This window comes from Scyliorhinus canicula, chromosome 6 (assembly GCF_902713615.1).
Source record: "Scyliorhinus canicula chromosome 6, sScyCan1.1, whole genome shotgun sequence".
Lineage (NCBI taxonomy): Eukaryota > Metazoa > Chordata > Chondrichthyes > Carcharhiniformes > Scyliorhinidae > Scyliorhinus > Scyliorhinus canicula.
The window spans coordinates 133,437,192-133,509,280 of NC_052151.1; positions in this window are offsets into that span (position 1 = coordinate 133,437,192).

The following is a 72,089-nucleotide window of genomic DNA, read 5'->3' on the forward strand; positions in this document are numbered from 1 at the left end:
CAGAGGAGGGAGGCACAACTTTCGAGACATAACATCTCACCCATTGCTGCAAAGCAAAATGACTGAAGAAGAGAACAATATCCCTAGAATCCCAGCGCTAAGGGGAAATTGACTAACTCTTACAGCGCAATTTAACCTCAGGCAGCCGTCCTATACCTTAGAGATGACCTAGAGGCAGCTTGGGGCCTGTCGTGAAGGTGAGTGAGTGCCTTTAAATTTGCTTACCTTTCACCGGGAGCAGGGTTTGAGGGAATATCAGGTAAGCTCTTCGTTTCTTTTTCTTCTTCTTGTTTTTTTTTTAAATCTAGAGGTGATGTCAGGGAAGGCAGTACAATGCTCCTCCTGCAGAATGTTTGAGGTGAGGGACGCCGTCAGTGTCCCTGCTGATTTCATCTGTGGGAAGTGCACCCAACTCCAGCTCCTCAAAAACCGTGTTAGGGACCTGGAGCTTGAGCTGGATAAACTTCGGATCATTCGGGAGGCAGAGGGGGTCATAGATAGGAGCTTCAGGGAAGTAGTTACACCAAAGACTGGAGATAGATGGGTAACTGTAAGAGGGACTGGGAAGAAGCAGTCAGTGCAGGGACCCCCTGCAGTCGTTCCCCTGAGTAACAAGTATACCGTTTTGGATACTTGTGGGGGGGACGACTTACCAGGGGTAAGCCATGGGGTACGGGCCTCTGGCACTGAGTCTGTCCCTGTTGCTCAGAAGGGAAGGGGGGAAAGGAGTAGAACATTAGTAATTGGGGACTCAATAGTCAGGGGCACAGATAGGAGATTTTGTGGGAGCGAGAGAGACTCACGTTTGGTATGTTGCCTCCCAGGTGCAAGGGTACGTGATGTCTCAGATCGTGTTTTCCGGGTCCTTAAGGGGGAGGGGGAGCAGCCCCAAGTCGTAGTCCACATTGGCACTAACGACATAGGTAGGAAAGGGGACAAGGATGTCAGGCAAGCCTTTAGGGAGCTAGGATGGAAGCTCAGAGCGAGAACAAACAGAGTTGTTATCTCTGGGTTGTTGCCCGTGCCACGTGATAGTGAGATGAGGAATAGGGAGAGAGAGCAATTAAACACGTGGCTACAGGGATGGTGCAGGCGGGAGGGATTCAGACTTTTGGATAACTGGGGCTCTTTCTGGGGAAGGTGGGACCTCTATAGACAGGATGGTCTACATCTGAACCTGAGGGGCACCAATATCCTGGGGGGGAGATTTGTTAGTGCTCTTTGGGGGGGTTTAAACTAATTCAGCAGGGGTATGGGAACCTGGATTGTAGTTTTGGGGTACGGGAGATTGAGAGTATAGAGGTCAGGAGCACAGATTTGACTTCGCAGGAGGGTGCCAGTGTTCAGGTAGGTGGTTTGAAGTGTGTCTACTTCAATGCCAGGAGTATACGAAATAAGGTAGGGGAACTGGCAGCATGGGTTGGTACCTGGGACTTCGATGTTGTGGCCATTTCAGAGACATGGATAGAGCAGGGACAGGAATGGTTGTTGCAGGTTCCGGGGTTTAGGTGTTTAGGTGTTAGGCAGCAGGGTAGCATGGTGGTTAGCATAAATGCTTCACAGCTCCAGGGTCCCAGGTTCGATTCCCGGCTGGGTCACTGTCTGTGTGGAGTCTGCACGTCCTCCCCCTGTGTGCGTGGGTTTCCTCCGGGTGCTCCGGTTTCCTCCCACAGTCCAAAGATGTGCGGGTTAGGTGGATTGGCCATGATAAATTGCCCGTAGTGTCCTAATTAAAGTAAGGTTAAGGGGGGGTTGTTGGGTTACGGGTATAGGGTGGATACGTGGGTTTGAGTAGGGTGATCATGGCTCGGCACAACATTGAGGGCCGAAGGGCCTGTTCTGTGCTGTACTGTTCTATGTTCTAGTAAGGTCAGAGAAGGGGGCAAAAGAGGGGGAGGTGTGGCGCTGCTTGTCAAGGACAGTATTACAGTGGCGGAAAGGATGCTAGATGGGGACTCTTCTTCCGAGGTAATATGGGCTGAGGTTAGAAACAGGAAAGGAGAGGTCACCCTGTTGGGAGTTTTCTATAGGCCACCTAATAGTTCTAGGGATGTAGAGGAAAGGATAGCGAAGATGATTCTGGAAAAGAGCGAAAGTAACAGGGTAGTTGTTATGGGAGACTTTAACTTTCCAAATATTGACTGGAAAAGATATAGTTCGAGTACATTAGATGGGTCGTTCTTTGTACAATGTGTGCAGGAGGGTTTCCTGACACAATATGTTGACAGGCCAACAAGAGGCGAGGCCACATTGGATTTGGTTTTGGGTAATGAACCAGGCCAGGTGTTAGATCTGGAGGTAGGTGAGCACTGGAGGTAGGAAACAGTGACCACAATTCGGTTAGTGATGGAAAGGGATAAGTATACCCCGCAGGGCAAGAGTTATAGCTGGGGGAAGAGCAATTATGATGCCATTAGACATGACTTAGGATGTGTAGGTTGGAGAAGTAGGCTGCAAGGGTTGGGCACACTGGATATGTGGAGCTTGTTCAAGGAACAGCTATTGCATGTTCTTGATAAGTACGTACCAGTCAGGCAGGGAGGAAGGGGTCGAGCGAGGGAACCGTGGTTTACCAAAGAAGTGGAATCTCTTGTTAAGAGGAAGAAGGAGGCCTATGTGAAGATGAGGCGTGAAGTTTCAGTTGGGGCGCTTGATAGTTACAAGGAAGCGAGGAAGGATCTAAAGAGAGAGCTAAGACGAGCAAGGAGGGGACATGAGTAGTCTTTGGCAGGTAGGATCAAGGAAAACCCAAAAGCTTTCTATAGGTATGTAGGAATAAAAGAATGACTAGGGTAAGAGTAGGGCCAGTCAAGGACAGTGGTGGGAAGTTGTGTGTGGAGGCTGAGGAGATAAGCGAGATACTAAATGAATACTTTTCGTCAGTATTCACTCAGGAAAAAGATAATATTGTGGAGGAGAATGCTGAGACCCAGGCTATTAGAATAGATGGCATTGAGGTGCGTAGGGAAGAAGTGTTGGCAATTCTGGACAAGGTGAAAATAGATAAGTCCCCGGGGCCTGATGGGATTTATCCTAGGATTCTCTGGGAAGCCAGGGAAGAGATTGCTGAGCCTTTGGCTTTGATTTTTAGGTCATCATTGGCTACAGGAATAGTGCCAGAGGACTGGAGGATAGCAAATGTGGTCCCTTTGTTCAAGAAGGGGAGTAGAGATAACCCCGGCAACTATAGGCCGGTGAGCCTAACGTCTGTGGTGGGTAAAGTCTTGGAGAGGATTATAAAAGATACAATTTATAATCATCTAGATAGGAATAATATGATTAGGGATAGTCAGCATGGTTTTGTGAAGGGTAGGTCATGCCTCACAAACCTTATCGAGTTCTTTGAGAAGGTGACTGAACAGGTAGACGAGGGTAGAGCAGTTGATGTGGTGTATATGGATTTCAGTAAAGCGTTTGATAAGGTTCCCCACGGTCGGCTATTGCAGAAAATACGGAGGCTGGGGATTGAGGGTGATTTAGAGATGTGGATCAGAAATTGGCTAGTTGAAAGAAGACAGAGAGTGGTAGTTGATGGGAAATGTTCAGAATGGAGTTCAGTTACGAGTGGCGTACCACAAAGATCTGTTCTGGGGCCGTTGCTGTTTGTCATTTTTATAAATGACCTAGAGGAGGGTGCAGAAGGATGGGTGAGTAAATTTGCAGACGACACTAAAGTCGGTGGAGTTGTAGACAGTGCGGAAGGATGTTGCAGGTTACAGAGGGACATAGATAAGCTGCAGAGCTGGGCTGAGAGGTGGCAAATGGAGTTTAATGTGGAGAAGTGAGGTGATTCACTTTGGAAAGAATAACAGGAATGCGGAATATTTGGCTAATGGTAAAATTCTTGGTAGTGTGGATGAGCAGAGGGATCTCGGTGTCCATGTACATAGATCCCTGAAAGTTGCCACCCAGGTTGATAGGGTTGTGAAGAAGGCCTATGGTGTGTTGGCCTTTATTGGTAGAGGGATTGAGTTCCGGAGCCATGAGGTCATGTTGCAGTTGTACAAAACTCTAGTACTGCCGCATTTGGAGTATTGCGCACAGTTCTGGTCGCCTCATTATAGGAAGGACGTGGAAGCTTTGGAACGGGTGCAGAGGAGGTTTACCAGGATGTTGCCTGGTATGGAGGGAAAACCTTATGAGGAAAGGCTGATGGACTTGAGGTTGTTTTCGCTAGAGAGAAGAAGGTTAAGAGGTGACTTAATAGAGGCATACAAAATGATCAGAGGGTTAGATAGGGTGGACAGCGAGAGCCTTCTCCCGCGGATGGAGGTGGCTAGCACGAGGGGACATAGCCTTAAATTGAGGGGTAATAGATATAGGACAGAGGTCAGAGGTGGGTTTTTTTACGCAAAGAGTGGTGAGGCCGTGGAATGCCCTACCTGCAACAGTAGTGAACTCGCCAACATTGAGGGCATTTAAAAGTTTATTGGATAAGCATATGGATGATAAGGGCATAGTGTAGGTTAGATGGCCTTTAGATTTTTTCCATGTCGGTGCAACATCGAGGGCCGAAGGGCCTGTACTGCGCTGTATCGTTCTATGTTCTAAAGATAAAGAGGTCCGTGAATAGCTCTAGAACGGGTGCAACTACGTTTTCTATAGGTTTTTTGGTGATATTTAATGAAATATTTACGTGGGGCTTTGGGGCATACAATCAAGATTTGCCCCGGGCATCACCAGACCTCTGCACGCCACTGCCCACCTCCCACACTGACGATGCAGTAAGGACACACCACGGCTGGCACAGGCCTCCCGCCCCCAACATCAGCGCTCAGGCCTCTCATGTCAGACAGTATTCTCTAGTATTGAGGATGCTAAGGGCTGGAAATGTGTTGAGAGCCTGTCTACCTCTAATGTAGTTGGGGAAGAACACCAGGACCCCTGACCTCAGAGGGGACAGTAGCAGCTGAGATTTGTCATCCGGGGTCTAGAGGCCCCAAGATAAGCCTGCTCATTGACGGGACATGTTCAGCTCTCTGTCAGACATTTAGCTGAGAATGAGAGGAGTATCGTTCTGTCCTCACTGCACAACATCATTATTCTCCTGCAGTGTCCAGCCAATCACATTAGCACCCTGCCCACAAATGTGGCCACTATCGTGATGACCTCCTGAAGGCACCTCGGTCGTGTGTGGATGTCAGACCAGGTGGGAGAGGTCTTCACAGTTGATGAGACCATCAATTCATGTGACACGTGGTTAGAAGCGAACAGTGGTTTTAATCGTCTTACAACAGAGCCTGCCTGTGACAAGATGAACTCTTGATGAACTGGCAGGCAGGCTCACAACAGCAACCTTTATACTTCTGGTTAGGGGGAGGAGCCATGGGCGGAGCCATGGGCGGAGCCAAGGGTGGAGCCCAGTACAAGCTCCTCATCTCCCCCTATGGGTAAAGCCGCGCAACTACACATGATCTGATACAAGGTACAGGCCCTCAACACATACTGTACAATACAGTGTGGATTATTAGTGTTTATAATTCACCACATTCACCCCCTGTCCGGCGGGGGTGATGGCTTTACAAATTGAGTCTGTCCGGTGGTCGAGTTGTCCGTTGTGATCGGCGGAGCACCGGGGTCGCAGCCTCTTCTGGTGGCTGGACGATCACGGTTGGTTGGGGTACGATGGCGGTCTCCGGGGGTGATTCTGTCCGAGCTTCGTACCCGTCTGGTTTGACTGGGGACTGGGGGCGCTGGAAGCTTGTGGACGCGGAACATGTGTAGCGACCCGGTAAGTGCGGGGGTGTGGGGCGCGACGAGTTGGGTGGGGTGTAGTGTGAGGGGTATCTCGGCAGTGGTAGTGGTGGGATTCGATCCTGCCGGAGGGATACAGTGTCCTGACGGCCGTCAGGGTACTCTATGAAGGCGTATTGAGGGTTTGAGTGGAGAAGGAGCACTTTCTCTACGTGTGGCTCAGTTTTGTGTGCCCTGACGTGCTTCTGAAGGAGTACCGGGCCCAGTGTCTTCAACCATACTGGGAGTGCGGCCCCATGGTAGTGCCCCTGGAAAAAGCAAAGAGCCGCTCGTGAGGGGTCTGGTTGGTGGCGGTACATAGGAGGGACCTAATAGTGTGGAACGCGTCGGGGAGGACTTCCTGCCAATGGGAAACCGGGAGAATCCTGGACCGGAGGGCAGCAGGACGGTCTTCCAGACCGTCGCATTCTCCCTCTCCACCGCCCCGTTCCCCCTGGGGTTATAGCTGTTAGTCCTGCTCGAGGCTATGCCCTTGTCGAGCAGGTACCGACGCAGCTCGTCGCTCATGAAGGACGAACCCCGGTCGCTGTGTACGTAGCTGGGGAAGCCGAACAGTGTGAAGATACTATGCAGGGCCCTAATGACTGTGTGTGAGAGTCATATCGGGGCACGGGATAGCAAAAGGGAAGCGGGAGAACCCGTCGATGACATTTACGAAGTACACATTCCGATTAGTCGAGGGGAGTGGCCCTTTGAAATTGATGCTCAGGCGTTCAAAGGGACGAGAAGCCTTGACCAGGTGGGCCATGTCTGGTCTATAGAAGTGCGGTTTGCACTCCGCACAGATCGGGCAATCCCTGGTGATGGCTTTTACCTCTTCAGTGGGGAAAGGTAGATTTCGGGCTTTGACGTAGTGGGCGAGCTGGGTGACCCCCGGGTGGCAGAGGTCATTGTGGATGGCTTTCAGGCGGTCGCTCAGCATGCTGGCGCAAGTGCCGTGGGACAGGGCATCTGGGGGCTCGTTGAGCTTGCCCGGTCGATACATAATATCGTATCTGTAGGTGGAGAGTTCGATCCTCCCCCTCAGTATTTTATCATTTTGAATTTTGCCCCTTTGCGAGTTGTCAAACATGAAGGCAACCGATCTTTGGTCGGTGATGAGGATGAACCTTCTACCTGCGAGGTAGTGCCTCCAGCGACGTATAGCTTCCACGATGGCTTGTGCTTCCTTTTCGACCGAGGAGTGTCAAAGTTCTGAAGCGGAGAGGGTTCGGGAGAAAAATGTGACTGGGGCAGCACTGTAGCATGGTGGTTAGCATAAATGCTTCACAGCTCCAGGGTCCCAGGTTCGATTCCCGGCTGGGTCACTGTCTGTGTGGAGTCTGCACGTCCTCCCCGTGTGTGCGTGGGTTTCCTCCGGGTGCTCCGGTTTCCTCCCACAGTCCAAAGATGTGCGGGTTAGGTGGATTGGCCATGCTAAATTGCCCGTAGTGTCCTAAAAAGTAAGGTTAAGGGGGGGTTTGTTGGGTTACGGGTATAGGGTGGATACGTGGGTTTGAGTGGGGTGATCATTGCTCGGCACAACATCGAGGGCCGAAGGGCCTGTTCTGTGCTGTACTGTTCTATGTTCTATGTCTCCCTGCCTGATTTAATGTGGCTGCAAGAGCTACCTCTGAGGCATCCCTCTCAACCTGAAAAGGGATGGATTCATCCACCGCCCGCATGGCCGCTTTGGCGATGTCCTCCTTGATGCAGTTGATGGCCTGGCGAGCCTCAGCCGACAGGGGGAAAAGTGTGGCCTTAAATAGTGGGCGGGCTTTGTCCGCATACTGAGGGACCCACTGGGCATAGTATGAAAAGAATCCCAGGCACCGTTTGAGGGCCCTGGGACAATGAGGGAGAGGGAGTTCTAAGAGGGGGCGCATACGGTCCGGGTCGGGGCCCAGGACTCCGTTTTCCACGACATAGCCGAGGATGGCTAGCGGTCGTGCGGAAAACGCATTTCTCCATGTTGTAAGTGAGGTTGAGTTTCTGGGCCGTATGGAGAAATCGATGGAGGTTGGCATCGTGGTCCTGCTGGTCATAGCCGTAGATGGTGACGTTATCCAAGTACGGAAACGTGGCCCGCAGCCCGTAGTGGTCCACCATTCGGTCCATTGCTCGTTGGAACACCGAGACCCCGTTCGTGACGCCAAAGGGAATCCAGAGGAAATGGAAGAGGCGGCATTCGGCCGGATTGGGAGCTGGTGGTATGCAGGCTTCAGATCCACCGTGGAGAAAATACGATACTGGGTGATCTGATTCACCATGTCTGCAATCCTGGTGGGGGATACGCATCGAGGAGCGTAAACCGATTGATGGTCTAGCTATAGTCCACGACCATGCGGAATTTTTCCCCGTTCTTGACGACCACCACCTGAGCTCTCCAGGGGCTGTTACTGGCCTCTATGATCCCCTCACGTAGGAGCCTCCGGACCTCGGTTCTGATAAACACCCTGTCCTGCAGGCTGTACCGCCTGCTGCGAGTGGCTACGGGCTCGCAGTCCGGAGTGAGATTGGCAAAGAGTGGAGGGGGGGAGATTCGCAGCGTAGCTAGGCTGCAGATAGTGAGTGGGGGCAAGGGTCCGCCAAAGCTGAGGGTGAAACTTTTGAGGTTACACTGGAAGTCGAGTCCCAGTAAGAGTAGGGCGCAGAGTTCGGGCAGGACGTATAGTTGAAAATTAGAGTAGCTAGCGCCTTGGATCGTTAGGGTCGCGATGGTGCGCCCTTCGAGGTGAACAGAGTGGGAGCCCGAAGCGAGGGAGATAGTTTGCCGTGCAGGAAAAACAGGGAGCGAACAGCGTGTTACCAGATCTGGGGGTACGAAGCTCTCGGTGCTCCCGGAGTCGGAAAGGCACGGTGTACTGTAGCCGTTGATTTCAATGGTCATCATGGAGTTGCGGAGGTGCTTCGGACACGACTGGTTGAACGTGACCGCGCTGAGTTGCGGGTAGTCGGCGGCTCGATCAGCTATGCTGGAGTGGCCCCGTGATGAATGCCCGCTGAGGTCGCAGTCTTCGATCTGAGTTGCCGAGTTTGGAGAGGATGGAGCCCAAGATGGCAGCCCCGTGGATCGCAGGTGGTGGGCGGCGAGGAAGATGGCGTCCAAGATGGCGGCCCCCATGAGTCGCACATGGCCGGCCGTGTTGTGGGGGTTTGCCAAGGTGGCGGCCCCCATGGGTCGCACGTGGTGGGTGGGGGCGGAGTCGGAGTACAGGCCGTGGCGTTACGGGGCCTGCGAATTCAGGGAGCGAGTGCTCTGGGCTGCGGGAGGGTTTGAGGCTGGAGCTTTCTTCGCCAGACATACTCTGGCATAGTGTCCTTTGCGACCGCAGCTGCTGCAGGTCGCATTGCGGGCCGGGCAGTGCTGCCGCGGGTGCTGGGGCTGGCTACAAAAGTGGCAGGCTGGAGTAGCATAGTGGCTGGGTGGCCACGCGGCGCAGGCCTGGGGTAGTCACTGGTCGGGGGCCCATGACGGGGTCGCGGAATCCGCGGGGAACAAGGTGAGGCTGCGGAACGAGACCTCCATAGTAGGGGCGAGTTCTACAGTGTCTTCTAAGTTTTGGGCCCCCTTCTCAAGCAACCGCTGGCGCACGTAATTGGATCTGAGGACTGCAACAAATACATCGCGGACAGCAAGTTCCCTATGTTCTGTAGCATTTACAGCTTGGTAATTACAGTCCCGGGATAAGGTTTTTATGTCTCTTAGCAATTCTTCTAGCGATTCTGTGGGGCGCTGGCGGCGAGTAGTAAAAATGTGGCGCGCGTAGACCTCATTGACGGGCCTCACGTACATTCTGTCGAGTAGGGCCAGGGCCTCTGTATATGAGCCGGTACAATTAAGTTGAGTAGATATATGATGGCTCACTCTTGCGTGCAGTAGACTAGGTACAGGCTCAACACATGTTGTACAATACAGTGTGGATTATTAGTGTTTATAATTCACCACAACAGTCTAGTACCTAACATCGCCAGATCGAGAGTCAATGTGGGCATCCCGAGCCCTGCACCCCATGCAGGCCCTGGACATCGCCCGATGTCCTTCCTCCTCCTCTGCAGGTTATCCTTTGCCTCGACATTCCCCTCATCCGAGAAGATGTGGCGCTCCTCCATCTCCTCCTGATCCAGCTGCTCTCCGCGCTGCAGTGCCAGGTTATGCACTGTGCAGCAGACCGAGTGATACAAAACACCCACTGGGCTGTATTGGAGGGCGCCCCCCCAACCAGTCCAGGCACTTGAACTGCATGGTAAGCAGTCCATCATCTGCTCAATCAATACACGTGATGACGGATGGGCTTCATTGTAGCGAGTTTCAGCACTGGCATAACCAGCCACTTCCTGATGGGTGCCTTTGTCCCTGAGGAGACATTCTTCCAGTCACTCTCTCCCTCAAAAATGTCTGGGATATGCAAGCACCCAAGATGAAACTACTATGGACGTTCCTTGGGTAGTGGGCACACACCAGCATGATCCGCATTGTGTGGTCACAGGTGATCTGAACATTGAGATAATGGAATCGCTTGTGGTTCAAAAATGTTGCCCCGTGCCACCCTGGGGAGCACAGAGCCACGTGGGTGCAATCAACGACACCCTACATTTGGAGAATGCCTGCAACGTGGGTGAAGCCCATGTCCCTGGTGTCCTGGCCTACTTGGTCTTGTTCCAAGTTGATGTACATGTGGGCCCTCATAAATAATTCAACTGTGCAGTGTGCACTGCTAACTGAGATATGCCACACAAAACACCTCTGCAGCCTTGAAATCAATCGTTGGTATAGAAATTCAGAGTTGAGTAACTTTCAGGGACACAGGCAATGACATCCCAATCCATGATATGCCAACTCTTGCATCACCTGGTACAGGTGGTCCACCTCCTGATGGATCCCCCCTGAACAGCCATAGTGTACATTGGCACTGGACCTTTTTTTTAAATTTAGAGTACTCACTTATTTTTTTTCCAACTAAAGGACAATTTAGCGTGGCCAATCCACCTACCGTGCGCATCTTTGGGTTGTTAGGGTGAGACCCACGCAGACACGGGGAGAATGTGCAAACTCCACATGAACAGGGACCCAGGATTGGGATCGAACTCGGGTCCTCGGCGCCATGCGACAGCTGTGCTAACCACTGCACCATTGTGCCACCCGATTGACACTGGACTTCTGACATCTTGGAATAGGAAGTTCTATGTGGGAATATTCATGGCAGGTAATGTCTCCTCCGAGGCTCCACCATCCGTAGCCCTGGTCCCGGATGATGAAAGGGCTCTGTCACCTGTCCTCTGCAAGGTGTTGCTCCTGGACCCATGCAGCGGCGCATCTATGACACTGCCGCTGGTCAATTGCAATTAAAATAATTGCCAGCTCGAATGGCTCCATGATTCTCCAGGGTCAAAAGCTGAAAGGAAGAGAACATTAAAATGAGCGATGATTTCTGACAATGACCTGACCTTCAGCCCTCTCATGATTTGACGCTTCCACTCATTCACAACCCCATACGTGAGCATCTTTCCACGAAGCCTCAGTTCCTCCCCCACACAATAATCACTTTCCCATAATTGTCCCTCTCAACTCCACCTGAATGAAGCACCTCTTTCCTTGAGAGCCTCAGTAGGCCATGTAACTCCACCAAGGGTGAAGAGTTAGGGCGTTTGAGTGCATTCAATAGACTTGTATTCCAACCTGACATAGGGAACAAGACACTGTCCCTGGAAACCTTTGAAGGGGGTGGCTGATGAGCAACAGCACCATAACAATGTGCAAAACACCTTGCATTGGGGGCTACATCTGTGGCACTTCACTATTATGTAGATGTATAATCAGGGGCTGGTTTAGCTCACAAGGCTAAATCGCTGGCTTATAAAGCAGACCAAGCAGGCCAGCAGCATGGTTCGATTCCCGTACCAGCCTCCCCGGACAGGCGCCGGAATGTGGCGACGAGGGGCTTTTCACAGTAACTTCATTGAAGCCTACTCGTGACAATAAGCGATTTTCATTTTCATTTTCATGTGTGTATGAGTCTTGTAGTTCAATGCTTCGGGCTAGTCTTCCAACTATTTTACAAAGGGTTAACAATTTGGCACCTATCAGTGGCACACTCATACATTGCAATGCTGACTAAATTGGCACAATGGACTCATCAAGGAAGGGTCATGGAGCTGATTAGACAATTAGCTTTCACTTATAATGGCCGAGGTATACCTGATGCATGTGAAAACTGTAGTTAGCATGTCAACTTCATCCTTAGATGGCAGCCTCATTCCCCAGCTCTCATGGGGTATGGATAGAACTCGCCTTCCAACAACCAGATATCCAGACACTAATCCCCGACAGCCTGGCTTCCATAACCAGTGGCCTTGAACTTCCAGGCAGCTCTTGTCGTTTGGCTCCACAGTGCTGACTGACTGTGGTGGTTCATTCTCACTGCAGTCGTCCTTCCGCAGTGTGAGGGTCTTCAGTCATCATGAGGCTGGAAAACACCACTTATCAGAGTCCCCCACTCTATCCATGCAGCCTGGCCTCTCATGAGACCTCACCCAAGAACCTCACAGTTGTCCCCAGTGCTGACCCTATTGATTTACCTGCTCCCACTCACTTTCTGGCTGCCACTCTGGAAGGGAAATTCCACACTGGTTATACCACCATAAGACACAGAATGTGTTGCCTGCACAAAAGCCGCCAGGCCCCATTATACCTAGCGGGTCACAGACATGAAGGGCTGCTAAAGCCTGCGAGTGACCCCACCCCATGACATGCCGATACTGAACCTCCCTCCCCCACATCTCCAAGTTGAACTTATCTGGGTCTTCTGCGTCCTCTCCACTGCCCCCTCTGCAACAGGATGGTAATAGCGACCTGAGCATTCACCTCCAATATCCCCATCAGAGGTGAGGTTGTCAGGTTCTCCTTTTGATACAGCTGTTGTAAATTTTGCTGCCGTGGCCTCATGCTGTGAGCAGTGAATATTTAGTAAGGTGGGGGGGGAAGTCCCAAGGGGAGGGCTCGCTATTGATATTGTAATATATTAATCTGACATTCACGCCTTCTGTGGTGTTTTTCCCATTGTGCCACTGGCGAGGAGCTTGGAAAATTGGAAAACGCTATCTCACCGGCGAGAATTGGAAAACATCGCCATTCTCACTGACAGCTAATACGGATTTAAAAATGAACCCCCCCCCCCCCCCCCCCTCCCCTCCCCACCGTCCCCGTCCCCGTCCCCGTCCCTCGGCTTGTATTTTTAGCCAAGGCATTTAATCTTTCAAAGTCTCAGCCATTAACTTGAATGATTCCCATTTTCCCGGGATTGAGGAGATAGGAAAGTTGTATCTCCAGGGAGGATGCAATGAAATGCAAATTGAATTTTAAATGCCTTCACATGTCTGGATATGTCTACCTGTAATCCATTTAAGGCTTAAGCACGTTGCACTTGACTAACAGCAGCCACCTTTAAAGTTTCTTCTGCCCATTTAAAAAGAAAGATTTGTGTTTTTTTAACCATCCGGGTTCGATCCCGGGTCACTGGCCGTGTAGAGTTTGCACATTCTCCTCGTGCTTGCGTGGGTCTCACTCCCACAACCCAAAGATGTGCAGGCTAGGTAAGTTGTCCATGCTAAATTGCCCCTTTGTTGAAAAAAGAATTGGGTGCTCTAAATTTTTTTTTAAACTCAGAAAAACGTCATGAGAGAGCTATTGAAGTGACATGTGTTATGGACCATGGTTTAGAGAACCCCAAAGTATATCATGGCGTTCACTTGACCCACAACTTTGAATAGGTTGTGGTTATGGAGAGCACACGGCCCACTATGCAGGTGTGATGCAACAGAAATCTTCAGTACTTTTAAATTAAAACACTGTTTATTCATGAAACCAATTAACACTTTATAAACCCCAGTAAACATCTTAACAACTATCAACACCAATAAATCCCCCAAAGAATACAGTACTCTCTAAGTAACTCTTAATCTTTCCTTGCAACCTCCATAAGACAAAAAAAAACTTTTTTACAGAAAGACATCAGATTTAACTTCACTACCGAGAACAGTTACCACTTTGAAATCACCAAATGAACATTCATAAGCTTGCAGAGATTCATACACATTTTGCTGTGACTGCAGCTTCTCAAAATTTAAAACAAAACTAAACACACCCTGTAGCTGCAAGCCCAAAGTGAAAGTAAAAGCTGACAGACAGCCCAGCTCCACCCACACTCTGACATCACTGATAAACACCGATTTCCTAAAGGTACATCCACTACAGCTATTTTTATAAACCCCCATTTCTTAAAGGTATTCTCACATGACACCTCCCCCCAAGAAAAAAAAACGAATCAACTTCAAGATGGTTTCATTTTTCACCTTTTCACTTTCACCTTTTCATTTTCCTTTAAGAAATATGGACAGTGAATATACATTTATTTTTTAACAAAACAAAACACGCAAACATTTATAATAACATAGTCCATTTTAGTTCTTCTTCCTCCATCAAATCTTTCTGTTGTAACTCTGCCAATTTTCCTGAACTAAAAATATCCGCCTCATCCTACACCTGTTCTTGTTCTTTTCCAACCACCTGATCAAAAATAGTTTCCGATAATTGAACTTCAACTTTATGTTCACTCTTTGGTTTCTCCTCTTGTCTAAACCTGTGACTTTGCGACCTTGTTACTACATAATCCAGTCCTTCAACACTTCCGTTGTCTGATTTTCCAGTGGCTTATCAATCACAGTCAGCATCACTCCCACCTGCGATCCAGCTATATCATTACCCAGGATAAACTGTATTCCTGGACAAGTTAGTTTCTCTATTACTCCTACTACCACTTCACCTCTCTTCACTGGACTTTCCAACCTTACCTTATACAATGGAACACAACTCTTCTCACCCTGGGCAGCACGGTGGCACAGTGGTTAGCATTGCTGCCTACGGCGCTGAGGACCCGGGTTCGAATCCCGGCCCTGGGTCACTGTCCGTGTGGAGTTTGCACATTCTCCCCGTGTCTGCGTGGGTTTCGCCCCCACAACTCAAAGATGTGCAGGTTAGGTGAATTGGCCATGCTAAATTGCCCCTTAATTGGAAAAAATAATTGGGTACTCTAAATTTAAAAAAAACTCTTCTCACCCTGAATTCCACACATTACCACCTTTTCTGGCAAAATTATTCCCAAACTACATAACTCCTCATCTCTTACCATTAAAGATTGACTAGCTCCCGTATCTCTTTATCTTCTCCTTCTGGTACACATGAGTAAACTTTACCCACACAAATAAATTCTTTAAAGACATCTGGCACCTTCTTATCAATCATCTCTTGATCAGGCTGTACAACCTTTTGCACCTTCTTCGCTTCATTTGGGCTTTCCTTTACTACTTTAACAAACCCCACTGTCTAATCCTGTTTTACCACATCAGCCTTCCCAGTGCTTTTCTTCAACCACCAACACTGTAACTTTACATGGCCTAGTTTATTACAGTGAAAATATTTGAAACTTTTCATTTCTTTTCCACCCTCCTGGATTTCTTTTTTAATCTGAGGTACACTCTCCTTATTATCTCCCATCAGATCACCTTTACCTCTACCACTTGAATATTTCTCTTTTCCCCAGTTTCTATCCCTCACAGGCTGAAACTGATGTTGGATACCAAGCTTTGATTTATGAACTAATTCATAATCATCCGCCATTTCTGCTGCTAACTTTTCAGTTTTAACCCTCTGTTCTTCCACATGAGTTCTCACGACATCAGGGATTGAATTTTTAAACTTTTCCAAAAGTATAATTTCTCTGAGAGCTTCATACGTTTGGTCTATTTTCAAAGCCCTTATCCACCTATCAAAATTACTCTGTTTGATCCTTTCAAACTCCATGTATGTTTGACCAAATTATTTATTTAAATTTCTAAACCTTTGTCTGTCGGCTTCAGGCACTAGTTCATATGCACCTAAGATGGATATTTTCACCTCCCCATATGACTCAGATACCTCCTCTGATAGTGATGCAAACACTTCACTAGTTCTACCTACCAACTTTGTTTGAATCAGTAATACCTACATCTCATGTGGCCATTTCATTTGTTTAGCTTCCTTCTCAAATGAAATGAAAAAGGTTTCCACCTCCTTCTCATCAAACCTTGGCAATGCTTGGACATATTTAAATAGATCCCCACCAAGCCTTCGACTTTGACGCTCTTTCTCTTTATCCTCATCGCTATCCTCAAACTGCATGTTTCCCTTTACATCCGCCGATTTTAATTGACTGTTGTGTTTCATGGCCATTTTCCAAAGTTCAAACTCTCTCTCTTTTTCTTTTTCCCTGAACTGTATCTTCCTTTCTCTTTGTTCTTGTTCTGCGAGGGCTATTCTTTCTGTTTTCGTTTCTTCTCTCGTTTTCTTTTTCCTCTCTATCTCTTTTGTATTAAAGCTGCTTTAATTCTTTCTCATGTTACATTTGTTTAATTTGTAACTGAGTTTTTACATATTACATAGAACATACAGTGCAGAAAGAGGCCATTCGGCCCATCGAGTCTGCACCGACCCACTTAAGCCCTCACTTCCACCCTATCCCAATAACCCCTCCTAAATGTTTTTGAATACTAAGGGCAATTTAGCATGGCCTAACCACCTAACATGCACGTCTTTGGACTGTGGAAGGAAACCGGAGCACCCGGAGGAAACCCACACAGACATGGGGAGAATGTGCAGACTCTGCACAGACAGTGGCCCAGCGGGGAATCAAACTTGGGACCCTGGTGCTGTGAAGCCACAATGTTATCCACTGTGCTACCCTGCTGCCCCAAATGCCATTTCCAATGAGTCGGACTGTATCTCAGGCAATTTTAAATGCTTAGCCACCGCATAATTACCTCATCTTTTTGCATTTTGTCAGTTAATGTTAACTGCAATGTTTTTGCCAAATCCCTGCTAGCCCCCTGCAGGGCTGGGAATTAGTGATCCTTTCACGCCGTTTTGAGGACGGCGTGGGGCATAGTCCCAATAATGGAGAATCTAGCCCATGCGGTTAGGTCAGGGGTGGGCAAACTTTTCCGTGCAAGGGCCACAATTTTAAAGGGCCGCATAGTATATTAAGTAAAATAATTACTTCACCCGGTTATGATTCTGGGCGCCTCATATAGAACATAGAACAGTACAGCACAGAACAGGCCCTTCGGCCCTCGATGTTGTGCCGAGCAATGATCACCCTACTCAAGTCAACGTATCCACCCTATACCCGTAACCCAACAGCCCCCCCCCCCCCCATTAACCTTAAAAAAAAAATTAAAAACATTTTTTTTTTTTTAATGACTTGGTGGGCCGCATAAAGACCTTTGGCGGGCCGCATGCGGCCCGTGGGCCGTAGTTTGCCCACCCCTGGGTTAGGTGAATTGGACATTCTGAATTCTCCCTCTGTGTACCCGAACAGGCACCGGAATGTGACAACCCGGGGTTTATCACAGTAACTTCATTGCAGTGTTAATGTAAGTCTACTTGTGACAATAAATATTATTATACTTTCATTTTAATGATGAGTCTTATTCCTAATCTTCAGCACTGATAATCCAAATTTAAAAACTTCCACAACAAATTCAATTCTGTTGCCCTGGAATCTGAGGTCACCAAGTTTAGGATCACAAATAATCATTAGTCTCATGATTTATTGTATATGCTTAAATGATAAAGCAACTCGCATAAATGTCTGTATGTAAAAGCCAGATTGGACATTTCATATAGACTTTAACATGCCAATTTCTATTATTTACATGAACACTCTCAATTTGATTCTTATCATCCTGATGTGAGCCACAGGCTGGAATTTTACCAGACCTCAGGTCACTTTATGCCGCTGCCCGCCTGTTAACGGCGTCGGGGTAGCTACCCGCCACATTGGGAGACTGCCAGTTACTCCGAGGCAGCATCGAAGCAGCTTTCTGGGAGTGGGGAATTGCAGTGGTGGGGTAAATGGAGACTTTCTTTTCCAGATGCTCGATGGGATACATAGGATCAGCTGGTGACAATGGCCACCCCCACATTTCTGCTGTAATTGGAGAATTCATCTTCAAATTGCTGGGGCCTGCTGCCTGGCCCCAACACATTACAAACATTTCTTAACTGCCCTTTGCGGGCATCTCAATATGGACGAATAGGGTGCCTGAACATGTTGAACTTTGCTGCTCAGGCACTTGGCGCCAGCCTCCCCCACCACAGGTAAAATTCTGGAGGCAGTGGTGGAGGCCCTTAGGCGGCCATTAATTGGCCATTTACCGGCCTTAATTGGCCCATGGTGAGAAAGCCACCTATGCCTTTCCCACCACAGGCAAAATGTTTGTGGGTGTGGGTGGGAGCGGGCAGGGAATCGCAAATCATAATGCCCAAATTTCTGCACACCCGGCCGACCATTCCATCCCCAGGAATAGTGTAAAATCTGGCCAATATGTCTATCTCAACTTGACGTTAAAATATGAGTTTGCTACTCGCTGCAGTCCCTGCACCTGTCACTCACACCCTGCATTAAAGTCAAATTTCAATCTGGGAAATGGATTATTTATCAAATGCAGAAGCATTCATGCAAATAAATTCACCCTTATACATCTGCTGAAATAGTTTTAAGGACTTCATTATTTTTATTACTTGAAGAAGTCAAGGGAAATTTATGACATGATAGCAATAAATAACCATGCCCTTGCTTCCATTAAGCAAGGCAAGATGTAACCATAGTTGTGACAGATTTGAAATACGGAAATGTTATAATAGTTGGGACATGGAGTGAATGCACTTTGGCAATGTTGAAGAATGTATAGGTGAATTATTAACTGGATGAGATGGAACTGTTCATTCTGAGTTTGAGGGAAGTTTCAGAGAATTCACTGTTTTATGCATAGAAACTGTCAACTTTTCATGATTAATATGGCACAAATGATTTGTCATTACCTCAGAATTTATTCTGGTACTTATTCAATAGCAAAGTTGTTTAAATTGTCACTGCACAGCTTCACAGTGTGAATGACATCCTTTACTCCTTTAGCTTCTTTAATGATTGCATTAGCCCAGATTTTCCATTCTCCAGATCATCAGAGATCGGATATACCCCACCAAAATGTACTTCAGACTCCACAGAAGTCCTGACACATTGTGTGGAATTCTCCCTTCTGGGGAGAAAGTCCCCACCCGGCGGGAAAACCAGCGCCAATCACTCCGGCATTAACCCGAAAGTGAGGAATTCTCCAGATTCTACCAGCTGGCATATTTCCGCGCATGCGCATATTGTCCAGCGTATTTCCGCGCATGCGCGGTGGTTCTCTTCTCCGTGCTGACTCCTGGACAACATGGCAAAGCCGTACAGGGGCCCGGCGTGGAGAAAAGAAGGCCCCCACGGAAACAGCCCACCCAGAGGATCGGTAGGCCCCGATCACGGGCCAGGCCACTGTGGGGGCCTCCCCGGGGTCGGATTCCCCCGCACTTCCCCCAGGACTGCCCCCGCACACTTACCTGCCAGGTACCGCCGCGCGTGAGGTGAGTAATTCACGGGTGGCGGGACTGGCCACTCGGCCCATCAGGGCCCGGAGAATCGCTGGGGAGGGGTCGCTGTCAACGGCCCTCGACCGGTGTAGCGGGAATCCCGCCGGACTCCGAAAACCGGCGCCGGAGAATAGGGCAGCCGCGTCGGGGCGGCAGGGCGGGATTCACGCCTCCCCCCGGGGATTGTCCGACCCGGCAGGGTGTCGGAGAATCCCGGCCATTGACTCTGTGGGAGTTACCCAACGGAAGTTTGAACAACTGACGGGCAATTCCCCTGCTCCCGTGACCCTCTGAAAGAGTCTGCACCTCTTAGTTAGAGTCGGACACTACCCCTGACTTCCCTTGACTTCCCCCAACTAACCCACTGACTCTCCCCACAAACACTCCCCGACCTGACCAGCTCACATCAGCTGACACACACTCGACCTCGAGATTCCCTGCCGATCAGAGCTGACTAGCTGGCCAACCTAACAATTCCTCTGAACACTCCCCAACTCATCTACACACTCACCGACCTCGCCCACCTGCCACTCTGCCCAGCTCCACAGTTCCCCCCTGCCCAGTTACCACCCTCCCCCCTTGCCACACTACCAACCCACCACCCTACCCAGCTGCCACCCTACCCTTGTATCTACTTATCCTTTCAATTCACGCACACACATACACATTTATTCATTCACTCATTCATTCACTCAATCTATAGCTGGTGAAATGAACCAAAGATTTGCAGTGTGTTACCGAATGCTTACCTGTTCATGCCGTAAAAAGAGGGCATGGTTTGTCATCCCCCCGATAACCATAACCCTAATCTCCCACCTTGATTATTGAGCACTATGAGGAAACAGTTCGACTGAAGAGTGCTCTATATATCCGAAGAAGCTGATATCAGAAGACCAGCCCAGAAATGCAGAACTCATTTGGGTCACAGAAAAGTCGGAGCGGCCAATTGATGATGATTGCTGCTCCTGGGAAGGTACGGTCTATTGTTTCAAATGAATAGGTTTATTCTTCATGTTATATCTGCTCGATCAAAAAATAATTTACAGATCAAGAATTCCGTTTTTGAAAAATTTATTTTTTAATAAATTTAGAGTACCCAATTTATTTTCCAATTAAGGGCAATTTACCGTGGCTAATCCACCTAACCCGCACATCTTTGGGTTGTGGGAGGTTTGGTAAACCACTGTTGCACCTCTATTAAAGGATGTCTGGTAGGACCTGTACTACAGGTACGTTGGTAGTCCCTGCCTGCTGGCTCCGCCCAGTAGGCGGAGTATAAATGTGTGTGTCCTCAATGCTGCAACCATTTTGCCAGCTGCTATGGGAGGCCACACATCTTAGAGCAATAAAGCCTCAGTTGTACCCAACTGAAGTCTTTGTGCAATTGATCGTGCATCAATTTATTGCTCTAAGATTTTCAAAAGATGGACCTCTGTATCAAACCGGATCGCCTGCAGCTGGATCTGCATTCAAGCGACGCCAAAAAGGACTTTCAACACTGGCTAGCTTGTTTTGAGGCGTACATCAACTCGGCACCCAGCCCTGTCTCAGAGGCTCAGAAGATACAGATCCTGTACTCAAGGTTGAGCTCCAGCGTCTTTCCGCTAATCCAGGATGGCCGAACTGCGCCGAAGCCATGACGCTTCTCAAAGAGAATTATGCTCAGAAGACGAACACACTCTTCGCCAGGCACATACTCGCCACTCGCTCTCAACTCCCTGGTGAGTCCATAGTAGACTTCTGGCGGGCCCTAATCCCACTTGTCCGGGACTGTGACGGTCAGGCCTTAATGGCCACTGAACATTCAAATCTCCTCATGTGGGACGCGTTTGTTACGGGGATTGGGTCGGAAGGGGCCACGCTCGACCTAGCAGAGACAAAGAAACTAGCGCTCTCTATGATGGTCGCCTCACGCAACGTTCAGGCCCACACCCCCTGCCGCGCGGCCCACCCCTCCTACGCATCGTGGACCCCACAGACGGCTGCCCCAGTGGGGGCCTTACCCAGCCAATACGCCTGCGCCATGTGCCAGCCAGCGAACCAGGACCCCGATGTTACTTTTGTGGCCACCAGAAACACCCCCGGCAATGCTGCCCGGCCCGCGCTGCCCTTTGTAAGGCTTGCGCAAGAAGGGGCACTTCACCACGGTGTGCCAGGCCCGCGCCGTCGCCGCTATCGTCCCCACCCCCCCTTGTTTACGGACAATGCGCGCAGTCATTTTCACCTTCCCGGACCACGCGTGGTCAGTGGGCGCCGCCATCTTCTCCCCCTCAGACCAAGCACGGCCAGTGGGCGGCGCCATCTTCCCCTCCGAGTAACACGTGCAGCCCATTGGCGCCGCCATCTTGTTCAACCCCTGGCACGTGCGGCCCATGGGTGCCACCATTTTGTCCTCCTCAAGATCTTCAGGCGCCGCCATCTTGTCTCCCCCACGACACATGGGCACCGCCAGCGTTCCAGGACCTGTGCCTCCCGGGCTCTCCATCACCCAACACCAGCGACGACCGACCACGACTCGCCTCAGTGACCATCGACCAGTCTCGCCCGCACAACCTGGCCACCGCGTCGACCAGCGTTAAAATCAACGGACATGTGACCTCTTGCCTGCTGGACTCCGGGAGCACTGACAGCTTTATCCACCCGGATACGGTAAGGTGCTGCTCCCTCGTGGTACACCCCACCAGCCAAAGAATCTCCCTGGCCTCCGGATCCCATTCCGTGGTGATCCAGGGGTACTGTACGGTCACACTTACGGTCCAGGGCGTAGAATTCAGCGGCTTCCGCCTCTACATCCTCCCTAACATCTGTGCTGCCCTACTACTCGGCCTGGACTTCCAGTGCAACCTCCAGAGCCTAACCCTGAAATTCGGCAGGCCCCTACCACCCCTCACTGTGTGCAGCCTCGTGACCCTAAAGGTCGATCCGCCTTCCCTCTTCGCAAATCTAACCTTGGATTGTAAACCCGTCGCCACCAGGAGCAGACAGTACATCACCCAGGACAGGACTTTCATCAGGTCCGAGGTCCAACGGCTGCTTCGGGAAGGCATCATCGAGGCCAGCAACAGCCCCTGGAGAGCCCAAGTGGTAGTAGTTAAAACTGGGGAGAAACACAGAATGGTCATGGACTATAGCCAGACCATCAATCGGTACACGCTGCTCGACGCGTACCCCCTCCCACGCATATCTGATATGGTCAATCAGATTGCACAGTACCGGGTCTTCTCAATGTTACTCCTCAAATTCGCCTACCACCAGCTCCCCATTCGTAAATCGGACCGTCCATACACCGCCTTTGAGGCAGACAGTCGCTTCTATCACTTCCTCAGGGTTCCCTTCGGCGTCGCCAACGGGGTCTCGGTCTTCCAAAGGGAGATGGACCGAATGGTGGACCGGTACGGTTTGCGGGCCACCTTCCCGTACCTCGACAATGCTACCATCTGCGGCCATGATCAGCAGGACCACGATGCCAACCTTGCCAAATTTCTCCACACTGCCACTCTCCTAAACCTCACCTCCACAAGGAGAGTGCGTGTTTAGCACGACCCGCTTAGCCATCCTCGGCTATGAGGTCCAGAACGGAGTTCTGGGGCCCGATCCCGACCACATGCGCCCCCTCATGGAGCTCCCCCCCCCCCCCATGCCCCCCCCCCCCCCCCCCCCCCCCCCCCAACCACCCCAAGGCCCTCGAACGCTGCCTGGGGTTCTTTTCATACTACGCTCAGTGGGTCCCAAACTATGCAGACAAGGCCCGCCCACTCATACAGTCAACCCATTTTCCCCTGACGGCCGAGGCTCAACAGCCCTTCGCCCGTATCAGAGCCGATATCGCCAAGGCCGAGATGCACGCAGTAGACGAGACACTGCCCTTTCAAGTAGAGAGCGGCGCATCAAACGTCGCCCTAGCCGCCACCCTCAATCAGGCAGGAAGACCCGTGGCATTCTTTTCCTGCTCCCTTCATGCCTCAGAAATTCGGCACTCATCCGTCGAAAAAGAGTCCCAAGCTGTCGTTGAAGCTGTGCGGCATTGGAGGCATTACCTGGCCGGCAGGAGATTCACTCTCCTCACTGACCAACGGTCGGTAGCCTTCATGTTTAATAACACACAGCGGGGCAAGATCAAGAATGATAAGATCTTGAGGTGGAGGATCGAGCTCTCCACCTACAATTACGAGATTTTGTATTGTCCTGGTAAGCTGAACGAGCCCCCAGACGCCCTATCCCGAGGTACATGTGCCAGCGCACAAGTAGACCGACTCCGGACCCTGCACGACAGTTTTGTCACCCGGGAGTCACATGGTTGTACCATTTCATAAAGGCCCGCAATCTGCCCAACTCCGTCAAGGAAGTACGGACAGTCACCAGGGACTGCCAGGTCTGTGCGGAGTGCAAGCCGCACTTCTACCGGCTGGACCATGCACGCCTGGTGAAAGCCTCCCGCCCCTTTGAGCGCCTCAGCGTGAATTTCAAAGGGCCCCTCCCTCCACCGACCGTAACACGTATTTTCTCAGTGTGGTTGATGAGTACTCCAGATTCCCCTTCGCCATCCCATGCCCCAATATGACGTCTGCCACCGTCATCAAGGCCCTCAACACAATCTTCTCTCTGTTCGGCTTCCCCGCCTACATCCACAGACAGGGGATCCTCATTCATGAGTTATGAGCTGCATCAGTTCCTGCTCAGCAGGGGTATCGCCTCCAGCAGAAAGACAAGCTACAACCCCCGGGGAAACGGGCAGATAGAGAGGGAGAACAGGTCGGTATGGAGGGCCGTCCAACTGGCCCTACTGTCCAGGAACCTCCCAGCCTCCCGCTGGCAGGAGGTCCTCCCTGATGCACTACACTCCATTCGGTCACTACTGTGCACTGCCACTAACAATACACCCCATGAACTTCTTTCTGCCTTCCCCAGGAAGTCCACGTCCAGGGAGTCGCTCCCGACTTGGTTCGCAGCTCTAGGAACCATCCCGCTCTGTAGGCATGTCCGACTCCACCAGGCGGACCCATTGGTGGAGAGGGTGCAATTGCTCCATGAAAACCCCCAGTATGCCAACGTGGCATACCCCAACGGCCGCCAGGATACTGTCTCCCTCAGGGGCCTGGCACCAGCAGGCTCCACACACACACAGCCCCCCGGCCCGGCGCCACCCTCCCCTCCCCCGGCGTTCCAAGCAGCAACTCCCCAGGACCATCCATCCTCCCCCTGCCCACGCCCGAGGATGAAGAGGATTTCGGCACGCTCCTGGAGTCACTGGACATCAGACCATCATCATCATCACCGCCACCACTACGTCGCTCCCAGCGACACATCAAGGCCCCAGACCGGTTAAACCTCTAACTGCTTCACTGGACTTCAAGAAACACTTTTTTTTTCTCTCTATCGAATATTATAAATGTAAAAACCATTTGTTGTATATCGTGCTCCACCACCCCCGCCGGACTCAATTTTAACAGGAGGTGAATGTGGTAAACCACTGTTGCATCTCTATTAGAAGATGTATGATAGGACCTGTACTACAGGTATGTTGGTAGTCCCTGCCTGCTGGCTCCGCCCAGTAGGCGAAGTATAAATATGTCTGACGTCCATGCAGCAGCCATTTTGCCAGCTGCTGTGGGAGGCCACACATCTCAGAGCAATAAAGCCTCAGTTGTACCCAACTCAAGTCTTTGTGCAATTGATCGTGCATCAGAGGTAAAACACTCGCAGACAAGGGGAGAATGTGCAAACTCCACACGGACAGTGACCCAGGGCCAGGATCAAACCCGGGCCCTCAGCGTTATAGGCAGCAGTGCTAACCACTGTGCCACTGTTCCCCCAGGAATGCCGTCTTAACTAATCCATCATAAGCCCGTTGTCCAATCGGTTCTTGAATGTTACCAGGGTGCCTTTCAGCAAATTAGCAAGTTCTAGACCAAACAAGCAGCTTGGAAAATATGAAGAATTGTTTTCTTCTGTTGTGGCAAGTGCAAGTAAAACCCATTGGTTCTCTCTCAGGATAACAGTATTTGTGCTCTCACAACTGCTACTCTGAAAACACACTTTCTGTTTCCTCTCAGCCAGCCAGTCCAGGCTGCTGCCACACATTTTGAGCTGGTGGAGCCCAAGGCTGTGCCCTCAAGGCCTAGAGCTGCTCAAGGGTATCCTGCAAAGGCCATCTGCAGCTTCCCCCAGTGGAAGTTAGCAGTCTTCAGTTAGCTATGCTGCAGCCACTGTGAATGCACAATGCAGGAGCTATAGGGCAGCCACAAAACAATGCTATATTGTAGCATCTCAGTTGGATATTATGGTGAATGAAAGCTTCATTGTGCTAAAAGTGAGTTGATCATTAAAAAACAAAGTCTGAGCAGGTGATCTAGGTCAGTCTGTCAGGACTAAAGTAACAAAGGGCTCCAGAATGCTTCCTTCTTCCTTTCCTCATCATCTTCCTCCCTTCTACCTCCCAGGATGGCCTTAGGATTCCTGAAGGTAATGGCTATTCTTTCTTGATGGCCATGTTTATGGAGGATGCAGAAGACCACCATGAATTTCAACCTATGTTCTAGCATGTACTGTAGAGTTTCCTCCAAGGGGTCCAGAAATGGGGTGTAGTTTCTGTATGCCAATGGTTTTCTCTTCTATGTTCAATGTGGCTCCATAGATCTCATTATATGCATTTTCCTTATTTGGTTGGTTGGTAGAAGGAGGTCATCAGCCATGTGTACAGGGAGCAGTCTTTGTTTCTGAGAAGCCACTCTCTCATCCTTTGTGGAAGATTGAAGTAGGGGGAAATGGCAAACTACATTAGAATGAAGGCTCAGTGGTTATTGTGAAACAGTGACCATTCAACAATGTACTGTACATGTTTGCACACCGACTGCACATTAATTGGTGGTAGTCCTTCCAATAGCTCTCCTTGTTGACATGGTGGGGATACCTCTTGCATTGTTTACCTCTTGCATCACAATGAACAATAGCTGCATTTCCTCTAACTTACCAGCGTTTTGCGCGCCCTTCTCAGTTGAACATCACTGGATTCCTTGCCGACTGAGCGTGATGAAAAATATCTTCCCTCAAATTGAGTACTTCTTTGTGGAAGTGAACCCTCCCCTCACTAGGGCCTTCGCAAAGATACAACTTTCTCACCCGCCACCCCACTTCCATGTTGTCCTTTATTCATAACCAGCCTCCTTCCCTTTTCTATGAGTTGAGGGGTTTGCCATCTGAAGAGAGATTGTACACTTTAGGCCTATACTCTCTAGAGTTTAGAAGAATGAGGGGAGATCAAATTGTGGTGTACAAGATGCTAAAAGGTATGGATAAAGAAGATGTGGAGAAGATTCTTCCTCTTGTGGGGCATTCTAAACTGAGAGGTCATACTCTTAGAATAAGAGGTCGCAAATTTAAAACAGATTTGAGGAGAAACTACTTGTGAATTTGTGGAATTCGCTACCCCAGAGTGGGGTGGATGCTGGGACAGTGAGTAAATTTAAGGAGGAATTAGACAGAATTTTAATGGGTTAAAGGTTTATGGAGAACGGGCAGGACAGTGTAGTTGAGGCCATGATTGGTTGAGCCATGATCACATTGAGAGTGTTTAGGCACGGGAAGCTAAATTGCCTACTCCTGCTCCTAGGTCATTTGCTCCAGGGAGGAGATGCTCTGGCTGATTTCACCATCCAGCTCTTGGTCTGTAGCATTGTCGGTAACAGGTGAGGAACATATCAGCCATGATCGAATGGCAGAGCACACTCGATGGGCTGAAGGGCCAAATTATGTTCCTATATCTTATCTTATGTCATTCTCCCTCTCCACATTGCCTATATTCACTCTCCGTCTTCACCTCCAACTTGTCCTCTCTCTTCCTCTCCCCCCAACTTAATCTGCTTCCTGTTTCTCCCTTCTCCTTGGGCTGGATTCTCCCAAAACGGGGCTATGTCCCCGCGCCTGTGTAAAAACGCTGGCGTTTCACTCCCAAGTTTCCAATAATAAAGAACAGTCAATTCACTTACCTGCAGGGACCCAGAGTGATTCACGCAGCTTTAGCTGTGGACACGGCCCCTGCACTTCCGGTCTGGAGTCCGCACATGCGCACGGCTTCGGCCCCCAGCGGCCACGCCGAGCACAATGGCAGACCCGGACCACGGAGGCAGTTGCAAGTTGTAGGCCCGTCCGATGTGCCACGCCGGAAGATGCACCCCATAAGCTGAGAATTCTGAATTCTTCCTCCGTGTACCCGAACAGGCGCCGGAATGTGGCGATTAGGGGCTTTTCACAGTAACTTCATTGCATTGTTAATGTAAGCCTACTTGTGACAATAAAGATTATTATTTATTTATTTATTTATAAGGCCCCTCCCCAGTGCCTGATCCCCCTCGCACCTCCACCAGAGCGGCCGTGGACTGAGTCCGCAGCGGGAGTCCCAACCAGCCATAGCACGTTAGTTCCACGCCGTCGGGAACTCGGCCGGTCAGGAGCGGAGGATCGCTGGGCAGGCCTCTGCCAATGGCCCCCCAGCCACGCACACACGCCGATTTTCGGGGCCCGGAGAGTTGCCGGACTGGTGCCGGGCCCGATTTCGCTGCCAAATTTGATTCTCCGCCTTGCGCCAAACGCAATTTTTGCGTTCTTCGCCAATGCTCCAGGCAATGTCCCATTCCTTTCCCTATCTTCCTCCCCCTTTCCCTGTTCCTCTGCCTCTCTCCCCTCTTCTCTTTCTTCCTCTTCTCCAACCCTCATCCCACCAACCTTTCTCACACCCCTTTCTAGCTACTCCCCTCCCTTCCTCCTCCCCAATCCTGGTCCAGTTAACGTTACTGCCTCCAACACTGCTTGACCTGAATACTACATTTGGTTTTGCTTTCCCATAAGGTATGTCATAGGGTAACAATGGGGAGACCTCTATCAACTGACATGTCCTCTTGTGCCCACATACACCATGACCAAAATTGCCCAGTCCTGGGACTGTTTATAAGGTTTACACCAACAAGAGGCCAAAATTTATTTGTGACACAACAAACAGCAGTTACGTCATTGCAACAATCTAAATTACCTTGTATTTTATCAACCATTTTCAAATCTCTCCTCTCTGCCTTGGAGTTTACAACTCATTATCTTTCCTATTCTGAATACATAAAATGGAAAAAACGGGTTGAGATTTATTGATCAGTATGGTATTAAAAAAAACATTTTCAGTTTATGTTGTGAAGCTTCTTTCTTTTGGACAGCAAGTAATTATGGTTGCTATTTATGACTATATAGAAAAAGATGATGGTAAATAAATGGTGTGCTTACTTTTTAATGTGCAAAAAGGAGCAAACTGCTGGAGGATGGGCGTCGTAAAAATTGGCCTACTAATTCAATTACAGGGTTCACAGAGATATAATAACATGAAAAGTCATGTTCAATGTTACATTCTTTCAGTAGATCAGTAATTGGCTGAACAAAATCACTATCCAGCCCATCCATCTATGTATAAATTCTCAGATGTTGCCAGTCTCAATATCATGAATTCTGTTTAATTATTTACTTCTTAGCAGCATTCCAAATTGTATGATTAACATGGCGCTTCACCATGTATTAATCTTAAACATACCCATAATTTATCTTCTGCAGCTGAAACTATTCATTATATTTGCACGCATGTCTTTAGGTATATACTACAGTGCAGTGCTGCGTTTACATCAGGGATTACATGGAAAGGGAAACAACTGTACTTAACAAGTCAATCAACGTACAACGTAACAGCATGAGTGCTTTGAGCTTGTAGCAACCTGTAAGTTCATTTTTCATTTACAAACCAGCAGTGTGCTTGATTTCAAAACCCAGTGCTGAGTATTCAGGCACATCAAAGCCACAGGGCGGAATTCTCCGCACCCGCGAAAAATCGCGAAGTTGGCGTCAAAAACGGGCGCGTTTGACGACAGTCGGGAAGGGTCCATTTCCCGACGTAGTCACGTCCGGGAAATGTGCTAGGAACGCGGCCGCGTCAATCATGTGCGTGATGACGACGGAACGCGGCGACGATACGATCACGCCCACGTGACGCCGCCCGACGCCGTAAAAAGGCGCGGGCGAGCACAGAATCTGTAGGCCATGATGTCGGAGCCCAGGAGAGCTGCACCTCGTTTTGTTGAAGCAGATGTGGATAACGCTACTCGATGCTGTCGAGCAGAGGAGGGGCATCATCTGCCCGCGGGGAGGGCATAGCCAACCTGCCAGCGCGGTGCGCCAGGCCTGGCGTGAGGTGGGTGCTGCCGTCAGTGCTGTGGGGCAGACCCATCGCTCAGCAGAGCAGTGCCGAAAAAAGCTTCACAACCTCACCAGGGCTGCCAGGGTAAGTGCCAAGAAGGTGCCCCCTGGTCACAACCATCCCTCCCCCTTAACTTAATCACCCACCTCCCCCCCTGGCACGGGGGGTGGAGGGGGATTGGGGCAGAGTGAGTTGAGGGTGGTTCACAAAGTTGTCACAGACCCAGCGCTCTGGCCCCCGTGGAGAGATGCAATCATCTTATGACAACTTGACCCCCAAACTGTGCCAGTATCTGAACGGACTGCTGATACCTACCGTATTGTAATGATCTACCTATGTACCCTCCCCCAACAGGCCAAGTCCGCTCACAAAACCCGTGAGCGGCACCAGACTGGAGGGGGTTCGCCCAACCTGCACCCCCTCACCACCTTTGAGCAGAGGGCACTGGACCTTGTTGGGGGGTCTGGCACCCGGGATGTCGCGCTATGCGAGGTTGGCGGAGCTGCAACAAGTGAGACAACCCTCCTTGACAAACACCCACCCCTCCCCCATCCTCTGTCCCTTCACACACCCTGCCCACTTGGACACCTCCCCCATCCTCTGTCCCATCACACACCCTGCCCACTGGGATACCTCCCCCATCCTCTGTCCCTTCACACACCCTGCCCACTTGGACACTTCCCCCATCCTCTGTCCCATCACACACCCTGCCCACTGGGATACCTCCCCCATCCTCTGTCCCTTCACACACCCTGCCCACTTGGACACCTCCCCCATCCTCTGTCCCATCGCACACCCTGCCCATTTGGACACCTCCCCCATCCTCTGTCCCATCACACACCCTGCCCACTGGGATACGTCCCCCATCCTCTGTCCCTTCACACGCTGCCCACTGGGACCGTCCAGCGGCCTGCCGAGCAAATCTAAATAACCCGTCTCATTCTCTTCCCTAGGACGTGATGCTGAACGACCAGGGCCGTCTGGCTGCAGACGGACACGGGCATCTGCCCCCACCTCACCCAGGGCCGCACAACAGAGGGTACCCGATCAGCGGGGAGTCCCATCCTCCCCAACCCAATCTGCGGAGCAGGACGCCCAGAGGGTGGCGATACCACAAGCCACGGAAATGGCCAGCGATAACCCTCCTGTCGCTGAGCAGCCCCACACCCTGGAGGAGGCCCTAAACATTGAGAGCGTCGGGCTTGCGGCACAGCTATCTCCCACACTATCCACCATCCCAGAGACACTCACCCCGGCAGGCCTATTTAGTGATGAGGCTCCTGGGTCACAGTCTGGGTCGCACATCACAGCTGAGCAGGTACAGCAGGTGGAGGTCGGAGCAACCGAGGGTCCGGACTCGCAGAGGCCAGACCAGGCCCAGCATGCAGCTGGCTCCCAGACGTTTTCGGAGTTCCTGGAGTTTCTCAACCCACCCGCACAGCCGATGCCTCAGGAAACCCAGGGAAACAATGGCGGGAGGAGGGCTGCCTTCCAGACTCTGCAGATGCTGTTAGAGGAGTCGAACCGCGTCCACAAGCAGGAAGTGGTGCCGCTCATGGCAGAGACCCAGGCCGACACCGCACGGGTGGCATCCGCGGTGGAGGCAATGGGTCAGGTTATGCAAGGCGTTGGGGTTAATGTGCACGCGTCATCCTCGGCCCTGAACAGGGTTGCCCTCTCACAGGCAGCAATATGCCAGAGGCAAAACGACATTGCCGGCGCCCTGCGGGCCATGGCCCAGTCTCACCAGGTCATGGCCCAGTCGCAGCAGTCGCCGAGAGCATCAACCGCCTGACACATGTGCTGGATGGTGTCGTGCACACACAGGTTGAGGTCGCACAGTCCCTGGTGGGAATGTCTAACTCCTTGGACTCCGTGTCTGCAAACCTTCGGATCCTGGTGGATATCGTTGCAGGCCTCCAGGACTGGCAGCGCCAGGTGTCGGTGGTGCGACGGGGCACCTCCCTGCTCGCACCTCTGTCCCAAAGTGAGGCCCGGGGGCCACTGGGCTTCCCAAGGGAGGAGGAGGTTTCGGGGCCCGTCCCATTAACTCCATCACGAGACGTCCCGGAATTCTCGGCCTCCCCCCGTCCCATCCCTGGTGCATCGGGTGGGCAGCGGGCAGAGCAGGGTGGCACAATGTCACCCGAGACGCCCGCAGAGCAGCCTGGCCCATCAAGGCCGGGTCGCCCCAGGAAACGCTTGGCCAAGGAGAAACGAGTCGAAGAGGGCGATTCGCAGCAGTCCTCCTCCACTCCTGCTGTATCATCTGGGGAGTCACTTAGACGTAGTGGTAGGGCCCGTAAGGCAACTAAGATAGACACTGAGTAAGTTGGCACGGGTGAAGGGCACAGTTTAGTTGTAGGGGCTAGGGCACCTGTAAATTATTGTTAACATTAAATGCACTGTTCCACCTTACTTGTAAAACCGTGTGATTGTTCCACAGCCACAGGATTCGTGATGGTGACCGAGTGTCGCTGGGGTTGACGAGCGGTGAAACTTTGGTGCCGGGTGTGCAGTCCCTGCCCATCCCCCCACCCCCTCCCACAGCTAGCCCACGCGGGCACGTGATGGAGTTTCCGTGACGAACTCAGCGGCCACCAAGGTGGATGGATCAGCTATTGCCATGGGTCAGACTCTCTCTAACGATTCTGAGCTCACAGCTCTTCGCAGAGCGGGCTGTCATCATTCCACATGGGACTGATCACACCCGCTGACACAGCCATCAATGTTGTGCCATACCGTCTGGACCCAGTGGTAAGGGTGATGTCTAAGTGGAGCAGTGTACACTGAGAGGGGGTTGGGAGGGGGGGGGGTTGTGGTGGTGGCAGTTGTGTGGTGACCCTCTGCACGACTAGCGATGCAGGTGGTGGTTTGGTGTTCAGCGGGGACGTCACATGCGACGCGAGAACCGTGCTGCCACCAAGGTGTCGCGTGCCCGCCGTCCTCGCCGGGTCCGTCGTGCCGCCTCCTGGACATCACCAGCACCTGGGTCGTGTCTGCGTGCTGCACCTGCCACTCCGCCAGCCTCCTCCTCCTCCTCCTCCCTCTCCTCCTCCTCCTCCTCCTCCTCCTCTGTGCTGGCACCACTGCCACTGGCTTCTCCCTCCGCCTCCCGCAGCAGGGCATCTCCCCTCTGCATCGCGATGTGTGCAGCGCACAGCAGACCACAACAATGCGAGTGACCCTGTCGGGCTGGTACTGCAGGGCCCCTCCGGAGCGGTCCAGGCACCTGAATCTCATCTTCAGGAGGCCAAGGCAGCGCTCCACCACACCCCTGGTTGCTGCATGGGCCTCGTTGTATCGTGTTTCCGCATTGGTCTGCGGCCTCCGTATAGGCGTCATCAGCCAAGACCTCAGCGGATAACCCCTGTCGCCTAGCAACCAGCCCCTCAGCCGGGGGGGGGACGTCCCTCAAACATCGCAGGGATGAACGACTGCGCTAGTATGTAGGAGTCATGCACACTCCCTGGGAACCTTGCACAGACATTCATGATCCTCATTTGGGGGTCGCTTACCACCTGGATATACATGGAGTATGTCCCCCTTCTGTTTGTGAAATACCTCCCTGTCCCCTGCAGGCGGGCGCATGGGGACATGAACACAATCGATTGCCCCTGCACCATCGGTATCCCGGCCACGCTGGCAAACCCACGAGCTCGTGAGTCTTGACTTGCTTGGTCCTCGGGAAAGGTGATGTAGTGGTCTGCGATGGCATAGAGGGCGTCGGTCACATCCCGGATGCACCTGTGGACCGATGACTGGGAGATCCCGGAGACGTCCCCGCTCGGAGACTGGAAGGAGCCGGTAGCATAGAAGTTAAGAGCGACCGTCACCTTGATGGCAACCGGGATCGCGTGTCCTCCCCCCGTTCCACGTGGGGCGAGGTGCGCCACGAGGTGACAGATATGTATCATCGTCCGCTTACTCAGCCGGAGTCTCCTCCTGCAGGTGATGTCCGTCATTGTTAGGAAAGAGACCCGGGCACGGTACACGCTCGGCCTTGGTCGTCGCCTCTGGTGCCGTGGCTGCACCCTCACTCTCTCCTCCTCCCCCTCCTCCTCCCCCCCATGCTGCTCGACGACTGGCAACTCCTCGGCCCTTCCCTCTGCTTCTGCAGCTGGCCCTGCATCCACTGCGGGTTGTGGCTGTGGACGCTGCTCCATCTCCAAATGCAGTGCAGTGGCGCCAACCACTGCGCAGAACATCGCCGTTCTGTTCCCATACATCGTGCTAACCTACAGAAGGGTGGTGGGGGCAGAGAAACGGGACATGTTAGACGGAGGTTAGTCGACACCTCGGCAGCCGCCTGCCACGGGATACCTGTGTGTCCCGGTGGCCTGGACGCGCTGCTGACACGCGGTCAGCCTAACCCCTGGTCACTTTCTGCATCCAACGGCCAGTAAACTATGGCCTCCTCACGGGTGCGTCAGTGGCCTGTGGCCGGAAGCCACAGGGGAACCAGCGGCCGTGTCCTCGTGACCGGCACACCATGGCATGCTGGCAGACATTTTGTAAAGGGGTTGGACGGGTCACTCGCTCACTCTCTCCCTACCCACCCCCACTCCCACTCCCCCCCTCCATCTCCCCCTCCGTCTCCCCCACTCCCCCCCTCCGTCATCCCCACTGCCCTCTCTGTCTCCCCCACTCCCCCCTCCATCTCCCCCTCCATCTCCCCTGCCGAAAAGACTCAAATCGCGAAGCAGAGACTTTAAATACTCACCGCTCGACTCTGTAGCTCCGCCAACTCCAGCAGCTGAATTTCCACCGAAAAAAGAATGTGAAGTTGTGCCTGCATTCTGCTATTCCTAATATCCACATGGCGGCTTGGCTGATATAGCAGCAACTCTTGTGATCCTGTCACATATAGTCGCAAAACTCTTCAGCTCCACTCCACCAGCATAGGTATTGTGGATCAGACGCTGGTGTCCTTTACTCCTCAATCTATTGTTGTATCTGGTGGTCAGGATTGGGGTCATGCAACCTGTGTGGTCACCCTCTTGAGGGAGTTGGTTGGAATCAGTACCGTGTGACCACTTAGAGGATTGTCTGGCTTGCATCTCCAAAATATAGCATTCCTCTTATACTTTGCTGGTACTTAATATCCAGTTGTTACCACTGCATTGCACTGTCCACATTATGTAAACATTATTATTGTAACAAGGAGGCATCACTCAATCTTCTTCTTAGCAGACGAGGTGATCTGCCTGTATGAGTGTGGCTTGTCCAAAGCTTCAAGGGAAGATAAAGCATTTGTCTAATCTAATCCAGGCCGCAGATCTCCACAGAGAATCCATAGTGCAGAAGGAGGCCATTTGGCCATTTGATGCTGGTTCGACTCTCCAAAAGAGCGTGGGCAGGATTCTATGTCCCACCGCACCCGTTTTCTGGTACGGTTCGCCTCTGTCAGCAGCGGGATTTTCCGGCCCAGCAGCCGGCCAATGGGTTTTCCCATTGTGGGCACCCCCATGCCGTCGGGAAATCCATGGGCGTGAGTGCACTGCCAGTGAAACGGAGGATCCCTCCAGCGGAGAATCCCACCCGACATCATTATCTATTTGGCCGTTGTTTAAGGTTGGGGAACTGATCTGGTTGTTAAGAGAAATGAAAGTCCCCATGCACACTGGGACTTTTCAATCAGATGGCACAGTTTGGATTTGGGGAATCTTGAAGGCTTCAGGTTTTAAAATGGAAGCAACAAGTTAACATTCATCTTGGTGTTATCTTTGTGGATTGAGACAAACAAAAATCATGAAGAATTGATGATTGTAGAAATCCAGCGAAACTGTTCCAGTGGCAGAGCGATTGGTAATCAATGGACAATTTAAAGTATTTAACAGAATAGCCAGCGATGAAAGGAGGAGCTTTGAGAGGAATGTTAAATAAATATTTTGCCTTGATTACTACAAATTGTAGTGGAAACGAACACCAGAGGAGGATTAGAACACTTGATAGAACTAAATGTAGGTATGGAATTGGCTTTGAAACTCAGCAAAACCCGACACCTGAGACACCAGGCCCCTGGCATGTATCCAATACTGTTGACAGAAGTTACAGATGCGCTAGAGGCTTGACGATAATCATTGCAATCCTATGTAAATTGTACCTGCAGAGTAGCCAATTTAATAGCCTTGTTCAAGAAGAGAGAGAAAGATAAACCAGATAAGTGGAGTGTTCTCTTCCTCAGCCCTTTGGCAGCCCTGACATCCACCAATGGGAAACGAAAGTGGGGCAGTTGATAGGCTTGAAGGAAGGACACTCCATAGGAGAGTGGTGTAGGCTATTTGGTGAAAGGCAACAGAGACATTGCAATCTCTGCCATCTGAAGAACTTCCACATACAACAGGAACTTCAGGCTCCTCCTTTCATCGCTGGCTATTCTGTTAAATACTTTAAATTGCCCATTGATTACCAACCCCTGTGCCACTGGAACAGTTTCGCTGGATTTCCACAATCATCAATCCTTCATGAATTTGGGCAATTCAATTAAATCTTCACTGACTGAACCTTCTCTATTCTAAGAGAATAGCCCTGCTTCTCTAGTCCCTCAATGTATTTGAAGTATTTCATCCCTGGTATTATTCTAGTAAATCGACACGGAACTGTCTCTAAGGCCTCAACATTCTTCTTAAAATGGATGCTGCTTTGCGACAGCTTAACTAGTGATTGATGAAACTTTAAAGTAACTTCCTTATTTTTGTACTCTATGGGCTGAATTTAATGGAGGCAACGGGGGTCTTGCCTGCTGTCTGGAGAGCTAGTGGAAACCCTGCATTACCCGTTGCCACTCAGGCACTTAACTAGACAGCGACGGGCCTTCGTTGGGATCAAGCACCCCAGGAGGAGGAAATCCAGCCAGTCGAGAGCTGCTGGCAAATCAGAGGCCAGAAGTTCTATTGAGTAGCAGAGTCATTGGGGAGGCCTGCACTACACCCACCGGAGGTCTAGGAATATCGATAGATCTCAGGCCACAGGTGAGTGATGGCAGGAGGGGGTTGTGGGAGAGGGCCGGGTGTGTGTGTCTGTGTGGAGGGGGGAAGGGGTCACTGCCAGGGCAGAGAAGTGGCTTCCAGTGCCCTCCTCCCCCCACCATTCCCGACACTTGGGGCTGAATTTTTTTGGCCCTTCCCGACGGTGGGATCTTCTGGACCAGACGATCCCATCGTCAGTCAAAAGTGAGCTACCCCGCCACAGGAAATCATGCCTCGATCATATTTGAATGAAGGACACACCTGGAAGTTCGCAAGAAACCCCAAAATGATTTGCTTGTCATGGGTATGACTGCATGGGTAGTTCCTTGCTTACAACTGAGTTCATAAAAAGTTGCTTAATGAGGCTCTGAGCATTAATTGCTCACTTAAGGGCCTCAATTGGTGGCAAGGAGGAAGGCCTCACACAGGCTTCTCCTGCAGGGACCTAATTGGGTTGGAGGCAGAAAGGCAGCAGAGTCCTCACCTGTCGCCCTCCCACTTGATTAAATGCCCCCCCCCCCCTCCCGCCAGCCAATTCACCATAGGGGAGGGCACAAGATTTGCCTATGCCCGTCTTTAAAAAGCAAAAGAATCAAAATCCAGCAGCATCAGAACAATCTGTGCTTAAGTAATCATTACTGTTCTCAACACAGACACAACCATAAACCAGGAATGTTTTTAGAATTGTTCCTGTTCCACCCCCATAACTACTGTCTTCCAATTATGAGGAAATGCCCTTTGGCAATGGCATCTGTGTAGAAGCACAGGAGCAGGAATTTAGCACCGTTTTGGAGACATTCTGTGCTAACACATGGCTCTGTAGAAATGAATCCAGGAAACAAAGCCCACAGACAATATTTCAAACAAAGGGCAATCCAGACTCTGATAATAATAATAATCTTTATTGTCACAAGTAGGTTTACATTAACACTGCAATGAAGTTACTGTGAAAAGTTCCTAGTCGCCACATTCTGGCACCTGTTCGGGTACACAGAAGGAGAATTCAGAATGTCCAAATTATCTAACAGCACGTCTTTCAGGACTTGTGGGAGGAAACCGGAGCACCCGGAGGAAACCCACACAGACACAGGGAGAACGTTCAGACTGTGCACAGACAGTGACCCAAGCCGGGAATCGAAGCTGGGACCCTGAAGCTGTGAAGCAACAGTGCTACCCACTGTGCTACCGTGCCACCCACAGGTATGGTATTACAACAGTAAGGCATTACAACAACAACACATTTCTGTCATGCCTTAAAGTAGAATATTGTTCCAATGCACCTCATGGATATACAATTTTAAAAAAGCAAGTGGATGTAACCTGAAAAAAGATGCTACGGTTAAATGTTTGGTCAAAGATATGCGACCGGATTCTCTGTTCCTGAGACTAAGTGCTGATGCCGGGGAAGGTTTTGTGACTTTGACGACAGCAAAACTGGTGGTGCACCTGGTCCGGTTCAACAACCATTAAGAGGCGAACACCAGCTCCAAGTGGAACACAATCGATTCCAATGAGAAACTGTGCCGGATCGTCGTGTTCACGAATGACACTCAGGAGGCTGACAAGCTGAAGCCGCATAAACAAACTGAACTACCCATACACACCATCCCAGCCAACAAGATGGCAGCACCCCGTTTCATAAACGCCGAGCTCGAGACTCCTTTGGAGAGGTAAGGTACTCATTTAAGTATAGTCCCAGAACATCTTTCAGAGGTAAGGCAGTCTTTGGAAATTGTAAGGCACCCTCTGGGATTGTTAAAATTTAAGATGATTATGCACTTTTTAATGCATAAAATAATTGGAACTGTCAAAGAACTGTCCAGCTGCCAAAGAACTTTCAAAGCTGTGAAGGAAGTTCTTGCTGTGGAGGGAATGCAGCAAAGGTTTACCAGGGTGATTCTTGGGATGGAGGGGCTGTCATACGAGGAGAGGCTAAATTGGTTAGGATTATATTCTTTGGAGTTTAGAAGAGTGAGAGGGGATCTCGTAGAAACTTATAAACTTAGATAGGATTAGACAAGGTAGATTCAGAAAGAATGTTCCATATGGTGGGGCAGTCCAGATCTATGGTCATAGTTTGGAGATAAGGGATAAACCTTTTAGGACTGAGGTGAGGAGAAATTTCTTCACTTAGAGAGTGGAGAATTTGTGGAATTCACAACCACAGAAAGTAGTTGAGGCCAAAATGTGTGATTTTAAGAAGGAATTAGATATAGCTCTTGGGGCTAAATGAATCAAGGGATATGGGGGGAAGGCAGGGTCGGGGTATAGAACTTGATGATCAGCCATGGTCATAATGAATGGCAGGGCAAGCTCTGAGGGCCAAATGGCCTCTTCCTGTTTCTATTTTCTATGTTTCTATGTAAGTGTCCAAGGATACTCGGTGAGCTGGCATGAAGGGGATATTAGCAAAGGGTGGTGGATGTGGAACATGTGTTTGCATGGTGGTTCATAGGGCCATGGGTGTGGGTAGAGGGACATACGTTGGCATTGGGGTTTGATGGAGCATTGGATTGGGTGGGGGGCATGGGTTGGCATATGTTAGCATTGATGGGGAATAGGGAGCATCTGGGATGCAAGGGGTGAGGGTTGTTTTTTTGTTTTAATCTTTTATTTTATTTGTTTAAACGCAGTACCAGTCCTCAGAGACAGGCCAACCATCCTTCACACCCAGTAACCTCTGCACTCATTTTTGGGTTGCCTTCCCCAACTCCAATTTCAGCACACACTGCTCCACCTTCAACTGGAAATATGACATTTTTGAAGGTTGGATTTGCAGAGCCGGGAAATCTCCCCAATCTGTGCACCCAACTCAGAGATGAAAATCAGTCTTCTAAACATAGAGCTGAATTTTTGTTCCCAAGTCAGGAGCGCAAAGTTTGGAAGATTAATGGCTCCACAATCTCAACTTGGGAGAAAGTGCCCCGGATGGTCTGACTTTCATTCTGGGATTGGCTAGGTTAATAGGTGTCTGTCCTACCAACCCCAGAAAGAGTTTGGAGGCATCCCTGAGGACTGTTGGGTACAAAAAGCTCACATTGGTGATTTAAGATGTTGTGCCAGGTGTAAAACAAAATCAACAAAACCGAGAAAATAGTCCTCAAAACCTCACCACTCATATCCCTTCACCACTCACACACTCCACATGTCCTATTCATGCCAGCCCATGCCACCTCATGCCTCCATCCATCTCGCTTGGCCCTTCATACCTTTCATGCCAACCTATGCCCCTCTATCCAGCTCCATGGCCCTTCATAGCACCTGGGCCAAATTAGCGCCAACTCAAGTCTCCCACACACCACCCTTTGACCTTATACCCTCCATTCCAACTGATCTATTATCCACCATGGCAGACCTCAGACCCATGTTGAGATTAAACAAAATACATTGTTAAATGTCCATTGCAGACTCTTTAGATAAAAAAACACTCTCATTTATAAAACCCTATTCACTACGTTTGCATTCTCTCACTACCTAATCCCTTATAAAAAAAATACAACGGGCTGGATTCTCCACCCCATGACACCAGCAACATGGATTGCAATTTTAAGGAGAATCGGGCGTCCGGCCGAAATCGAGGTTCACAACGCGCGGCAAACCAATAGCTATGCTCCGACCCCCGTTGCTGATAGGATCGGGGTTTACGCCCAGGCACCAGCGGGGAAATGCAAATGGGGGGGTGTCTGGCACCTGATTCTCCTGGCCCTTGCAATTGTCCAGTAACCAGATTGGGAATCACATGGGTGCAGAACTCTACAGGTATCACCAAACGTGTACCTGACGTGGTAGTCCCTGCGGTGGGCTAAGGGGGTAACTCCTTAATGGAGTGGCTGAGTGATTGGAATGCACTTAGTGATTGGAATGCATTTAACTCTCTTTGCTTTGGTAGATGTTTGTAAACATTGGTGTTTCAGCACTTCCAGTCATTCACTCATGAAGGGAGTTGAATGTATCCAGTCTGCAGCTGTTTTGTGGAAGCTGTCAATCACAGCCCACCACTAAAAATGAATGGGTGGGTTGCAGCTACAGGCTCTAAGGAGTTTAAACACAGGTCACAGCTGTTCTCTTTCCAGGAATAGACACGTGGTGCTTCCAGGTAAGTGATACAACTGGAATTTCTGTCACTTCCCTGTCTGGACTGCACTCTAGCTTCCAGACAGTGGTCTTCTTTCTGGGGGAGTCTGTGAGGGATACCCCTCTATAGGGGGTCCCTCTAGTTAGGGGGTCTGTGTGGGGGTCCTTCTATTTAGCAGGTCTCTGCGTGGGATTCCTGTAGTTAGGGAGCCTCTGTGGGGGTTCTTTTAGTTGAGGGGTGCTTGGAGGGGTTCTCCCTATTAAGGGGGCCCTTTGGGGGATCTCCCTAGTTAGGGAGCCCCTGGGGGATGGGTTGGGTCTCCCCCGTACTTGGGGGAAGATGGAGGCACCTTGAAAATCTGGGGGTAGAGGGCTGATTTGTAGTGCGGTGGGGGGGGGGGGGGGTTGCCTGCCAGCCGCGGGACTTCACTATCCACTCACTCACTCCAGATGGCAGAGCCCGATCGTGGTATTTCCTCCATAATCCCTCCTATTCCTCACCTAGTATAAGTTTGCATGGCGACGGATACTGCCTTTCAGGAAGACATCAATCGGTAGCAATTCCAAACGTAGAATCTCGTCCAACATTTTTTCAATCACGTAATCAGCTGTAAAGACAAAAAAATTCATTCAGATGTTCAAATCTGATAATGACAGCTCTTAGGCTTATATCAATGGACAAAGTGAAATGGCAAGCATGTTTTTTTAACTGTAGCATTTGAAAAAAAAAACTAAAGGCCAGTGATTTAAATGCTTTGACAGTTTAACAGTTCTCTTGACAGCTTGAAAGTTCCAAATATCTTGACAATTCCGTTAACAGTTCAAATCAGATTGACAATCCCAATGAGTTTATCCACTTTCTATACATATTTGTGTCTTCTTTTTAACAACCCAACAAGGTACTTTACCTCTCCCAAAGGGCACCTTATGGCTCCCAAATGTGTCCCTGGACTTTCCAAAGAACTCCAGCAGTTTTACACCTAATGATATGTCAAAGCCCAGAAGTCATGTTTTGGACACCCCAGTAATGAAAGTTGGATCTATTTGAAGACAGTTGTACTTTTACATGTGCAGCTGCCTGTGGTAGTCACCACTGTTGTATTATACTGTATATATGGGTTTTACGGTAAGGCCCCTGTACTACAGGTATGGGGGTAGATCCCTGCCTGCTGGCTCCACCCAGTAGGCGGAGTATAAATGTGTGTGCTCTCCGTACAGCAGCCATTTCATCAGCTGCTGTAGGAGGCCACACCTCTCTGTGTAATAAAGCCTCGATTACATTCTACTTTCGTCTCGTCGTAATTGATAGTGCATCAATTTATTACACAGAGATGTTTCAGAGATGGACCTCCGCATCAAGCCAGATCGCCTGCAGCTGCATCCTCAAGCAGCCAACACCAAAAAGGACTTTGAACATTGGCCAGCCTGTTTTGAAGCATACATCGGGTCTGCGCCAGATCCAATCCCAGAAGCACAGAAGCTCCAGATTCTGTACACGCGGCTGAGCTCCAACGTTTTTCCCCTCATCCAGGATGCGCCGACCTACGCAGAAGCCATGGTGCTACTGAAGGAGAATTACGCTCAGCAGACCAACAAAACCTACGCCAGGCATCTCCTCTCCATGCTGCACCAACTTGCCGGTGAGTCTGTGGAAGATTTCTGGCGTGTCCTCCTCGCCCTCGTGAGGGACTGTGACTGCCAGGCCGTTTCGGCCACTGAACATTCGAACCTGCTGATGAGAGACGAGTTTGTTACGGGCATAGGGTCTGACTACATCTGCCAGAGCCTCTTAGAAGGAGCCACACTTGACTTCGTGGTGACCAAAAAACTAGCGCTCTCGCTCACGGTGGCCTCACGCAACGTACGGGCCTATGTCCCCGACCACGCAGCTCACCCCACCGTGCATCGTGCACCTCGCTGACGGCCACCCCATCATGGGCCCCATCAGCGACCGCCCCCAGCCGACCCCACACATGCCTCGCGCGGCAGCCAACCAACCCTGGGGGCCCCAAATGCTACTTCTGCGGACAGTCAAAACACCCCCGGCAGCACTGCCCGGCGCGGAGCGTGCTCTGCAAGGCCTGTGGCAAAAAGGGGATATTTTGCTGCAGTGTGCCGGGCCCGCTCAATCGTCGCTATTGTCCCGATACCCCTCACGTGTGGCCAGTGGGCACCGCCATCGTCCCCTCCTCGGACCACATGCGGCCCGTGGGCGCCACCATCTTGCTCTACTCAACACGTGCGGCCCGTGGGCGCCGCCATCTTGCCAGCCTCAGAACCAATGGGCGCCACCATCTTGCCTGCCCCAGGACACATGCGGCCTGAAGGCGCCGCCATCTTACCCACCTCAGGACCCCTGCCCGTCGGGCACCTCATCAGGCCGTTCATCGCCTGCAACCGCCGCCCACCAGCCGCGTCTCGCCTCGGTCACGATTGTCCAGCCTCGACCGCACTTCTACTGGCCAGCCCATGCGCGTCTGGTAAAGGCCTCCCACCCCTTTGAACACCTCAGCGTGGACTTCAAAGGGCCCCTCCCCTCCACTGACCGAAACACGTACTTCCTCAGTGTGGTCGACGAATATTCCCGATTCACCTTTGCCGTCCCATGCCCTGATATGACATCTGCCACCATCATCAAAACCCTCAACACCACCTTCGCTCTGTTCGGTTTCCCCGCCTACGTCCACAGTGATTGGGGATCCTCATTTATGAGCGATGAGCTGCGCCGTTCCTGCTCAACAGGGGCATTGCCTCGAGCAGGACGACCAGCTACAACCCCAGGGGCAACGGGCAGGTGGAGCGGGAGAATGGGACGGTCTGGAGGGCCGTCCAGCTGGTCCTATGGTCCAGAAGTCTCCCGGCCTCCCGCTGGCAGGAGTCCTCCCCGACACACCTCACTCCATTCGGTCGCTCCTGTGCACCGCGACTATCGAAACCCCCCCCCATGAACGTCTCTTTGCTTTCCCCAGGAGGTCCACCTCCGGGGTTTGGCTCCCAACGTGGCTGGCAGCTCCAGGACCCGTTCTCCTCTGCAGACACGTGCGACTCCACAAGGCGGACGCGTTGGTTGAGAGGGTACAGCTACCCCACGCCTGTGTCGCGTCTTTTTGTCCGACGTCACTTCGTCCAACGACACTTCGTCCACGTCTTTTGGTCCAACGACTTTTTGTCCGCACGTCTTTTGGTCCAACGTCTTTTTGTCCAATTATCCAATTACAAATTAACTCCGTATAAAACCATTTAATTGATAAAATGCAAGTACAATACAGCAAGTGAATTTAATTGCTAAAATGCAAGTAATTGATAAAATGCAAGTAAAATGCAAGTTGAAAAATGCAGTTAAAAAATCTAAAAATGCAGTTAAAAAATCTAAAAGTTTACTAATTACTTAAAATTCCCGAAGTTACTTAAAATTGATGTAAATTGTAAGCAACATTCCTCAAGAAATCAATTTTTGTTGTAGAATCATATTCAACGACCAATCTTTTGAGGCGTTCAGTTATTTTCTTATATCGCGTACATGAAGTCGACTGATCTCCCCGAAGAATTTGAGCCTTTTTACCTATTATGAACCCTTCCTCTTCCTTCAGAGTTTTGATTAACCTCCAGATATTCAAATGAGCTCCACCCGCCGAACGCTTTATCGCAGAATGAAACCCCTCAGCAGCAGTATTTGTTCTCGGTAGATCTTGTAGAACACGCTGATTAACATTCCATACAGCTGCCGGGAATGTAGGTGTTTCTCTCCTTCGTCTGGCACCACGTCCTCTCACAATGCCTATGTAAGTCAAGTCAAAGTAAACGATGAATTCAGCAGGTATTTCTTCATCGTCTATCAAATCTTCATAAGCCTCTTCGACACCTTCAACGGGGAGGAAAGCTAATGCTGAAAAACATTGAATTTTAAGACAGAATTCAGAGTCTGTATTGTATTTTTCTTTGAGGCCTAAATCGGTAATTTTTCGAAACACAGATTGGCTCAAATGAAACAAACATGCCACGACAGATGAATTAAGGAATGATGAATTAATTGCCTTGTGAACTGCAACTTCGAAATCTGCCATGATATCAATCGGATCTGCATTAGGTTGCATAATTTTCAATTGGTCAAAAAATAATTTGTATGTCTGCTTTCTTTTATTCGGCAGTAATGCAAAGACCCGTGGAAAACTGCTTCCTTTAACTTGTACATGAATGCAGAACAGTTGAAACCACTGTTGTGGCACAATCTTGAATGTCCCATCGCATGCCCAATGACGATATGATGCTAAATCCTGAAGAGCACTTTCTGATGCGAATACTAGTAAGCGCTGTTGATCCTCGGCGCCCGAATCGTATCTCAGAAACTGTTCGCCATTGTCAAGTTTACAATATTTGTCAGGTATTTCAAAACCGTGTCTAGCCGCTGGATTAGCGGGAAATCCAGAATTTTTTTGTCGGCACCTTTGAATAGTCCTTGAGACGACGGGCAACCTAGGGAGTTGAGAGCAGGTATTTTCTGATAGCTGCGTAAACTTGGCCGCTAGTATGCTACGCGAACTTGCTGCTATGTTTTCCACTGCTTCATGCTTTATTTCTGCAACTGCTTTTCTAGCATTTAACGAATCAACATCAGCTGGATGAAGGTGCTCATTAGAGAAATAAATAATTTTCGGCTCATTGTTTTCCGTTACCGTGTGAATCCGCACTGAACACAGCCTTCTTTTCTCACATCTCCAGTATTCTTTTCCTAGGTTTGGACTGCTCGAATGAAAATCGTAGATGTAGTTATTTCCATCAGCTACCTTCCTTTTGCTCTTCGTTGACACAATGACCTTTGCCATTTCGGGATGGGCGAATTAAGAAAGAGAACGATAATATCTATCCTTTAACGAGGCTCGTTAAAGGAAAGAGAACGATAATAACTATCCTTTAACGAGGCTCGTTAAAGGAAAGAGACCGGTAATAAAAATCCTTTATTGCATATTATACCTTGCTATGTGCATTAGAGAAGATTTCTATTTACAAAAAGTTAATGTGGGAGTGGAGTGGAGTGCCAATAAGCAAGTTACAAAAAGTCAAGTTACAAAAAGTCTTTGACAAAAAAAATCATCCGACAAAAAAACGTAACAAGTCACAAAAAGTCTTTGACGAAAAAAATCATCGGACAAAAAGACGTTGGACCAAAAGACGTGCGGACAAAAAGACGTTGGACCAAAAGACGTGGATGAAGTGTCGTTGGACGAAATGACGTCGGACGAAAAGACATAGCACCCCCACGCCAACCCACAGTACGCTTACGTAGCGTACCCCGATGGCCGCCAAGACACAATCTGGCGGGCCACACGTGGGGGGTGTCGGGACAATAGCGGCACCAGCTGGTTCCCCGCACACCCCCCCCCCACTGCCCCGGCGCCACCCTCCCTTCCCCCGGTGCACCCCATCGCAGCCCCTGCTCCAGGACAATCCGTCCTCCCCATGCTCATACCCGGGATTAAGAGGATTTCGACACGCTCCCTGAGTCACCGAAGACCAAGCCGACGCTGGAGTCGCCACCAGCACTGCGGCGCTTTCGATAACAGATCACGGCACCGGACCGCCTAAATTTATAACATTCTCTGCGATTTTTAAAAGCAATTGTACGTATATAGTTCTCCACCACCCCCGCTGGACTCACTTTTAACAGGGAGTGAATGTGGTAGTCACCACTGATGTATATACTGTATATATGGGTTTTACGGTAAGGCCCCTGTACTACAGGTACGGGGGTAGATCCCTGCCTGCTGGCTCCACCCAGTAGACAGAGTATAAATATGTGTGCTCTCCATACAGCAGCCATTTTGTCAGCTGCTGTAGGAGGCCACACATCTCTGTGTAATAAAGCCTCGATTACATTCTACTCTCGTCTCATTGTAATTGATAGTGCATCACTGCCTCTGTGAACCATGGATGTAGAAACTAAAATTCAACCATTGCCCTCTGGTGAAAACGATAGATGCCAGATTTGAGGCTGGATCTTCCAGAATCGGGACTCCGGCACTTTGGATAAGCCAGAGACCGTCTCTGTTTTTTAAGGAAATTTCAGGCCTTAAAGTGTTATCATATTATTCCATGGATATCGGATGCCTGAAACACCTCATCCAAGTGACCACCATTTTGTTTATTTCTTTTGCAGCAACATTTGATAATTGATAAGCTATTCCACTAATGTTGATATCATACTTGAACCTGATATTGATCCATTGATGTATGGTGATAAGGAATAACGACCCGTTCATTTTCCTACAGCATTGTCTAGGTTATCTGCGATGTAGTGTAACTACCATTCCGATTGAGATTAGTACAGACTGGAAGTGAAATCAAGATCTTCTGAGTGACATGGCTTAATGCTACCCCAACTGGTGCTTTTACCAGCTAGTCCATTTGACAGCACAATAATCAGCTCTGAAAGTGATGAAAAGCCATCACTGTTCAGCGATTACATGGGGTCAAAGATCAAACTTTTTATATTATATATTCTCAATTTGATGCTGCTGTTGTTTTGTCTCATATGGTGAATTTATAAGTTAACATATGTTAAAATATCTTATTTCTGTTTGGAAAGGTTAAATAGTTAATCTGTGAGTCCATCATGCTATTGGTGTTATGAACATATCTCTTCAGTTCAAATTTGATACTGATATTGCTGTGTAACACCATTTACACCATAAAATAAAAAGAAAATATTGCTGATACAGGAAATCTGAAATAAAAACATAGGCTGCGATTTTCTGGATCCATTTGCCGCAAGCGGAAATCCCATTATGGCCGTTAACTCTTGGGAGAGAGTCATAACGGGATTTGTGGTGCGAGATCTCAGTTTGTGATCTTATCTACCCCCAGCCGCTGTCTTAATCAGGTTCATCCCCAAAGAGTGCTAAGCTCCGATGGTAACTATATAATAAGATCTTGGAAGTGTCTCTCAACTTCTTTGACTCCAAGTTTATTGTGTTGAGTAATCACTTTGCCAGGGCAGCACGGTGGTGCAGTGGGTTAGCCCTGATGCCTCACGGCGCCGAGGTCCCAGGTTCGATCCCGGCTCTGGGTCACTGTCCATGTGGAGTTTGCACATTCTCCCCATGTTTGCATGGGTTTCGCCCCCACAACCCAGATGTGCAGGGTCGGTAGATTGGCCATGCTAAATTACCCCTTAATTGGAAAAACTGAATTGGGTATTCTAAAATGTAAAAAAAAATAAGTTATCACTTTGCCAACACAAAACAGTGCCACCTATATCCCCTTTATACATTGGTGCAGTCTGTTAAACAAAAGTGCAATCTATTAAAACAATTAAAACCCCAATTCAAAGAAATATTAACTCTTTCCCAACAGCGAGGGTGGTGACTTGATTACGATAAAATTGATGAAATTTTTATTTTCTTAAATTGCTTAATGCAATTGCTTCTGGGGTCATCAGATGTTCCTCTTCACCAGCGTGATGGCACGGCGGTGGGAATCACCACCTGTTTCCAAAAATGGAAATCAGTCAGGGGTTCAGAGGTGACTATATGTCCCCAGTGATGAGGGAGTAGTGCTCAGGCACAGCCGTCTGGCACCCTGGCAGTGCCTCTAGGGAATCCCATTTGGGGGAGGGGGTGGTCCCACTATGGTGGAGGGGGGTGGAATGATGCCAGGAATGATGGATGGGAGTGGGGGGAGGGGGTTGATGTTCCGATGCTGGCAATGATGAGGTAATGGGGTGGTGATGCCGGTGATGATGGGTGACTTTGAGATTGGGGTGCCCTTTAAAAATGGCACCCAGATCTCTCTGGAATTGGGCTTGCTGGATCTATCAGGCCCCGCCCCGCCAGGGTGACGGCGCAAATCACACCGGCTTTTATTTCAATAAGTTTCAGAAGATCTGGAGTGAAAGCCTGGCTGTTTCTGGGGAGAAACACGGTTGTTTTCAGTCAGGAACTGACACTTTTGCCTTTATTTAGGAAAATTCCACCTATAGGGCCCAATCTAACTGAATTTGTTCTAAGTGTAGTTGCGAGCTGGAACCACCGATGTCCGACCCGGTGAGACCGTCACCGGTATCCAACGTTAATTAGGGCACTTAATGATGTCCTCAGGCTTGATGCCATAAATGACAGTCCTGTTGGCTGATTCACTGGGACTGTGCCCGGCAGCTCCCTGCGAACAAAGGGAGTCGCAGTTAAACTGGTCCCGGGGAGCAAACCCCAGATAGCACGCAGCCATGTCACCGCACAGACCAGCTCCACAATTCGGGGATGCAGCCCTGGCCAGACTGATGGACATGGTGGAGTTCAGACTGGATACCCTTTTCCCCTGAGAGGGTTGGAGAGTCAGGGACAGGTCAGCCAGTGCCGCCTGGGAGGTAGTGGCGGCAGCTGTCAGCACAGTGAGTGTCACCAGGAATACCACCACCCAGTGCCGCAAGAAGCTCAACGACCTTCATCGGGCCATATGGGTGAGTTGGCATCGGCCCCCGGCACCATTCCTGTCTGCTACCCGCCCGACAACCCTCCGCCTGGCACCGCCCCCCCCAGCACAATATCAAGACATGCCCCAGCACACCCTGGCACCCACCAGCACACTCCACCCTTGCCCAGCAGTGGTGCACCCACCTGCTCCCCACCATGCTCCCACTCCCAATGTTTGAAGCGTGCGGCTCATGATGCCCCCTGCATCCCTGCAGAAGAAGCTGGCCCACAACAGACGGGAAAGGGTCCAGATGGGCACCGGGGTATCGGACATCAGGGTCCTCACCCACTGAGAGGAACAGGCCCTGGAGGTCGTGGGGGTGGCCGAGGACAGATCGGCCACCGCTGTCGAGATGTAAGACAGACCCTGGGATGGTGGAAGAGAGCTGGTAACGGTGGGTGGTAGGCTAGGGGGGATGCCGCGGGGGAGTGGGGAGGGGGGGGGGGGGTCTGGGTGGAGAGGGTAGTGTGAGGGATGGGGGAGGGTATAGGTGGGGTGGAAGGGGAGAGATGATGGGCAAAGCCATTCCGTATGTGAAACGGGCGAGGGTGAGGGCCTCACTGGAGCTCTGGGCATTCTGGACCCTTGGCGCTACTATCTGTCCTCCACCCTCCAGCTGGTCCAGCAAGTCTTCCCATGGCACCTCCTCCAGCCCCTCCTGGTCTGGGTCCTCCTCCGAGGTGGCCGCATGTTCCTCCTCCTCAGCAGCGGCCCTAGGGTTGCTGGCGCCCCGGGCAAGCTGAACTTCGGCACCCTTACAAGTGCCAATTTTAAAGGCCTCCAGCGCTGCGCTCCATCACCTTTCCCCGCTGCGGATAGCCTTTTCCTGCTCCTCTCGGCGGCCCTCCTCCCGCCGAGGACCCTCCGTGCAGCTACTGCCTCACACAGACACTGAGCAGCCGCCAGCGGCTGAACCAGACCGGCAGGCGGCCGAGGCCAATCAACATGGCGGCCGCACAGGGGGCGGGGCCGGGGCTGAAGGAGTACCCCACGTGACTCCGGGTTGTGCGTGGGCAGCTACTGAGCATGCGTAGCTGCCATCAAGCGGAGGCAACATGTTGCAAATGCGCAGATCGTCCTTAGAATCTTACAACCTCAGTACTGATGGCGCCCCCTAGCACATGGCGCCCCGGGCGACTGCCCGAGTTGCCGGTACCTTGAGCCAGCCCTGCTCCTCCTCCTCCACCTCCAGCATGTTGCCCCGCTGCTGAGCCAGGTTGTGGAAGGCACAGCAGACCACCACAAAGCGGGCGACCCTTCGGGTGTGTACTGTAGGGCACCACCAGAGCGGTCGATGGACCTCTCAATGTCAGTGCGGGTGGCCACATGGGCCTCATTATATCAGGTCTCTGCATTGATCACCAACCTCTGCAGCAGAGTCATCAGCCAAGTCCTAAGTGGACGCAGCTTATCCCCCAAGAGCCAGCCGGTCATCTTGGGGTGTCCTTTGAAGACGCGGGGCTGGGGGTGGTCTGGATGTAGCCCCAAGATGTAGCTGCCGTGCACACTCACTGGGAAGTGTACACACATGTGCATGATCTTCAGGTAGTGGTCGCACACAAGTTGAACGTCCAGGGAGTGGAACCCCTTCCCGGACCGCCCATTGCACGCAAGGGTGACATGCATTCCATCTATTACTCCTTGGACAGGTGGCGATGACCATGGCGGAGAATCCTGCTGCCTGGGCATCTTGATTTACAGTCAGCTGCCCGGGCAAATGGCATCCGCGACTTCACAGATGCACTTGTGGACTGTTGGTTTGGATGTGCTTCACAATCCCACCACGAGAGAAGCTTCCACGAAGTCCAAGGTATCATCCATAGTGTAATATCTGTAAGGAATTGGAGAGGATGTGAGGCTGACAATCAGCTATGGTGTCCACACTGGTACCCTCGGATCCCTCAAGTGCCCCTACCCTCACATCCCCTGCTATCCCTCAGGGTGCCATCAAATACGCGCTCCATACACACTCACATCGCAGTAGTTGGTCCTGGTCACCGGACCCCAAACCCTGTAGCCCAGTCATAGGCTGGTAACGTCCCCTGGACCAGGCGCTGGTTCCCTCTCCTGTCTACACACCCACTCTGGTCACAGAAATGTCCCCAGTGCTGGTGAGCAGCTCTTCTGTATTCTAATATTGGCTGCTGCTTCTGTGGTGTTGATGCCTCCGGAGTTCAGGACAAGTGTACAGGCCTCACAGCCTGATTGGGATGCTAGGCAAGAACAACCACCAGCATCATGGCACATGTACCCATGGAAATCCATTTGGGAGCTGTGAAATGCTAGCATTAAGGGGCAGGATGGTAGCATAGTGGTTAGTACAGTTGCTTCACAGTTGCTTCACAGCTCCAGGGTCCCAGGTTCGATCCCCGGCTTGAGTTACTATCTATGCGGAGCCTGCACGTTCTCTCCGTGTCTACGTGGGTTTCCTCCGGGTGCTCCGGCTTCCTCCCCCAGTCCAAAGATGTGCCGGTTAGGTGGACTGGCCATGATAAATTGCTCTTTGTGTCCAAAAAGGTTAGGTGGGGCTACTGGGTTATGGGGATATGTTGGAAGTGTGGACTTAAGTGGGGTGCTCTTTCCAAGGGACGGTGCAGACCCGATGGGCCGAATGGCCTCCTTCTGCACTGTAAATTTGTTGATTATTGGAATTGTGCAGGCAGCGGCCCCCACGATCAGTTGGAGTTAAAGTGACCTTCACCATTTTACCACGGACGGGGCTCTGTCACAGGGGTGTTCAGTGTGAGAGACAGACAGCAGCTGGAGCTGCCCCGGTTATGGGTATGCACAATCCGGGGGGTGGCATGGCAGACCTGGGGCGTTGCACACATCAGATCAGGGGCAATGGTAGCCCACCCCCCAACCGAGACCGATCCCCCCCTCCCCCACGCACTGGAGCATCGACCCAATGAAAATGGCTACTCACCTCCTCGGATACCCAAAGCAGCCAGTTCGCGAGCTTCATGTTTTTAAATAGGTGTACTAAAGGGTGCCCACGTGACCACTCACTGGAGAGGCCATTTGATACGGGATCCTTCCCGTTAATGGGATGGTGATTGGTTGTAATTGGTGATTATTATGGGATCCGGATCGCGCCAACAGGAGTGGGCCGGTTAAATCAGAAACTGATCACCGCCCAACATGGTTCCTGATTTCAGCCTCTCCCGCTATCTAACTGGCCCACTTGTTTTCACACTCGGCGCGACGTAGCCGGTAGATCGCGCTCATAGTGTTGGAAACACTCAGCAGGCCTGGCAGCATCTGCAGAGAGCAAAACAGGCGTAACATTTTGAGTCAAATATGATTTCTTCAGAACTATTTGAGCAACGCTGTTTAATTTCGACTCCAGTCAATTTGCAACTGAAAATGGGAAAAGTGAATTGATGCTCTCTGAAAAAGGGATGACAGATTACCAGCAACTACCCGAGATGCAATTAAAGCTGATTCAAGTGAAATTCCCTGTGAATGGACTTCCTTTGTTAGTTGATGTTTAACTCTCCTCACCAATCAATGACATCAGATACAGGAAAGTGCAGACCCTGCAGTATTGATCTACTGTTTTTCATATCTCCACACCATTAATGCGGATAGCTTCATGTTCTATTCTGTTACTCTCAGAAGGCTCCCAGATTTTTCACCAAAATGCATCTTCTACTTTTATGTTTCTGAGTACTGTAAAAGCATAAAAACAAAATGAAAATAATCTGAAGAAGGCCTCTCAATTTGAACTATGCAATAACTAATGCATCAACAGTACCTTGAGACGGAAAAACGTGGTTGGCTGCTGCTACAAAACGTATGGGGTTAAATTTGACAGCACTCAATTGGATGAAGGGATCATTAACTGTGATTAGCCCTAGTCCATTGGATGTGAAGCAGACAGAACCCCACTTTGCACAGCCTGTTCAATGAGTTCAGCATCCTGCCAGCATTAACCACACTGCTGATTTGCTGGATGCATCAGCAACGGACGGCATGCAACACTTAAAAAAGCTAGCCAGCTAAAAGCTAGTCTGCATCTCTTAAAGAAGGGGTAAATTCTGGCTAGAGCAGACACCAGCAGTCATTTAGGAAGTGACTCTGACCTGGGAAACCTTGAAGAATTTCACAACGTCTGGGCTGCAGTATTTCCAGTGTTGCACTGGAGGCCAGTATGGAGAGAATAGATGTCCAGTATCCACAAGGGCTCAGGCCCTCCAGACCAGTGTTCTTCAAACTTTTTTTCCGGGACCCCATTTTTACCAACCGGCCAACTTTCGGGACCCACGCCGACCGACCTTCACGACCCACGCCAGCCGAGCTTCGTGACCCACGCCAGCCAACCTGCGCGACCCACCATTTTCTCTTACCTTGTTTGCTGCTGACAAAAATGGAGAAAATGGTTTTGGGTCCCTTTGGCCCTCGTACACGCTCCTCCAATGGAACCTGTTGGATGAAGGTGAAGCCTTCCAGTGTCGGAAAGTATGGAGTCTCCATCTGTCCAAAGTTCTGCATTATTTTCCTGTAAAATTTTATCAAATAAACCCCCCTCTGAACTTGTAAAAAGAAATAAAATGAATAAAATAAATATTAAATGAATAAAATAAATGAATAAACTCCCCCGAACTTGTAAAACAAAAAGCTGCGACCTTTTGAAATAAAAGTGGCCGCACTGCGCATGTGTGCCTGATCATCGGCATGCATGCGCATAGGTTTGCGCATGTGCGCCGTTGATCAAGCACGCATGCGCAATGCGGCCGCATTTTTTTTACACGTTCACGGCCATTTTGAAGGAAATATTCAACCATGTTAGTCTATCACCTAAAAGGCACACATCAGGAGTGTAATGGAATACTCTCCACTTTCCTGGATTAGTGCAGCTCCAACAACACTCAAGAAGCTCGACACCATCCACGACAAAGCAGCCCACTTGATTGGCACCCCATCCACCACCTTCAACATTCAGTTGCTCCATCACCGATGCGCAGTAGCAAATACTGCACTGCAGCAACTTGCCAAGGGGCCTTCAATAGACATTTCCAAACCTGTGGGGTGGGATTCTCTATCCTCGGCATGCCCAGCATGTTTTCCCCAATGGGGCGGAGAATCAAGCATCTGGGCAAAATCAGGATTGTTGCCAAGCGCCTACCCGAATGCCATGCTCTGACCTCTTGCTGGTGGCATGAATGAGTTCTACTCTGCGCGCCAGTGGGCGCATGGAAATAAAAGCAAATGGGTTGTAATGACCCATTTACATCTATTTAGCAGGACAGCGCCTTTGCTCCGCCCTCCCATTATTCTCCAGTCCAAGGGTACTTGGCACACTGCAAGGTCCACCACGCCAGTGCCACGATTGTAGAGACCATGCAAGGCCATCTCCCCCCCCAACCCCCCCCCCCCCCCCCCCCAAACCCCACACCATTCAGCAACCCCCCGTATTGCCTGGGTGCTCCCCACCTCCCCCAGGTACGGGAGGGGGAGGGGGTGACCCTAGGAGGCACAATGCTGCCTATGGCACAGAGAACCCGGGTTCGATCCCAGCTTCACACTGTCTATGTGGAGTTTGGGCCAGGTCCAAGTCAAAGTTTATATAGTTTGCTGCCCGGATAAACAGGCTATCTGTGACCTAACAGATGCACTTGTTGGCTGTAGCTTGTGAGATACTGCACAAGTCCCCGCTTGAGACCTGGAATTATCCTGAGGCGCAAAAGTCAAGGCTGCGTGACCTTGACGGCCACCAGGAGCGGGTATCCTCCTCCTCCAAATTGTGTCAATGCCGCGAGGGCATGGCACAGGTGCCACAATGTCTCCTCGTTGAGGCAGAGCCGTCATCTGCTCGAAGGACAAGTGATGCCTGTACATCGTGGGCTGTTGCCTTGTGGTTGCTGCTGCCGCCTTCTCGGGTGTCTGACCGCCTGGCCTGCCTGCAGCACCATTAAGGCAGCTTCCAAGGGGTCCAAGATGCCATCCATCCTGTTTAATATCTGTAAGGATTGGAGAGGGTTTGAGAATGACAACCAAGAGAGACTCCCACCTGGGATCCTCCATTCCACCATTACCACCCCCCCCCCCCCACCCACCATCCGACATGCCCTTCCCACGCACCCTCAGCCGCACTGGAGGCCCCTGCTTACCGGACCCCACATCCTGTACCCCAGACTCCTGCACGTAACATTCCTGGACCAGGTCCCCTCCCCAGTTCACACAGCCGCCCTCTGATTGCCAAAATGCCCCCAGTTCAGGGGCCCAGTCCCTGGGTGTTCAGATGTTGGCTGCTGTGTTCGTGTTACCCCTTCTACAGTATTCAGGCAGTATCCAGGCATCACGGTCTGATTGGGATTCTAGGCAATAACTCTCACATGCTACATGGCACGCCTAGCCAGGGGAATCCATCTGCGATGTGTGAAGTGCTCATTTAAGTCTGATTGCCAATTCCCAATTAAATAGCCTTCAGCCGCGGAGCCTAGGACTCTGTGGTCAATGGGAGTTGTGGGTGATCGGTGGGGCAGACAGTTGGGCTGGGGTTGCCCCTGGAATGGGAACACATGATCCGGGGGTGGCATGGCAGACCCGTGGGTGCTGAGACACCAATCTCCCTTCCCCTCCCCTCCCCAGACCTTGGGCAGGCACTCCCTCCCCCCCCGGGCACAATCCCCACCAATGGTCCGGCTCACCCAACCCCCACCCACCCCGAGCACCGGGACAGCAACCTCAGCGTTCATTGCCCCGGAGCAAAGATGACTACTCGTCAGATCCCCACAACAGCCCTTCCGCCAGCCTCACATTTATAAGAAGGTGTATCAAACAGCGCCACGTGACCACTTGCTGGGAAGGTGGTTAGATCATGTGAGGCCGTTAGATAGGGGGTTTCTCCCATAAATCGTATCGAGATGGGCCGTAAGTGCCAATTATTGGATTCTCTCCACTCTAAGGCAGGTTCCTGATTTCGGCAACAGGAGCAGGCCAATTCGATCACCAATTGATCGGCGCCTGACACGGTTCTTGTTTTCAATCTCTCCCACGATCTAACGGTCATGATGCGCTCTTGCATAAGTTCAACGCGGCCATTAAATCGCGCCTTTAGAAATGTTTTCATCACTGGGGAGCTGAATTCGCTGGCCAGGCCGGCTCCTCAGAGGTTGGGTCGCCAGGGTGCCAATGCCAAGGTACTCCGGTGTCGGGGGAGAGCCAGGGTGCCACACGGCCTTGCCCATGACCACCTAAGGGCTTCCAATGACCTGGGAGACTCCCCAGGTGCTGTTCCACCTGGTCCACTTTTGTGTGGGCCAGTACTAATCGGCGGCCGGTTGGGGTCACCTTGGGGTGGCCGATAGATGCCAAGAGCTGGTTAAATTCGGCGCCTGCATGGTTAAGTAGGTTCTTAAACCCACTTAACTATGTCAGACACTGGGCGGCACTCAGATTGCGATGTCTTGCGAGACCTGGTCAGATCTCTTGAGATGTAATGGCAATCAGGAATCCGGGGGAGGACTCTCCCGGCATTTGCCTGCCAGGTCCCACTCTGATTCTGGCGGGGCGCTGCCGGTAGATCTCGGCCAATATTGACAATTCTTGACCAATGAGAGAAGTACTCATGGCTTTACTACAACAAAATAACCTTGACTTAGAATCACGGAATCCCTGCAGTGTAGAAGGAGGCCATTAGGTCCAGCGAGTCTGCACCAACCCTACTTAGGGTCAGGCCCCCACCCTACTCCCTTAACCAGTAACCCCACCTAACATTTGGACACCAAGGGGCACTTGATCATGGCCAATCCACCTAACCTGCATATCTTTGGGCTGTGGGAGGAAATCGGAGCACCCGGAGGAAAGTCATGCAGACACGGGGAGAAAGTGCAAACTCTACACGGTCACCCAGGGCCGGAATTAAACCCGGTGATGTGAGGCAGCACTGCTAGCCACTGTGCCACTGTGCTGCTCCTTGTACCCTTTCCTTACAATTCAAGCCCTCAGATCATCCTTTCAGCCAATCAGCCTCCCAGTTTTGGTTTCTGTTTACTGCTTATGCTGGATTCACTGGAGTACGGATGCACTGTGTCCCGTTCCAACTTAAAAACTTCTTAACAACATTCCAATAATTCCAATATTCCAATAATACGGATTGGATTGGATTTGTTTATTGTCACATGTACCAAAGTAGAGTAAAAAGTATTTTTCATCAAGCAGCTCAACAGATCATTAAGTACATGAAAAGAAAAGGAAATAGAAGAAAATACATAATAGGGCAACACAAGGTACACAATGTAACTACATAAGCACCGGCATCGGATGAAGCATACAGGGTGTAGTGTTAATAAGGTCAGTCCATAAGAGGGTCGTTTAGTAGTCTGGTAACAGTGGGAAAGAAGGGGTTGAGTCTGTTCGTGCGTGTTCTCAGATGTCTGTATCTCCTACCCGATGGAAGAAGTTGGAAGAGTGAGTAAGCCGGGTGGGAGGGGTTTTTGGTAATGCTGTCCGCTTTCCCCAGGCAGCGGGAGGTGTAGATGGAGTCAATGGATAGGAGGCAGGTTTGTGTGATGGACTGAGCTGTGTTCACAATTCTCTGAAGTTTCTTGTGGTCCTGGGCCGAGCAGTTGCCATACCAGGCTGTGATGCAGCCAGATAGGAGGGTTTCTGTGGTGCATCTGTAAAACACTTGGTAAGAGTTAATGTGGACATGCCAAAATTCCTTAGCTTCCTGAGGAAGTATAGGCGCTGTTGTGCTTTCTTGGTGGTAGTGTCGACGTGGGTGGACCAGGACAGATTTTTGGTGATGCGTACCCCTGTGATGTGAAACTGCTAACCATCTCCACCTTGGCCCCATTGATGCTGACAGGGGTGTGTACAGTACTTTTCTTCCTGAAGTCAATGACCAGCTCTTTGGTTTTGCTGGCGTTGAGGGAGAGATTGTTGTCGCTGCACCACTCCACTAGTTTCTCTATCTATCTCCCTCCTGTAGTCTGACTCATCATTATTCGAGATCCGGCCCATTATGGTCTTGTAGATGGAGTTGGAACCAAACTTTGCCACGCAGTCGTGTGTGTACAGGGAGTATAGTTGGGGGCTACGTACGCAGCCTTGCGGGTCCCCGGTATTGAGGACTATTGTGGAGCAGGTGTTGTTGTTTATTCTTACTGATTGTGGTCTGTGGGTCAGAAAGCTGAGGTTCCAGTTGCAGAGTGAGGAGCCAAGTCAAATTTCCATCATTAAACTTATGTACAGCATAATTTATTAACTTAAACCTTAATAGGGCAGCACGGTGGTGCAGTGGTTAGCACTGCTGCCTTACAGCGCTGAGGTCCCAGGTTCGATCCCGGCTCTGGGTCACTGTCCGTGTGGAGTTTGCACATTCTCCCCGTGTCTGCGTGGGTTTCACCCCCACAACCCAAAGATATGCATGGTAGTGGATTGGCCACGCTAAATTTCCCCTTAATTGGAAATAATGAATTGGATATTTATAAAAAACCTTAAGCCTTATTAATTACACAGATGTGTCAGTGAGGTGAAGTCGAACAGGCCTATATGTGACTCCAGATCTGCAGAAATGTAGTTGACTCTTAACTGTCCTTTGAAATATTTTGTATTCAAGAAGGCAAATAGATACCACCTTCTCAAGAGCAATAAGGAACAGGGAATAAATGCCAGATATGCCAGTGACACACACATAATCAAAATAAACCACTACCTGTGATGTTCATCCAAAGGTGGCTAATATAGCCGCCATTTTACAATAAGCTGTTCCCTGCATGTGAGGCTCAGGCAGTCGCTTACCATCTATTCCTCAATGTTCTGTGTCTAACCAATGATTTGAATAGATTTAGTATTACCTCTTTTCTTTCATCTTCTGTGCCCCAAATAATTGAACTAAGAATCACAGATTTTTTTTTCATAACACTGTCAATTTGCTCTGCCACCTTTAAAGATATTTCTACTTGAAACTCCTTTACTTTTTTACTTCTCCTAATCCTTTCACTCTTTCATATTTTTGTGTATTAATCTGTATTTCGTTAACTTCCATGACTGTTTTATTATTTCTTGTAGACCAAGTATCGGAGATCTCTGAACCTAAATATTAGGACCATGCAAGCAAAAGTGATTTCTAAGTCACAATTGACTGCTGCACAAGTAGACACATGAAGGGAACAACTCTGCCAGCTTTTGAAAGTACCTCATCAGGATAATTAAAGGTATTATTGCCGTGTTCTGTCTGATGAAATAATTTTAGAGATTGAAAATGCATGACTCACGTTGTAACTATTAAGAATACTGCAGCATATGGGAAATATATGAAATAGTGGAGTTGAAGTGTGGAGAAAATTGGACCTGGATATGCCGATATCATTAAACTTCATTTCAAATTCATACATTCTGTTCCTATTTCTATATAATAGCTATATTTTTCATGAAATGTGAGTAACTGGCTGGATTTTCATCCTCGGGGCAGGTAGTGGGAGCTGGAAAAATCCCAGCTCAGTCCACCCGCCTTTGGGAGGGGAGGGGGTGTGGGTATGGGCTGCAGGTAGGCCAGCTGGAAAATAGTTTGGAGGAAGCCACAGAGGCTGCTGAGTGCAGAGTGGCTGTTTAAAAGGCCCACCTCAGTGCTGTGGGACCTCATCCCAGTTATAATAAAAACAGAAAGGCCATCCAGTCCTCATCCTTCCAACCCCCTCACCCTCCACAAGCCCCATCCATGTCACCCCATTCTCCCTACCCACCCCCTATTATCTCTTTTGCACCCTTTTCCAAGGTGAGCCCCTAAATAAACCCCATGACTCCACATGCTCTGTGCCAAGATATGGCTCTTCAATGCCCACTCATCCACCTCCCACTGCATATAAACAATCAACCCTACACCTATGTGCCTATTATATGCGGAGACCATAGAAATCTATCTAAAACACCTGAGGCTTAGGGAAAACATTGTTTGATTGATAGCTCTCACTGCCTGATCTATACTGTCAATTTCACAAGGTAAATAAGTTTCAAGTGCCTTCAACTGACACTTTAAACGGTCTGCATGACACTTTTAAGGAATATTTTTTAAAGAAAGTGGGAATTTATCAATGAATGATTATTTTTCAAATTTTATTTTAAAGATCTTACCGTAACTATAGGGTTTATTGCTGTATATTGTGGGTGAAGTTCCATATCTTAGTTTGGGATTCATGAGGGGCCATAGTGGTTGCCTGGATGCATATGTTAACATGGGGGAATGAGGGGTCATGGAGGTGGGATACATACCCTGGCATACGAGGCATGATGGACAATAGGTGATCCATGGGATACCAGAGCATGAGAGGAGTGTGGGGCCATAGGGGTTGTTGGGGAGACATATCTTGGCATAGGTGGTGTTATGGGCCACAATTCTTTACAAATCTGGACCAACTCCATGAAAACTGTGGAGGACTTGACAGCCCTATCCCCACAATGGAGCCAGCAAGGTCTCAAGCTGAACCAGACCACACTCTTAAATGGCATTCCTGAAAAACTGAAATACTGGGATAGTGTCAGCAATCTTGGAATCAAGGCATGCTGGACATTTTTAAAGGTTACCCTGATTTGGCACAAATCCATAGAGCTCGATTTTAACTCTGCAAGTGAATGGATTTTGAATGAATCAAAGAGTTGCACACTCCCCCCACCCCTCTATACCCCCATTCATGTTGATTCAATTTTCATCCCGCTCAGTAAATCAAAATCTCATACTTACTCAGTTATGGGTGCCATACACTTTCCCCTCACATATCAGTAATTGCTAGCACTCCACTTCCTTCCTTACCACTAAAAAAACTATTTCTGGCTTCCCCTCCCGTCTTTCCTTCCCGAACTATATTGGTCAAAGCCTCCCAGCTTTCACCACTACTGCTGTGATCTTCATTATTGCATGTTGTGGATGGAAAATTCCAAAGTCCTATCGGGAGTCCCTTAGAGCAGTAGGGACAGAATGTAAACCCCAGAGCTATGCTGTGGGACTGCAGGCTGGGCGGGGGCGGTGGGGGATATTGCCCAGAATGCTGGCTGCCCGCTCAAATAATTGATAATTATGGTAAAAATACTTCCATTGGCAAATGATTATAACTGAGATCTATTATTACTTGTACTGTCTGACTAGTTCATCATGCAAACTGGCTAGTCTGTGCATTTACACTGTACAAACAATGGAGGAAAGTTTACTTAGGTCAGTATGTAAACATAACAGGAAGACGTTTGGCTAGACAATCATCATATTAGCCAACTCCTTTGAAGGCCGTGACTCATGCTGAGGTATGTATCACAGATGGTAGCAGCATTCTATTACCTCATATTAGTGATGCTTATTCATGTGTGAGTCTAGACAAGGCAGTCGATACATTTTCCACAGGGCTTTTCACCAGCTATCAACCATGCAATTTCCAGTAGGGTCACAGTATAGAGAACCAGGTTTAAGAAAACTGATTGATTTTAGCTTTCCCTAACTGAGGAGTACCAGGACTGATCGCACCATGTCCAATTTTGCCTCTGCTCAATAGAACAAAATCAAAAAAGACCCAAGAAAAGTGATCCTGGTCTGCTTCATTAAGCTGTACATTCATCCATTGTGCCATCAGAGCACCAGTTAATTACTCTTTTACTGGCTAAGAAGCTGGGCAATGCATGTTTCCAAGGTCCCATATTCTGACTCTTTAAGTCGCTGGATGATCAGAACAATTCAGCCTGTGTGACAGACACAATTGGCAATCATGCACCTCAGCCTCTACCTAGGAATTGTATTCATGCACTTGTCATAATATCCACTCATGTATATCATGAGATGCAGACAGGCAGTGATTGACACTCAGGATAACCAATGAACACACACGGCACAGAACAACCAATCACCAGACAGACCACCACTATAAAGCCCACAGGGCATTAAGGCTCTCCCTCTGTCACAGGACACGGCTAGGGAGATAGTCGCAATTCACAGGCCAATGAACATCATCACCATGTGATAGAGAGCTAGTCTGGTCAAGCCAGTAGGAGGTTATCAGTTAGGTTAATAGAGTGTCAACCCACAGCAGATTATGTACAGAAATCAGCAAGTTCAATAAAACAGTGTTGGACCATCTCCTGTGTCGGAAGCCTGTTTCTTGTTTTACTGCATCCAGTTGCAGTCGATGTTAAACCAACACAGATAACACATCAGCATCTACACTGTGTTAGTAAATCTTAGTCAACTGGCTTTCTCCAGAGAGAGAAAACAAAAAATGTTGTGTGAGGGGTTTGAGGGAGGGAGACTTTCTCGGCATTCATGAAACATGTGAAAGATCTTCAATTAAACAATTGGACAAAGCTGTTTCAGTGAGAGAAAGGAAACTGAAACCAAGGCAGCGCCACTTCCACCCACAATCAGGCAAGTTGCACAGATTTACAGCACACATACAGATCATTTGGTCAGCCCATGCTGGTGCTTATGCTCCATATGCAGCTTCTTCTACTCTATTTACTTCATGGCCCTCCACCAACATAGCTTTTCCTTTCTCAGTTGTATAATTGCCCAGCATTTCCTTTAACTACTACTATGCTTTTTTGCCTTAACCATTCCATGTAATAGCAGGTTCCACATTCTCACTGGTCTCTCAAGTAGTAAAGATGGAAAAATAATATAGACAGCTAGCTGTGTGAGCCTTTCGGACAGCAGCAAGTGCATTTATTGTGTTTCACAATATAAACTATGACTGAGCACCAATATCATGGAATGAACCCAAACAGATAGTCTTGTAAAGCTCCTGCAGTTAGTTGTAATTAAATTCCCTGCTTCAGTCTCTGATATTATAACAATAGGGACATTTGTTCTCACATTGTAACGCTTTATGAATCCAAGATTTATTTTAACAATGCATTTTCATTTTAATGGAGCTATATTTGTCCATTTATTGACTGGACTAATGACCATTGTCACAAAAGACATGCTGTAAAGAGATATTTCTGCCTTGTATCAAATAAGTATACATTCAATAAGTAGCTTTATTTTACTTTACAAAACTGAAATTATGTTTACACAGGAAGTCTTAAAAATGATATTGTCCAGATGAAATGTTTCTCACAGAGCACTGTAGATTAAGTGCTTTGTGTTCCTAATTGATGAAACTCTGCACGTTTAGCCAGATTGATTATGGTTAGATTGAACTGGGCTCTACACTCTTAATTTGCAAGAAGCCTAAATTAAATGGAATATAGATTGTGACATTGGAAAATAGGGTTCATCCAAATGTATATTTGCACATTTTTCTCATTGGTTGATTTTTGCTGCATTAAGGGTTCAGTTGCACGATGTCTAGCACAAGCAAGCTAAGAAACAAATGACATCATTGCTAACCAAGTAGCTCTGCTTCCAGAGGGCTGCTCTTGTGACTGATAGATGGATTAATAGGCATTTGGTATAATTTCAAAAATGACATTCAGCAATCAATTCTCTTCCAGTACATAACCAAACTGTGATGGATTTTCATCAGGTAGCCACAAATTCTGAAACTAAAGATGCTGATGCTCAGTATAGTAGAAAACCGTCTGTTGGGATTGTTCAATGAAACAATTTTTAAAGTATTCAAGTCGTACAATCTTCCTCAAGATGCTTTTAATACAAACGAATATTGTGAAGTTTAAGCTCTTCAAACTCTTCACTATTGAAAATGTGACTGAGGTTTTGCAGTCTGCAGTGGCGTGCAGAGGGGGGGGGCCGACGGTGCATTGGCCCCGGGCATCCATTGGATGGGGGCATCCAATCAGAGAAGGAAAAAAAAAAAAAAAAAATTTTTTTTTTTTTTTAAATTTAGATTACCCAATTATTTTTTTCAATTAAGGGGCAATTTAGCGTGGCCAATCCACCTACTCTGCACATTTTTTGGGTTGTGGGGGCAAAACCAACGCAGACACGGGGAGAATGTGCAAACTCCACACGGACATTGACCCAGAGCCGGGATCGAACCTGGGACCTCAGTTCCGTGAGGCGGTTGTGCTAACCACTAGGCCACCGTGCTGCCCCAGAGAAGGAAATAAGATAGTAATTTTAAAATTTCAGCGGTGATAAATCAATTTTTGGAGGCTCACCACACTGCAGAGGCAGTTGTTAGCCCTTTATTCCTTTAACATGGTGTACCCTTTCTGTCTAGAGAAAATGGTCCTTCTCCCCATCCCCCCCACACGCATGCGCATGATGTACGTGGTGCAACCATCAAAAGCAACAAGCAGACATGGCTGTTCGTTCCTGCGTTTCCTCGAGGCATAACTCGTCTTTTCTTCAGCTTTTTGTGCATCTAGATTAGTTCTTTTACCTACTCAGGTCAGTGAATAGCTCTAGAACAGGTGCAACTACGGTTTTTATAGGTTTTTTGGCGATATTTAATGAAATATTTACGTGGGATGTAGTAAGAGTGAAGCCTGGATGATCAGAGGACTGCTATGGCATTTAATCTCGGAATAGGAGACATTTATTCCTTAACATGCTAATATTCGAATACAGATACCACTAATTTGCAAGTCTATGATATAAATTGCACAAAATTATCAGTGGAGAATCAGTGTGAAATAATTTGATACGAAGGAACAAAGAAATGAAATATGGTTTATCCGTCTGCAACTGACCGATTGTTTACCATTTTCTTCCCATTTTCTCATGCGTCTTACGGTTTTTGAGATAGAAAATGAAATGTTACGAGTATTTCGTGTACAACCGAGTGGAGCACAGAACAGGAAAAAAAAGAGGGCCAGAGTCGAAGAAGAGTCCCATCAAAGAGGGGCATTAGATGCATGGATAAAAAGAAGTAAAGAAGTAGGAGAACCTGGAGAAGTAAAAGATGATGTGGGTGCAGAGAAGGATTTTTCTGATACGGATTCAGCTCGGTCAGAACATAATACTCTCTCTCCTCAGTCTCGTTGTCAGGATGATGATCCATGTGAAGAAAATAAAGAAGATATTTGCATATTTTTGCAAAGAAGCGATTTTGGCTGTTTGAAGAAACCGATTCCAGATCATTTGAAGATGACAATATTACAACATGGCCCTGAAAGATATCAGAATAAAAGTGGTCCATTTGCTGAGAAGGATGGGAGATCATTTTCCAAACAGTGGTTTGATAAAGTTTCCACAAACGGAGAAATTGTGGAGAGAAAATGGTTGTTATACTCTCCATATTGGAAAGCATGCTACTGTTTTGTTTGCTTTTTGTTTTCAAAGGAGCATTTGTTGTCTGTGTCAAACTTTGGAAAGGAAGACGGTTTCTCCACTTGGAGAAAATTAAATCCAACAATACCTGACCATGAGAAAAGCCCTTCTCATAGAGCTCACATGAGGGAATACCTGAACCTTGTAGTTCGACTCCATCATTCAACTACGATAGATGCTGAACTTCAACAGCAAATGTCTGCTGAAAAGAAAAGATGGAAAGCTATAACTGAACGGATTGTCAAGGTTATATCCTTTCTGGCAAAACAGAATCTGGCCTATCGTGGACATCGAGGAGAAGGAATATCTGGGTTATCAGAGCCAGGGGAGACAGTCAGTGAAAATACAGGAAACTTTCTAGCAACAATCAGACTTTTGACCAAATATGATGACATCTTAGCACGGTAGCATGGTGGTTAGCATCAATGCTTCACAGCTCCAGGGTCCCAGGTTCGATTCCCGGCTGGGTCACTGTCTGTGTGGAGTCTGCACGTCCTCCCCGTGTGTGCGTGGGTTTCCTCCGGGTGCTCCGGTTTCCTCCCACAGTCCAAAGATGTGCGGGTTAGGTGGATTGGCCATGCTAAATTGCCCGTAGTGTAAGGTTAATGGGGGGATTGTTGGGTTACGGGTATACGGGTTACGTGGGTTTGAGTAGGGTGATCATTGCTCGGCACAACATCGAGGGCCGAAGGGCCTGTTCTGTGCTGTACTGTTCTATGTTCTATGTTCTAGAAACCAAAAAGTGTCACCTACTTGTCCAACAGAATTCAAAACGAAATAATCAATCTTCTTGGTGAAACTGTCAAGAAAAATATAATTTCCGAAATTAAGGACGCAAAATATTTTAGCATAATGCTGGATTCAACTCCAGATATTGCCCATGAAGATCAGGTTTCTGAAATTCTGCGTTACGTTCATATTGATGAAAACAGAAAAGTAGAAATAAAGGAGACATTTCTGGGATTTTTTCAAGTCAACAAGAAAGATGCAGTCAGACTGGTAAATAAAATTCAGGAAAAATTGGAAGAAGACAAAATTTCCATGAATGACTGTCGTGGTCAAGTATATGATAACGCAGCAGTTATGGCTGGAGTGAGAGGAGGTGTTCAACAAAAAATTCTTGAAGTTAACCCAAAAGCTGTGTTTGTGAACTGCGAGAACCACAGCCTCAATTTGTCCTGTGTCCATGCAAGTGAGGTGCAACCTGTTGTTACATTTTTTGGCATTCTAGAAAAACTCTACTTTTTTTTCTTCATCTACTTCTCGTTGGGAAGAAAAATCATTTGTCACTCGGACTGTGAAAAGACAGTGTGACACAAGATGGAGTTCCAGCCATGATGCTGTGCAAGTAATCCACGAAGAGTGTGACAACGTTATTGCAAGCCTTCAACACCTGCTGGAAGGAGAATTTTCAAGGGAAACTAAATCTGATGCAGGATCGCTACTGAACTCTATTCAACAGTTCCCGTTTATAGCTTTATTAAATTTTTGGTACTCAGTTTTATCATCAGTGGATAAAGTCTCAAAACGTTTGCAGGATCCGAAAATGGGGTTCCATGAAGCTTCTTGTGATCTGAGAGGACTTATTCATATCTTGAATTTGAAGAATGACGAAATTATCCACAATGCAATAGATTTAGCCAATGAATATTGTCAAAATTGGGGAATACCAATTGCACGAACAAGGAGAAGAAGAATAATGCCTGGAGAGTCAGCAAGAGATAGTGGACTGACGGCACAAGAAGAAATGAATAGAGTAATGGTAGAGATTGTGAACAGATTAAAAACTGAAATTGAAGACCGCAGTGTCCGTCTTCAAAGACTCAGTGACCGATTTTCTTTTCTTCTGAACTTGAATTCAGGAGTGATTGAAGATGAACAAGAAAGAGAGAAATTAAAAAAGGAATGTTCAGACTTTGCAAATTATTATGACAATGATGTGGTTGCAATTCAGTTATATGACAAAATTATTGATTTTGTGATGCTCCTTCGAGCTGGAGGGAATAGAGTTCCCCCTGATCCTAAAGATGCTCTGGAGTCTTTACTGCAGTATGGGAGGGATGTCTTTCCGACGCTGTGTGTTTCATACAGATTACTGCTTACAATCGCATTTTCAGTCGCAAGCTGTGAAAGGTCATTTTCAAAACTGAAATTAATAAAAACATATCTGAGGTCTTCTATGTCACAGGAGCGACTGACCAACCTGGCTTTAATAAGCATTGAAAAAGAATTTCGCACAGCTGATGTAAAAAGTGAAGTAGTTCAGGTGTTTTGTGACAGGAGGTATCATTTGGGGAAAATAACTTAATAAATTTGATTGATTTATATTAAAATCGAATAAAGCGTTTATTTCATGCTTTATCTGTGTTTATATATTCAAAATGTTTTCCTTTCTCATAATATTTCTCAGTATATTAGGCCTTATACTTGAGTCCTAGGGGCATACAATCAAGATTTGCCCCGGGCATCACCAGACCTCTGCACGCCACTGGCAGTCTGCCATATGGAACTCACAGCAACAATCCATTCTGTTCCCATAATCATCCAGCAGAATGAGGATATACTTTCCCCACCATCTCCCAATCAATCAATAGTGTATTTGTGAGGAAGGGAAAGCTCCCATTTAATATGTGTTGATGATGTATTGCTGAAGATCGCAAAGCATTCCATTGAAGGGACAATAGAATATGATCATGGCAAATGATGGCACAGTGTGGTAGAATGTTTATGAGCTGTCAGTTTATGAAATGGGAAGATAATTGTATTTTGTAAACTGCTGCATTTTTTAAACCAATAATTTACTTGCTAATGTAAGTTCAGAATTAGAAACTTAACAAACCTAAAATAACACTAGATTTAAAAGCAAGAAGTTTACAATGTGACAGACATTGTTTATAATAGGTAGTTGCTTACAGACTACTATTGATAAAATGTTGATAAAATGTTTCCTGGAACAGTGTTGCCATAGCCACAACAATATATGGAATGTCTGGAATTTCAAGCTGAGCCGAGTATGTTTCAGGAACTTCTTTGAGTTGCCCAGCTGGATAATAACAATGTCAATTCTGTGCCTGGAGCAGTATGTGTTGTCATTAGTAAAACATGAATGGCTCAGGTTTAATACAGCTAACCCATGACCTCTTTCTCCTTTTGGTCATTTTGTTCCCCTGGCCAGAAAATTCCAAGGGGATTTATGTCATCAGATAATTGTAACTTGAAAAGAATGTGGGAAACTTAGCCCCATATGTTGGCCTTTGGAAGATTGGGAATTGTTATTTATGTTAACGGTTACCTTGATATGAAACTGTTTTCAGAGGGTGAGGCAGACTGAAATAAATGCACTCAGGGATGGTTCCCTTCATGGCAGTGGGATTCTCTGGTCTCACTGCAGTGAATGGGAGATTTGGCTGAGTGCCAAATTCTCCATCCTCAGAGAATCCCAGCCTCAGTTTCTCCCTCACAAACATACCTAGAATTGACATCTGTTTTTTAAAAATAGCAATTGTTTTCCTTGGGACATAGGGACGTGTTATCGGGTCATAAAATGCCTCCAAAATTTGTTTTTCCACACAGTGACTAGAAAAATAGATTTCTCTCCCTTCTTAAAGATGAGGATGTAGCTTTGAGGTCTGAGAAAGACCAAATGCCGACTTTCCCTAAAAGCAGTTAGATCTATATTCTGCTTCGCAATAGCTTTCTTCTGTTTAGGCAGTCCCTCGGGATCGAGGGTGCCTGGTTTCCACTCCAGTTCGATGGGTTCTGAGATGGCTGATAAGTCTGATGCGTGATCTACAGACTCTGCCACATACAGGGCACGTGGTGCTTGAAGGGTTGAGTAGGTGGATTGTTTGGAAGCTTGGGTAGCAGGCACCTCTGCTTGGGGCAGCAGGGTAGCATGGTGGTTAGCATAAATGCTTCACAGCTCCAGGGTCCCAGGTTCGATTCCCGGCTGGGTCACTGTCTGTGTGGAGTCTGCACGTCCTCCCCCTGTGTGCGTGGGTTTCCTCCGGGTGCTCCGGTTTCCTCCCACAGTCCAAAGATGTGCGGGTTAGGTGGATTGGCCATGCTAAATTGCCCGTAGTGTCCTAATAAAAGTAAGGTTAAGGGGGGGGGGGGGTTGTTGGGTTACAGGTATAGGGTGGATACGTGGGTTTGAGTAGGGTGATCATGGCTCGGCACAACATTGAGGGCTGAAGGGCCTGTTCTGTGCTGTACTGTTCTATGTTCTATTGTATACTACCTCTGATGTCACAACTTTGCCGCTGCACATTCAAAATGAAGTCTCTCGTGTTCAGTGCTTTTCCAAATGAGCCTTATCCATTTTGGTCGGTCACTAGCTAAAAGGTGCAAATCTCCCATTTTCAAACCAAGCGCTCCCACCGACAGGAAAAACAGAGTGGTTCCCATTGGCGTTAGGAGTGTCTCCCAGGTGGGATTTCATACCGGGAAGCAAGCAGGCCAGCTCGCCTTTGTCAATTTTGGGGCAGCCTTTAAAAAGGGCGCCCGATTCCAGTGTCCACAGATAAGACCCCCTTCCCAGCAAAATGGAAATGGTGACGCCCCCACTGACAAGGGGAACATCCCAAGCCCTTCAGCAAAGAGGGGCCTTGTCCTCTCCACCACTTAAATAACAAGTCACCCCTCCCCACACCACACAGGCATGAGGGTGACCCACCAACATCCCTTCTCAATCACACCCCCCTCAGGCCCCATTTCAGCCCCCATCCGCCCCTTCAGGCCCCATCCCTTGGCAGTGACACCCTGGCCTGGCACATTGGACCCCAAGGAGGTAAGCGTGCTGACATGTCCCTCTGCCACAACTTTCAGATGGAGTGTCCCCCAAGGCTCTGAGGGTTGGGTGGACTCATTTGGGGGCAAGGGATTGATCTCGGGACTCTGCCCCAGGATGGGGGTCTCGTAGCTGTGCTGCCCCTTCTAGCCCTGGAAAAGCTGATCACTCGTGGCATGATGATGTCAGGCAGCTCTCTGATCAAAATCTTCAGGTGTCTCACAGTATACAGACAAGAATGATGATTTTGAACAGAGGGCTGCCTGAAATTACCATGACTTGAGAGCGGTCACTGCTGTTGAATTGCGTTTCTTGCCACCTGAGTTGGAGAATCAGTGGTGGTTATTCTCCAGTGCCTTGAGGTGCCTGCTGTGGGTTGTTCAAGCCTCTGGAACATATAAAGGAGCACATGGATCACTGTTGCCCAATAAACCATGACCTTGTCTTATGTTTAAGATCCTAATCCTAAAATCTTATTTTCATTAGTTGGCTGAAGGCTGAGTTGGCACGCTGGTAATGATGAATTTCCTCATCTATGTCTGCCTTCATTGAGAGGAGGCTCCCAAGATATGGAAAATGGTCCACATTTTTACAGGCTCTCGCCATTGATCTTATATGTTGGAGGCAGGTGTTTTGCGTTGGAGAAGGAATCGACAACGACCTGCAGCTCAGTTTCTGAGTTTGTGCCCACACAAGTCATCTGCATTTTGAAGATCTAAGACTGACGTTGGAGTGATAGTTTCTCTTCTGCTCTGTAAAGATTATCTCCAACTGTGGAATTTTCTGAAGGTGAGGTTCAGTATTACAGTGATGAAAATGGAGAAGAGACACAACTTTGTTTGGTCCCAGTTTTCACTGGAGTTTGCGTTGGTCCCATTGGTGAGGATCATAGTCTGCTTGTCTTCATGCAACAGGTGCAAGATGGTGATAGTTTTCTGAGATCAGCGAGGAGGATACATCTATGTGCTTGACAGAGTCAAACGCCTTTTTTTGAGGTTGAAATAGGTCATGTAAGGGCGGCACAGTGGTGCATTGGTTAGCGCTGCTACCCCACAGCGCCGAGGACCCGGGTTTGAACCTGGCGCCGGGTCACTGTCCGTGTGGAGTTTGCACATTCTCCCCCTGCCTGCATGGGTCTCAACCCCACAACCCAAAAATGTGCAGAGTAGGTGGATTGGCCACGCCAAATTGCCCCTTAACTAAAAAAAAAAGAATTGGGCACTGCATTAAATGTATTTTTAAAAAAAGAAACCGGACATGTACATTTGGTGCAATGTTTTGCACTTTTCTGGAATTTGGCATGCAGTGAAATTCGTGTCTGTGGTGCTACTTGATAGGCAAAAATTGCACTGTGACTCTGGAAGGAATTCCTCGGCTACTGGGAGGAGGTGGCTGAGAGGGATCCTTGCACTGATCTTCTCTGTGCCAGACAGCAGGGAGATGCCACTGTAGCTACTGTGCTCATTCTACCCATAATTCTTTTCTTTATGGCATAGGTTTTATGCTCCATCCCTTCAGCTGCCTTTGGAATTTCTGCATTTAGCCGGTTGGGAAAAATTAGCACTTCATGACTGCCTGGCTCACCCTAACAAAATATCGGAAAGCCACTGTCATCAGCGACTACGCTCTTACACTTGAGGCAACTGGTAAGACCAAGGAGGGATTCCCCACTGACTTTGAGCAATCCGAATCCCAAGTCACAGTAGATGTCAGACTGATCCTTTTTGGAGGTTTCAACACCAGAGTTCGGAATGACATGAATCTCTGGAAGTAGAAGAGAAAGAAAACTCCAACAGAGTCCTCCCACTGAAAGAATGTCTCAAGCAGGACCTAGCCATGACCAACACTCTGCACCACCAACGAGACAAGCACAGACCTCATGGCAACACACACCATCCAAGTACTGGCACTTGCTCAACTATGTCATCATTTGAACAAGGTGATGTAGGTACCCATGCCATGACTGATCATTGCCTTCCCATCTCCATCAGCCTGGCCCCCAAACATGGAGGTAACAGAAACGATGTAGCAAGAAAATTAACACTGAAGGCCTCAAAGAGGTCATCTCAGCCAGCACTTTCAGTGCCAATCTCTCAACCTCCAGCCACCAGGTGCTAAAATGTACCCATAGTGCCTGGTCGGTCATACCGTAACAAGTTCTGAAA